Source organism: Nansenia antarctica (genome assembly GCF_963989245.1).
Source record: "Nansenia antarctica genome assembly, chromosome: 15".
Classification (NCBI taxonomy): Eukaryota; Metazoa; Chordata; class Actinopteri; order Argentiniformes; family Microstomatidae; genus Nansenia; species Nansenia antarctica.
In genome coordinates this window covers 14,963,953-15,036,041 of record NC_137685.1, presented here as the reverse complement: position 1 = coordinate 15,036,041, position 72,089 = coordinate 14,963,953, and the positions used below count along the sequence as shown (strand labels likewise).

Here is a 72,089-nt window from a genome sequence, read left to right as displayed (position 1 = left end):
ATATTCAACAATGCAAGACAGATGGGTAAATGTAACTTAATAGAGGAATTGAAGGGGATTGTTGTTATCCCAACATGATAATCAGTTGACAGCCCATACCATTGTCTTCCGACGGGTTCTTCAACAGACAGTTGGGAAGCCAGAGAGATCTTGGTTGCGCTGACATGAGACAATTGTGTCCATTCGGTACTCTAAGTGACCTCTCTCATATAAGCCGGAGTGTGTTATGTTCACTCTGCATACACGTTAAATTCCACAACACTCTGGTCTCAGACAGGGTATGTCTGAGTTCAACAGCTTATCCTGTAAGTAGGGCTGGGACGATGCGTCGACGTCCACTACCCCCCACTACCTCTCTCTCTCTTGCTCTCTCTCGCTCTTTCTTTCTGTCTCTCTCGCGCTCTCTTTCTCTCGTCTGTTCGTCTGTCTCTCTCTGTCCATCTGTCTCTCTGTTTGTCTGCCTCTCTGTCTGTCTTTCTCTCTCGCTCCTTCTCACTCTATCTGTGCATGTCTATGTTGTTCTTAGGTCGTTCGTCTGTTTCTCAGGGGGGTAGTTGCCAGAGAGACTTGTGTGTGTGTCCGCAGTACAACGTCCCCCTGCCCGGTCACCGCCACGATGACTCAGCAGACACTAAACCTTGTCCCTTCTTCTTCTCTCCTCTCCCCTTCCCCTTCCCCCCCCCCACCACCGCCTCTCTCCCAGGTGTGCACCCTGACGAAAGAGGACAACCGCAAGGTGGGGGAGATCCCCGAGGACGAGCAGCTCCATGTGCTGCCCCTCTACGAGGTGTCGCTCACCGACGAGCACGGCAGCGAGGAGGGCCAGCGGCAGAAGATGAAGTCCGACACCATCCAGGTGCTGGACAACTTCCGCCGCGCCGTCCGCAAGCTCCCCGAGCTGGCCAAGTCCTGCCGACAGCGCCGCCTGGAGGCCAAGAAGGCCACCTCGGAGAAGAAGAAAGGCAAGCAGCAGGAGAAGGCGGCCGCGTCGGGAGAGACGCCGGAGAAGACCGCGGTCGTCAAAACGGAGGTCCGGCACGCTGGCTCCCCTCACCCCCAGCAAGGCAATAAAAGCAGTAAAGGTAAATCTTTTTTTTTTTTTTAAATGGGTTAGGGTTAGATGGTCTGATATATATATTTTTAGGAATACCTGGAATATGAAATGATAAAAACCTTTCATTACGAATATATTGCAAGAAAACGAACCCACTGGTTCCTCTTGACCCACTTACCTGTATGCATCTATGGGTTAAGAATTTCCTTTTACACACATATAGTACTGCATCCAACTCCATGTCTCATGTAAAACAGTTTCTGGGTGATTGTGGACAGTATTGAACACTTTGTGTGGACATCAGACAAGAAGACATGCATAAAAACATTATTTAACATGGGCGTCAAGGGGAAATTGTGGCATCACCAGTTTCAGTATTTTTCAATACTTTCCACCACTTGGATTTCTTAAGACTTTTGATATGTTATGAAGGACATATCCATGAGACTAGGACAGTTGAAAGAGTTTCTGTTGCAATTTGTCTGAGGTCATATTGTATAATGCCTGTACTATCAACCCACTTCTGTTCTCTCTCCATCTGTCCTCTTTTCACTCTGTGTCTTGTCTTGCTGTCTGTGTTTTGTCTGTTTCTGACTGTGACATGGCTGTTACTGTCTTCATTGTCTGCGTGTTTGTACTGTCCGTGTCTCTCTCCATGATCTACTCTTCTGTTTGCATGGCTCCCTTGTAAAAGAGACCTTGGTCACAGCTCCCCAGGCTAGACAGTGGTGGGGACCGGGCTGGACAGCCTAGAGGTGGTGGCAGAACAGAGGATGGGGAAAAAACTGGCGGCCATGCTGGCCAATCCCTCCCACCCGATGTACTGCGAGCTGGCAGGGATGAGGAGCAAGTTCAGCCACAGATTTGTTCTCCCCCGTCAAAGTACAAAAAGATTTGGACAGTCCTTTATTCCAGCTGCACTCCGACTCTACAACCAGGCCCTGCAGGGTGGGGGAGACCTGGAGATGGAACTTTTGGAACTTTTTACTTATTGAGCCTGCACTGTTTTATGTTTTTTATTGAATGTTTTTTCTGTTTTCTGTACTGAATGCTTTCTGCCCTAACTGAGCTGTTTGACAACAAAATTTCCCCAATGGGGACAATAAAGGTTTTCAATCAATCAGTAAAAAAAAGTACATACATACATGAAAGCGCACACACACACACACACACACACATAGACACACACAGACACACGCGCACATGCACACACGCACACACGCACACACACACATGTCCAGACACGATATCCAAACCCAGAAGCAAAGGGGAAAACAAAAGTAGTGAAGAAGATATATAAGTCAGAAAATATGCAACCGTGGCCTGTGGTGGTCTGGCACCGCTGTCTACAGTGCACACATGTGCCCATGTTGGCATGGGTTCGAGTCTGGCCCATGCCCTGCTGACGTGTCTCTCTCCTTACTTTCCTGTCTGTCTTTACTATATCTGTCCAATAAAATGAAATGTGAGTGGGACAACCCAACTCAGAAAAAATGACTTAAAATGTTATTTATTTCTTAAAATATGCAACCGTCTTGAACCGACCTGAAAATGTGTGCGTAAAATGACACCAGGACACCGGACGCCCCGCTACAGGTTAACTCTGGCACATCTGAGCTCTTATCCAAGAGATCAGAGATTAGAAAGACTTCACACACAAACACAGGAGGCTAATTCCCCATGTCAGACAAGTGTGTGTGTGTGTGTGTGTGTGTGTGTATTGAGCGCCCCAGTCCTACTCGCTGCGATAGTGGACATAAAGTTTAGAACCTATAGACACACTTCGTTGCATAAATGCATTTCATGAAGTCCAGAGAAGCTTTGCAGAAGCTTTATTTTGATCCATGCCATGATGGTAATTGTGTAGCATATATCTGATAGCATATATCCGATGAGGTTCCGTGGAAAGCTCTTGGAATACCTTTCAGGCTCACTATCAGGTAAATATATCTATCAGGATGTCAGCATCCTATTTCACCTGTGTACACACACCGACTCCAAAAGAGCTTGTCATATAGCCAAGTTAGGTGTCTTTAGTGCGATAGGTGTATTTGGGGCAAACAATAAGTCAATAGGAGAGAATCTAAATTTAAATAATTTTATTGTGTATTCTGTGTATTGTCTGTATGTGTGACTGTGTGTGTGTGTGTGTTTGGCCATGAGAGTCCAATCCAACCCCTCACACACTTCTCAGTGTCTGGGCCTTAGGGATGCAGAATGGCGTGGCGTGGGCGCTGGCCGTCCTCTGTATGCACTGGCTGGTGGTGAGGGCCTTGCTCTCTCCCTGCCATTGTCCAGAGCCACTAACAGCGGCTTGGTGGCCACGATGCGGCCATTCATGCCAGCCATGGCCTTGGTGGCCGCCTCAGGGAAGGAGAAGCACACAAAGCCATAGCCCTGGCTGCGTCCACCCTCCGTCGCCACCTTTGCACTGGTGATTGTTCCGAAGGGGGCGAACACCTTGCGCAGGGCCTCGTCATCCATGCTGTCGTCCAGGTTCTTCACATACAGATTTACACCCTGGTAGAGAGAGACCCTGTTTAGTGAGATGATTTTTCAACCCCTCAAATACATAATTACAAAGTACATCAACTTCTATGTTAGTATTAATAAATAAGAGATTTTGGAGAGTTGGGAGATCGAGGCTCATTCACTTTAGAGCAGTGGTTCTCAAACCTCTCCTCGGGGACCCCCAGCCTCTCCACATATTTGATCTGTTCCAACTAATCAAGTTGAATCAGGTGTGCTGGTGGTGGAACAGATCAAATATTATGTGGAGGGCCTGGGGGTCCCGGAAGAGAGGTTTGAGAACCACTGCTTTAGAGAAAGGCACTGTCGAGAACCGCAGTTACCTCTGCTTACCTCTTACCTCTGCTTGACGCAGTTACCTCTGCTTACCTCTTACCTCTGCTTGACGCAGTTACCTCTGACTGCGTCAAGCAGCAAAACCTTCATTGTGGGGGCCAGTTATTTTTCATTACCAATCATTAATGTTTTCTTGACGTGTAGCTGAAACAGGCTCTATATGACTTGTAAACTGTGGTAGGATACAAATCATGATGGTATTTGAGAGATTAATTGCGCATATCTTAAGTTGATGAGTGAGTGTTGCTTAACAGTTCTTTTCCTCACTCAAAAACTTTTCGTTTCAACTGTTTTGGCATGGTCAGTATTTTTTTTAAATTATTATTCCAATTACCTTTGAGGTACAACTAGCACTGTTTTTAGTATGACTAAGAGGATAGTGATGACCACAGCAGTGGTTTTTATACTTTTTGTTGTTAAATAAGATTTGGTTCTGGTCATCACCTAATCAGTACCTCACTAAGTAGAATAAGGTGTGTCTGTGTTGGAATTCAACAGACACTGGAATGGAATGGCTGCCAGAAATGTAGAGATGCTGATTTCATTTTTCTCTTATTTTTTTTTCAGGGATGGATATACTATACACCAGGGGTGCCCAAGATCTACTTTTCAAGTAGCCAGTCTGCCAAGATCTACCAGTCTAGATTCAACATCGCAAACGTACACACACATACTACAAACACACACACACACACACACACACACACACACACACACACACACACACACAGTTCCCAGCCTGCATAGTAAACTCACAATAAACTTTCTCTCTCTCTGTCACACAGCCACACAGGAGAAGACCATCACAAACCCTCCCTCTTTGCTATTCTCACTCACACACACCAGGGGCGGAGCTATGTCCAGGGGCGGGGCCAGGGCCAGAGAGGGCCTAAATATGTATACATTATATTATTATTAATGTCATTATATATGGTGGTCTATAATTGATAGGGTGGAGATGACTGTGAATGTAGTAGAATAGGATTTCTTTTTCACTTTTGCCAACCAACCCCATTGAAATTCCATTGTTTTCATTGCAATAGGAAAAGTAAATCAAGCATACTTATGTGTTTCATGGGAACACAGGTCTGCTGTGAAATCGACTGGATATTATACTCACCATTTGGACGTTCCTTTTTGAAAGTCCAACTGGGGGCTGACGGTGTTTTTTTTTTTTTTGCACGAGCAAAACCTAATCAAGCCCTAAGTGGGTTCTCTGGGGTGACCTTTGACCCTTGCCCTTGAACAATGACTCCTCCCAATCATATTCAGTTGTAATCTTCTGTCTTGTACTGTATTTGTTTATTAATGATGGTTTTCTTGGCTCTCTAATGGACATGTGGATTAGTACCAACAGTTGCTTGTAGCCTACCACCCCACAAAAAGTTCCCCCTGGGAAAAATAAACTTCTATCTATCTCCCTTACCCAACCCTTACCCAACGGGTGACGTCAGAGTTGGGCCGTCCATCAATCCAACAGACTGACAAGCTAGGATAGTAAAACATGTCTTACCCTTATGGCCAGAGGCCCACAGTACAGACGACCTGACCTCCATGGCCTCCATGGCAACAATAGCACAGAATGCATGGACATAAAGACACAATGATGATGTCTTGTCTGTCTCTCTACTAGGGGCGTAACGGATCACCTAACTCACGGATCGGATCGTGTCACGGTTTTTGAGTCACGGATCGGATCATTTTTCGGATCAACACAAAACATAAAAATAAAAATAAAATAAAACTTTTTCCTCTAATTCTGTAAAAACACCACTTTCACTGTGTAAAACCCAACAACATTCAAGATGTCAAAACTGGAATATATATATATATATATATGTGTGTATGTGTGTATATATATATACATACATAACATATTCTACACTCAAACATTAGGCTACATATTAAACAGAAACACACATTCAACTTAAATGATGCAGTAGCCAGTAGGAGAGAGGGAGGAGGCACCTGGTTGCAGCAGTGAATCACTGGGCTCTTTAAAGCAGACAAATAAACATGTTTTATGCCACTTTTAACTAAATAATAAAGTGAAACCTTACTTTAAACATGGTATGAAAAAATTGGCTACATTATCACAAGTTGTCAAGCTGCCTTTTTCGTGCCTCCTGTCAACACACCAGGGTGATGTCGCGGCAAATGTGTGGCCATGCTCGTACGACTTTCTCGTTGCACAACGCTTAAACACCGTAACTTTTTTATCGACCACACTTCCAATGACACTGTCCGTCATTGTTATAATTGACAGAGAAGCCGAAGTGCTCCCATACATGGGATTTAAATGACGAGGGAGGCATTTCGAGTTCTTCTCTGTCGCCAACATTAGCAGCACTCGCCATGATACACTTGGGCTGCGTTCGTAAATTTGCTCTGAGAGCGCCGGAGAGCACACTGGGTCCGACGTCATAAATGGACCAAGTCATTTGATTGGACAAGAGGCGTTCCATGAATGCTGATCAGATTCCAGAGCAAATTTACGAACGCAGCCTTGTTGTTCTGGAGTTTTTTTCCCCATTATCAACCTATCATTGCGCTTTAGAGTAAAACAAAGCACGCAACTGTCGCGTCTATCTTTTCATGGCAACTCTACATTGTGATTTACAAGGGATATTAACTAATATTAAGTAATATTATTACTTGGTTACATTTGGCAATTGATCCGCGGTACACATGCGTGCCGAACCGTGGGGGGCGATCCGTTACACCCCTAATCTCCCTTGATTGTATTGATCTATCAGGAAACCCCAAGCTAAGTGACTTGCCACTCTACACTCCTCCTACTTTTACAACCCACAATGCTCCCCTTAGGGTATTCCAGCATTGGAATTCCTGTCTCACCTGACTTTGCATCTCCTGTTTGGCACTGCGGAACTCCTCCAGCAGAGACTGGGCCTCGCTCTTCTCCTGCTGCAGACGGCATTTCTCTTGTGTCAGCTGTTCCAGGGCCTCTGAAGTCTTCCCTGAGGTCTCGGCTGCCTTTGTATGGAAAGATGGACATTGTCAACCAGACAAATATAATGCCAGAAGAACTCACTAGTGTGTGGGTTGGTTGAGGTGAGTGGCAAACTCAGATATCATGAGATTTGCAGATCCTCTGGTTAAGCGTTGTTTTGTACAGCCCAAATTACCTTTAACTAGTTAGTGAGACAATTATTCAACATTTGTAATACCATGCAGAATTAAATTGCATGCTTTGCATGTCAGTCATCCCATTCCAAATTAGATTTTGAGGCTTTAGTGGGTTTACAATGATCTTGTGTGATTTAGTCGTAATTTTCAGGAATCATAGCAATGCCAAGATCTACAGCTACGCAACAGGCAAATGGCTTTGTCTACAGCATTAATGAGAGGGACCTCATGAAAGGTTAACTTAAAAGTGAAAAGTGAGTTGAGAAAATATATTTATTACATCCTGTGGTCTGAGAACGGATACTTTCAATCTGTTGTGTCAATGGAAATATCCATCAGTGATTTACAGCTGTACTGTATAACAATGTTTATTTATTTTGGTCCCACAAAAGCGGTTTTTAAAATGTGTCCTACCCAATACTCAGTATGTATACAAACATGTTGTGGCCAGGGGATGTTCTAGGGGAGTGGGCTCACTGATTTTCGCCTTTCTGTTTCTGATGGCTGCGTCTTTGAATCATGTGTGCATGTAGAAACACAACTAATGTCCGACAGTGCAAATCCGTTAGTAGGTTAAGCCTACTCCTGGACTAGAACGCATTAGGAAATTAACTATTGAACATGGCGTTTAGTCCAGAACAGAAGACCCCAACTTTTCAAATCACGTTCTTAGTCCACAGGATTCCAGGTTTTTAATAGCACTTATTTGTAAGGGACTAAAAGCAAGATAAAGAAGTTAGTATGTGAAGATGTAAAATAAAAATAAATAAAAATGTAAGCACAACAGGAAAGGAGACCAAATCAGCATGCAAGCATTAAGGCTGCAGCACAACCTCAGCCATTCAAATATGATTATTAGTTTCAGGACATGTTAGTGTGGAATACCTCAAGCTGCTTGGAAAGAGCATTTTTGAGTTGGTCCTCAAGCTGGGTGACTTGCTGAGTGGCTTTGTCTCTCTCGTTCTGCAAGGCTTCCTTATGAACACTCAGGGATGCCACCTTGGTGTCCAATTCTTCTCTTGCCTTAGCAGACACTGATGCCTCCTCCGTGGCAGCATTGAAATGTCCCTCTATCAGTGCCCTTTCAGCATGTAGGGCCTGGGCATCTGCTTCAAGCCTTTTCTGGATAGCTCGCAGCTTCTCTACCTCACTAAGGAGCCTTGAGCATTCCCCATCACCGCTCTCTTGGCTGCTGCGGAGAGAGGAAATGTCCTGCTCCAGCCTTGACTGTACAGCTAGGAGGTCCATTTTCTCCTTAGCCAGGGAGGAGGCCTCTTTGCCAAGCTCTTCCAGCTTGGTAGACAGACACTCTTTTTCTCCAGCCAAGTCCCCCTTTGCCTGGTCTCTCTGCTTCAGTTCAGACTTCAAGGCCTTAACCTCTGCATTCAAGGCTTTTATTTCCTGTGCAGCATTGTTAAGGCTGGAAGACATCTCATCCATGGCCTTGTCTCCAGTGAGAGATTGTTGAGTAATGTCCTGTACTTTGGCTTGCAGTTGGACTTTCTCGTCAAGCAGACCCTGTTTCTCAGCTATCAATCCAGTGTGAGTGGCCTTAAATTGTTCTACCTCTTTAAGCAAGCGATGTTGTTCAGAGGCCACTGTATCTCTTTCAATGCAAACAGAGGCAACCTCTGCCTTCAGATTGGATTCAGACTCCAGGAGAGTAGTCCTTTCATGTGTCACAGTTGACAGTTTTGTCTGTAAGTCCTGTACTTCTTTAGAGAGGGCATCCTTAGCAGAGGTCAGTGTATTTTGCTCATTGGCTTTAGCCTGCAGCTGAGATTCAAGAAACTTCTTTGCCTCTGCAGATGATTCTGCCTGGCCTTTGAGCTCCTTAACCTGCAGAAGTAGATCATCTTTGCCCTTCTGCAGGAGCTGTAGGCTCTTGTGAAGCTCTGCCTGCTGGGACAGCAGGAGCTCCCTCTCTTTTGTTAGGTTATTCCTCTGTTGAACAAGCTCCAAACTTACAGATTCAGCTTCAACTTTTAGTTTGCTGTGCTCCTCTGCAAGATCAGTTTTGTCTTTTTCAAGCTTCTCCCTCTTAGTCTCCTGCTGCTGAATCTCTTGCTGGTACTTCAGGAGGACCTCATTCTTCTCTGTATTGACCTTTTGAAGCTCTTCAATTTGGGCTTGGTGCTCAGCTTCAGCATTCTTCAGGCTTGTGTTTTTGACCTGTGCCTCCTGAACAACAGCTCTCAGATTCTCCACCTCTTTGGACAGTGAAGCCTTCTCTCTATCTAACTGCTGGTTTGTGGTCAAAAGATTATCTTGATCTTCTGTGAGCTTGTCCCTAAATGTCAAGAGTTCTTCTGTCTTGAATGAGAGCTCCTTGTGACAAGCCTCAGAGGCAGAGAGATTGGCCTGTACATCTGAGAGCTGCTTCTCAAGATTCTCCTTCTGAGCCTTGAACGTAGCACTTTCCTTAGATATACAATCCAGAGCTGTGATTTGCTTCTGCAGGTCTGCAGACAAACGCTCAACGTCCTGCTTGGAGGAGTCAAGTTCAGCAGAAAGAGACTGAGGGAAAAAAGTTGAAAGAAAAAGGGGAAAGGTGAAGTGAACACAACCAAAAATGAAGTAAAGCAAATGAACAAAAGTAATAAAATGCAACTGGAAGGGTTAAGCTGGTGCAAGCATAAGCATTATGGGGAAAAAGATACCACAGCAGACACCACCCTGAACTTACAACAAATACATTGAAAACAGGGGTACAGCAATCAAACATTTTCAATTGAGAGTATGGGTTTGTGTGTGAATTATAATTGTGATGGCAACTCTTTTTAGGTCTATGTTAGTGATTTCTCAAGGACCAAAGTGTCTACTTTTCCATTACTTACATTTTGCATGTAAAACAGGATAAACACTGACTAAACCAGGAGAGCAGTTCATGGGTTGAAATATCAATTAGCCTTTTCATATGGCATAATGCATACTGCATCCAAAACACTATGCTAAATGATCAGAGCAGTTCCATTCAATCAATCAAGATTCTTAAGAAGTTGAGGTACAATTACAAAACAAACTCACAAGTCACACATACGTTTATCAAACTCCATCTATAAGAGCAAGGTGGTAAACTAAAACCACCACCAAGCATCAGTTTATAGTAACCCTGCTTTCAAAGAAGCCCATTAAAAAAAAAACATAGCCACACAGAAAATGCTGAAATGAAGATGAATATTAGGACCATAATTTGCTGGTTGTTAATTGTAACATAAACATGAACATTTATGATTACTGCTAGGGCATTTGAAGGGACGAGCTGGGTTCCAACATTCATAAACATTTTCTCACACCCATCCTGACCAAAGGCACATTTTCTTACACACATCCAAAATATGTAGTAGAAGGAAGCAGGGTGAGCAACCTTAATAAAATATGTGCAATGACATTTGTAGTATAAAGTGTATATACAGTGCCTATAGAAAGGCTACACCCTCTTTCAACATTTTCATCTTTTGTTGCCCCAGAGGCTGGAATCGAAATACATTAAATTAGGATTTCTTTCACACTGATCTACACAGCCTACTGGACACTTACAAAGTGAAGTAAAGACCTGTTTGCAAAGGTCTACACCCCCCTTGCTGTGGCGCTCCTAAAATTAGCTAAAATGCAAACATTTATTCAACAATTTATTCAGATGAATTGAGTCCATCTGAGTGCAAGGATAATAGTTCATGTGATATCGGAATGAATATCATTGTCCTTGTAGGGTCCCCGATTTTAATAGAAAACAATTACACACTGTGTAGATTAGGATGTCACTACCAACTCAGCAAATTTCTCAACTTTCTCTTGACCCCTGATCAAGTGACAAGCTCACCCATAACATGCTGCAGCTACCACTATTCTTCACATGGGACAAGGTGCACCAGTGTGCTGGGTTTGCAATAAACGTAATGCTTTGTAGTAAAGCCAAAGAAACACATTTCTAGCATCACTTGAATTCATTGTTGCAAACACAATTATTGATTTGCATTTGAGCCACAGCGAGGGGGGTCTTTTACAAACAGGTATTTTTATTTTTTTATTTTATAAATTACTACTACAAATATTTAGAATTTGTATTTCTGTATTGCTGTCTAGATCAGTGAAACAAAGACAATAAAATCAGATTCCAGGCTCTGAGGCAACAAAATGTGAACATCCTGTATGTCTATAGCCACTACATGTGGGAATCACAGTTTGCATTACAACAATCAAACATTACTTAACAGCTCAAAACATGGCCATTGCAGTGTTTCCTCAAGGATTTTTCATATTAGTGGCGGAGCGCTCATTTTTCGCGCGCGGTGCGCACTGGCGCTCAAAACAAAGACGTAATTTCACCAAAAACTAGAGGGTGGCAACAATTATAATTTCTTAAATAGCGGTTAAGTCATTAAAGCCGAGCAGGTGATTTTATATAGAAGGTGATACCAATATACCAAATACCAATATATCCTACAGCTGCAGCGGAACATGCGGAAGGCGCATTACACACACACACACACACACACACAGAGAAAGATCAATACGAAGTAGGCCTACATGAGAGTACACGCACAAAACCGGCTAACGTTACTCATTAACTGTTTACACAAGTAAAATCACAGTGTGACAGTCAGATGGAGCATTCGGTAAACAACAACAGCAAGGTAATGCTATCAGTTGAGTTAAAGAAAACCAACTCTTACCTTTGAGGACACCAACATGAGCCCTGCTTACCCGTACCTCCGCCGTTCTGTTCGTGGTGATTTTAGAGGCAATAGATTATTTTTGCCCCGCACATATTGCTATGAATAGTTCGAAGCTAGGTGCTTGCACGTTAGGTGCGAGAATGCTCGGTTAACCCATTAGGGGGAACATTATTTGTTTCACAAAATAGGCTGATTTAGTTGACCATGAACATCAGAGACATACATTACGAATGTTCATTTAAAATACTCTATACTGAGCACTGGTATAAGAACATGAACCAGAGAACAGCAGTAAATGCAATAACCCACAGTCGTCGCTGATGATGTTGCATTTTCGATTAGGATACGGGATTAAAGGCACCGGCGACGGGCTAAAAGAGAAATCCAAATGTCCCGCTAAATTCGGACCAATCACAAAACTGTTTTGAAAGCGCGTCGACTCGCGCCGCGCGCCTGTTGAGAGCGATTCAGTCTCGATTGCAGTGCGAACACAAACGACGAGGTTAATTGCAACATTGTAACATATTGTAACTAACTACGCCCTAAATCGTAACGAAATGTAGGTCTGGAAGCGGCCTAAATCTAGCTTCAATCTGCTTTTTTTCTGTTCTCCGGTCATAATAACTCGCTGCCTTTCTGCGCAGCCTGAATCAAAGTGGACTGTCTGAATCAATTAGTGGCGGAGGAAATTCATTCGTGGCGGCCCGCCACGAATAAATGCATATAGAGGAAACACTGCATTGGTGGATATTTGGTACTAAAAGGCAGCACCTCCACAGAATCTGTGATTCTAATAGACTGGAGACAAACAATATGATGCTATGATAAGTTGGTGCTTACCTGGGCCTTCTCCTTATAAGATTGCAAGTCAGATACCAGCCTCTCCAGCTCCTGGGTTTTCTCCCTGGAGATGCTCAGTTCCTCCCTCGCCTTGTTAGCCTGACCCTGAAGCTCCTGTGCATGGCGCTCTGAGGCCTCAGACAGGCCCTTCTCCTGAGAGGCCTCAAGCTCCTTGGCCTGGGTCTCACACTGCTGCACATGCTTTTCCTATACAATGCATAAGAAGAGAGACATTTTAACTAATTACATCACCAATTGTTAGGAAAGGGACAGGGAGGGAGAGAATGATCAGGAAAAGGTCTGGTCAAGTCCCTATAATTTATGTGTTATAGGTTAATATGTGGCAGCACTCAAGAAAAGGCATTTCTAATAACATTCAAAGCCATTTCGGTAGTCTTCACCAACCTCTTATTGTCCCTGACTTTCAATGTTTTATCCAGATCATCACTCACCAGGTCAACAATTTTCTTCTGCAGGCTGTTTAGCTGACCCTGATGTTTGTCTGTGATCTCCTTCAGCTCCTGGTCCTTCCGGCCCAGTTCCTGCTGTTGTTGCTCTTCAGAACGTGCCATCCGTTCCTTCTCCTCTGCCAGTTGGGTCTGTAACTCTTCTAACTGCCTAGGAAAAGGAGGGGGAGAGGGGGATAACTAAACTACTACTACAAACTAGAGGCTCATTCTATGGGACAGTTTTAAATAATGATAGACTGAATATTGATCATATCGATGGCCGAAACGCAAAACCTCTGCAAAATGTTCTGATTTGCGGTTTTCACTTTAAATTAAAGTAAAGGCCGATTTAAAGTTCTGCGTCGAATTTACGTGCGTAGCTTACGTAATCTACGTAAGGGGTCTCGCACTTTACACTTCTGCGTAGGCCGCGCTGCAATTACACCATCACATCGCTAGGTGGCAGTGTGTTTTCTATGCCTCTGTGCTGTGCCTCTTCCGGTTAGGAACTCAATGGAGCTCAAAGCTCAAAGCGGCATAATAGCGATCTTTTTGTTGTTATGCTTGTTGTAAATAAAAGTTCTATGATCCATTGAAATGACACTAAACTAAGATAATACGATGGTTATCATAATTTTTCTAATCTTTATTAATGAGTAATTACAGAAAAAGTTAATGACATTTCTGTCATGGCTTCCGCATTTTGGCCGACGAGAGAGTCGGAATCATGTGCTACCAAGCGGACCAATCACAGAGCTTATGGTTGCGTAGAAACTGACGCGTTCTTAAATTTTTGGAGATGTGCGCGTCAAGCCTCTCCGTAGGCAAGGCGGGCCCACGCGGGCCGACGCAAGGCTACGGCGTCGATTTTACGCAGAAGTTTAAATCGGCCTTCAGGCTGCACATGATAAGTCTGTCTGTGAAAAAGTGAATTTTGCAGATAGGAGGTCTGAAGTGTTGAAAAACCCACTCAATATAACAAATAACAGTTTTAGAATCACTAAATACTTATAATTTGTGAATTGGATTCACTGTATCGCCAGCCGTCCTGTTCCTAGGCTACTGGGTTAGAGATACATGGCTTTTAAACAAACATGTTTTAAAATGTTCATGTTCAAAAGCAAGGACTGTGTGATCATCTAATTATGTGTAGTTATGTTGATGTTCTATCAGCGTGTTCTGATGTGCTAAACATGCAGTTACATGTCAGTATAGCGATGTTTTCTTTTTAGCTGCTAGGTAGCTCAACGAGATGATACCAACATTCAAATAAGCAAATCTTCTTCAACTATTTTTCAATTTATGACACATCCTTTGAAAGCTTACAATCTGCACTTTCATAATCTCTGAACTGAAAAATTACCTTGCCCTACTTGGGGACTTTTTCACCAGACCATGTCACATATGGAGACAAAATTAACCTCAGTAATACCTGATAAACCAAGATAGAAATATGGTGAGACCTACTTTAATATAGCAACTATCACATGCTTTATGAGCAACATCTTACTATTTGAGATGAGCATTAAAACTACAGTACAAGTACAAGATGAGTAATTTGTGAATATTTTGTATTCTGTTCAGCAAGCAATGTAAAGACACTTCAACATCACCCAAGATTATACAACTGTAATTTCTTAAATAACACTAAAGGCAAGTCAGGTATCAACATTTGTAAGATAAAAATTAACGTTTCATTGTTCTACAACAGAGCAAATAACATTTGGATTGGCATGTTTGAGGACACACCTCTGCTGAAAATGCAATGTACGAGAGACTTCATCAGAACATTTTTGGGCTGTTAAAGGCATGTACCTTTCTTTTTGAGTGAGGTCTTCATTCATTTTGGTGAGCTGTTCTGAGCGATCACCTGTTGACTTCATCATGTCTGAGATGTCACTTTTGAGTTGGGCCTTGTCCTTTGTGATCTGATCAAGTTTCTCATCCCCAGCCTTTAGCTTCCTCTCCAGGCCTGAATGTGAGAAACACAATTAAATCTACTAGTCAGTCCCTGAACAAGAACACACGCCGTTTTGTTACAACATACGCATATTTCCCACACAATGGACATGTCAGTAAAGACAACTTTCCCACACAATGGACATAAACACAACTTTATCACCAAGGAGAGCAATAATGGTGATATTTTGTGATTTTTTTTATCATCACGTGTCCCCTTTTTAACCAGGCATATTCACACTTACACCGGTGTTTTATGGAATGAAATATAACCCATAAGGAAGACAATTCATTGGAATTTACTCACACTTTACTCAACTAGAACAAAAAAACAATGTCACATAAATGGTGACTTGTACTGTGTGTGTGCTGTACGTTAAACACCACAATTCTGGCCAAAGCTCTGACCTGCAAGTTGGCTCCTTAGAGCCTCTGATTCATCGGAGAGAGATGTGCATTGCTCCTCCTTTTTGCCAAGCTTCTCAAGCAACTCTGAAAGAAGGAGTTGAATTCAGATTACTTCATGTATCTACAAGTAAGATCTGTCAAACAAAAAGGGTATGAAAGATCAACCCAAGTAAATACATTTACCTTGCATAGTTTGTGTTGATTTAATCTTCTCATCTGTGCTTTCTTCCAGTTTTTGTTTCTGAGGAAATAAAAAAAGTTATTAGTATATGTGTGCATGCTGGAATGTGTTGTTCCAAGACACACCTCAAAATTACTCACAATTCATAATGAGACATCCAAGTTATGCTTATACTAAAGACTGAAATGATGGTTTATCCATGATGATATAATAAGTCAAAACCTCTATAGGCATCTAGCCTCTTGAAGAATGTGTCACCACCATGTGATGAATCTTTGTAGCACAACATTGCATTCTTTGTAGCATTCACTAGCATGCTGATGATGCTATGCTCTTCCTTACCTGAGCTTACCTTAAGTCCTATCCCAACAGTCATGCCACCCATGCCCAACCCCTGGCTCCTCACCACCCTTCTGTAGGCCCCATAACTCACCAGCTCCTGCTCCAAGGAGCTCTTTTCCTGCTGAACAGAGGTCAGGCTGTGCTGCACAGAGAGAAGCTTCTGCTGCTGTCCTTCCAACTCAGAGCTTAACTCGTTGAACTATAGCACAGGCCAGATGGTGACACCATGCATGGACATGGAGGACATTTTGAAGAAAACAAAATGACAATAAGTAAACAAAATAAATATGGAGGAAAGGGTAATAATGAATAAAAATAAATTCAAGTAAGGAATTTGATGAAAGGGATAAGCTATAACAGATAGTATCATACAGATGTATTCCATGATCAATTGGCAAATGTGTTAGTTATAACATATGGGATTGGATATACATTTGGAGATTGAAATGGTGATTGACAATGGGAAGATGGATGTAGGCCCACCTTGACGCCCTGTGAGCGGGCCTGGCTCTGGGCCTCCTCCAGCTGGGTCCTCAGGCTCTGGAGCTCAAATAAGCTCCAGAGCCTGAGGCCCTGAATTTCCTGGGAATTCAGGGCCTCCATAGCTGCCATAGCTGCCACCTGCTCTTGGGCCTCTCTGGCTCTGTCCTGGACCTGCTGGACTAACTTTGCTTCGTTGTCTTCCAGCTCCTTTACCTTCATCTCAGCAGCATGCAGTTTGCCCAGCACATCCTCCATCTCCACCAGGTGCTGCTCCTCAGCACTCTCCACACTGGTCCGCAGAGACTCATCCAGATGCTCCTTCTCTTCTGACACAATCAGCAGCTGTGATTTTAGCTCCTCTGTCTCCTGTGCCAAGACTGCAGCCCCTGCCCTGTGCCTGGCCCCTGCCTCCTCCAGCGCTAACTTGTGGTCCACCTTCAGCCTCTCCAAGGCACTCTTGGTCTCTACTAGCTCTGTCGCCTGGGCACCTTCCCCTTTGCTGAAGGACACCTTCAACCCCTCCATTGCTTGTTGATGAGAGGCAATGGCAGATTCCAGCTTAGAGCGCCACAACTCTATGATGTCTGCATTTTCCTTCTCACCTTGGCTCAGGCGCATTCGCAACTGCTCGTTGTCACCGGAGAGCCTCCCGGATGAAGCCTGAAGCTGGGCCAGTGCTTCACGGTGGGCTTTCTCTTCAGCGCCCATCCTCTCCTTTAGCTCAGTCAGCTCACCCTGTTGATTGGCTTCCTGAGAGGCCAGCTGAGCTCTTAGTGTGATCACCTCCTCAAGAAGAGGTGAGGCAGTGGAGTCAGCACCCTCAGAGACCTGTTGGGACTCCAGACGCAGCCGCAAGTCGGCCACTTCCCTTGTCCGCAGAGAGAGGTCCCTCTCCAGCTCCATGATGCGGGACTTCTCGGACACCGTGGCAACCTATAGGACAGGACAACTCTGGCTCAAAAAGAGTGTGTTCTGTATACACTTGCAAGACAAGGTAACTGCTGAATATCCCTGGCATCGCGCAAGTCTTTGAGGAAGGGTCTGTATTGAGTTTAAATAGGGCCCTATACAAACACGTGGCAGAGAGGTCCATCATAGCAGTAGTATAAGTACATCAAATGACACTCTAATCCCACATTTGTAATATAGGATGCCTGTTCCTAATGTATTGCGCTGCCCTCTAGTGGATATAGTTTGGTGGTACCATATCAGTTCTCACACAGCACACCTCTGGTGTTTTGAACTTCACCCCCCAGGAGCTGCAGTGTCTCCTGGTTTTCATACTTCGAATTAGATCTGGAAACCCAGACGTGTACACTCTCAGTGATTCATTACATCAATTGAAAAAAGAAAACCAGCAGAGACTGTGGCCCTTAAGGATTGCAGTTGAATGCCCTTACCATATTGGTTGTGATACACCTAAGGGAGGAACACATTGGCTAGGAATAGGAGCAGGAGAAAGACTGGCAAGAGATGGGGAACCCCAGATAAGCAGGCTGGGAGGGTCAGGTGTCTGACACACAGGATAACTGGGAACAAGGGGGGGTTGGGGATAGGGAAACTGACTGGCTACTCAGCAGCACCAGCATCAGGGCTTAAAGTGGGGAAAAATGCTGCGCCTGAAACTTTTTCTTGGGGAGGGGGGTCACAGTTTGAGATATTGGGAGAGCGGGTACAGAAGACAGCTTCTTGTCTCAATGTTTAAATGCATTAACACTATTTTATAGTCAATACAAAATATATGTCTCAATGTTAAAATGCATTAATACTGTTTTATACTCAATACAAAATAAACGTAATGCTTTGTACTACTAACATACATACACCTAGACTAGAGACTGTCATCATTCTCTCCTAGTGGGAGATCTTACCTCACAGATGAGGACAGTGGGTGAGTCTTGGTCTGGTTGACCGAGGTCTGGGTTTCCCACAGGGTGGGTCAGGACACACGCCTGAGTCACTGGCAGATCCTCCACGCCGTCCACGGTCAGGACTAGTAATATCAAACATGATTATGTTTATTGGTAGGGTTTCTAGAATGTTCTACAGGCTATATAGGTGGTTCACAACAACACACAAGTGTTGTAATCATTTCTGGGGCCTCATTTATAGAACGTGCTTAGATCAAATGTTGATCTTACCCGTGTCGTACGTAGAAAACCACGTCAACGTAGTGATTTATACAATTTCAACGTGAGTCAATTTGACCGTGGAAACGATCGTAGCTCGACGTCGAGTATTCAACTTGCTTACGCACATTACCTACTGGTTATGCGGAGTTATTACAGGCATGTGAGCCGCACTGCCTAGTGTAATTCATGCAAGTGGCTCGTAATAAAATTAACGATGTTGTTATCAGCCGAGAAAATGAGTTTAATTCAAGATTTAAAGGGAACTGATGTTTATGATTGTATTTCAGTCTTTCTTTATATCCCTCCGGAGCTGTCTCCCCTTCAACATGCCTAGTGCGTTCCACAACGGACCTTGCCCGGCCACGCGCTCAATTATACTGGATTTACCCGGTGTCTGGGAGTGAGCAGCCATATAAGAATAAGACCATTATATTATTACAGTATAAGCAGCACTCGATAAAAACAGTCAAAATCGCCCCCCCCTTTCCATACTTTATGTCATTTTATCAATGAACGTGGTATTACTGCTATTTCAAGGTGCGAGGGGGCACGGCACGCACACATGCAATGACATTTTTACCAAGTTACTGACACTGAAGTCACTGACGCTGTGGGGATGCTAAAATTGTCCTCTTATGATCAAATCCACCATCTCCCCTGATTTTCTTTTACAACTTGAGTAGAGTATTTAAGCATGTGCCTGGTTAGTTGTCATGATCAAACGTTACAAATGCAACTTACAGAGAAGCCACCCTTCTCTGCCCTCTCCCGCTTCCAGACGAACGGCTACCCTATATTATATTATATTATAGCACTTGTCTTAATTCAGCCGCTTGTTTTTTCTTTCTTTTTTTTTTCTCCTAGCACCAGGGGAGCCCCCCCTCCCAAATTTCGTTGTTTGGTACCTGTACTATATTAATGACAATAAAGACCATTCATTCATTCTGTGGTAACCTAACTAATGAATAATGGGAATGCCATTCATTCATTCATTCATTCATTCATTCATTCATAGAAAACCGACAAGGGTTGCGTTCGTAAAGTCGTTCTGATAGCGCCGGAGCGCACACTGGGTTCAACGTCCATAAAGGGATCGAGTAATTAGATTGGACGAGAGGCATTCCCATGAGTGCTGGTCAGATTTCCAGAGCGTGTTTACGAACGCACCCGAGAGCAGCGAGCTAACGTACCGTAGCTATGGTAACACAGAGGACATGGCTAGCCAGCTAACGTTAAGACGTGGATGTTGTAACGTTAACTAACTACAGATACCTGAGACCAATACCAATTATAACAAATAACTGACATTTGAAAAATAACTGACATCTGAAAAATAACTGACATTTGAAAAATAACTGGCATTTGAAAAACAACTGATATTTCCGCTGTTTCGCCTTGGTGGGGAGTCTAAAGATAGCCTCTCTCTTAACAACACGACCGCCTGATATGTACATAATCAAATGTGATATGTAATGTAGATATGATTGATAACCTGCAGTGTACATATCTACTTTTCCCTTCTTGTTTTTAGTTTTTTTTTTTTTCTAGCACCAGGGGAGCCCCCCCCTCCCAAATTTCGTTGTTTGGTACCTGTATCAATGACAATAAAGACCATTCATTCATATAATTGAGCCGCTATCACAGGGCGTTAATACAAACCTCACCTGCGTTCATTTTACCTGCGTTGGTATTTATAGAAGGAAGCACGCAACTTTAAACCATCTCAGCCCGTTTTATAAATAATTGCTCACGTCCGTTTAGAAAAATGTGCTTACGTGAAAGTCAAAGATGAGATGACGTTCAAGTACTTTTTTATTTATTTTTATTTATAAATGAGGCCCCCTGAACTAATAAATGCACTTTATTATAGTGGGTTGATGTTATGTACTGTAACGTGATTTGTAAAATTCGAGCCATGCTTGCCGTAGCTAAATTACCATCCAACTTTGTCCACTCGGTGGACTAGAAGGAATAATGACATTGACATTTCGTGAGCTTAGAATGATAAGGTCTATCTCCGTTTAGGGCAGTTCAGAGATAACTGTAACCTACCTTCCTCCTCAGTGATAATAACAGGGGCCTCTTCAGAGCCCCAGGTTTTATAGATGTAGTAACCAGCAGCGGCTGCCAGGCCAGCCACACAGACACATTTGCGTCCTCCCAGCTGGTTTAGAACACAACTCATCTTTTAATTAATCGTCTCTCTCTCTTGTTAGCTATACTTCTTACATCTCCTACTGAAATGAAAGACTGTCTGAAACTGCGTTCCTCTGTTTTTACTATAGAATCATATGACATCACTGAAATGTCACCTTTTATGATGTCACAATGTACAGATCACAAGTGTTTGACAGCTCTCTCTCTAAGAGAAACTAAATCCTACATCTGTGGGGGTCGCTAATAATACATGACCACAACCATTATTTGATCAAAAATGTAAATGTAATGAGTATTATTTATATTTATTTATATGAGAAATATTCTAAAATAAACACGTTTTCCAAAAGAACTACACGCACCAGCATTAATCTCCTGTGAATGACAGTATGCCTTTGACTGCCTGCACTTTACCACCAAGACACTATGGGGCGCAGTAGAATATTGTGCAACAGCAGAATATGATCGTTGAGAGCTTGCGAATGTGAAAACACGATTATTGAGGAGAAAACATTCCGTAGCTAGGCACGTACGCAAGTTGAAATCATCTCTGTAAGACGTTCAGTTTCTTGATCCGCCATCTGTATGTGCAATATATTATCCTCGTCCATATAAAAAGAAGGACTATCACACTCACATGTTCATATTATTGGTTTATTTACCAAAATCTTCACAGCACCAGCAAACTCCTCAATACTGTGGTATCCATCAACTTGTCTGAAACAACATTCGCGCCAAAACGGATATTTATACATAAACGTCACGTGATATATATATATATATACATAAACGTCACGTGTTACACATGTCACATGTACAGATAACAATATAACCTTCACAATAAATGTGCACAAGGCACTACAACACAAATATGTACCATGAATGTACACTCATCCTAACACATGAGAACACACATCCCAACACCCCCACTTGTTCTCATCATCTCAAGCCGAAAAGGATGATACCCATATTAGTTTCCAAAGAAAAAACTCTTGAATTTTCTGAACTTAAACTTAACTACTGGCTTTGTAAGTGTATCTGCAGCCATGTCTTCTGATGGACAGTAAACAATATCACAGCTTGACAAACTAAACGAAACAGTTGGATAGCGATAATACGATAGCTTTAAATACTGTAGACTCTATTATCCATGCCGTTTAATAGTTGAGTAAAAAAAAAAAAAAAAAAATCATGCTTTCCTGAGTAGTGGTGGCTAGACTGACGTATTCAGCCTCACATGTCGAGAGTGCTACAGTGGGTTGTTTCTTTGACTTCCAAGATATGGCAGGGCCTTGTTTTGTCAGGCTAAAACAGTACCCTGTAGTACTACGTCTATCTTCCACAGAAGATGCCCAATCAGAATCACTATAAGCTATAAGACTTAAGTCTTCATCAGATTTCTTAAAGCACAACTCATAGTCACTTGTCCCTTTTAGGTATCTCAAAACATGTTTAGCAGCTACTAGGTTCTCTGCTTTTGGGTTTGCCAGTGTTTGTGATAGTTTACTAACTATCCAGCTAATATCTGGTCGGGTACAAGTCATAGCATAGATCAAACTGCCTATAATCTTTGCTGGTGTCACTCTCCTCGTTTCGGTCACCTTCCACTTTTAGTTCACATGGTGTATATCTAGGTTTACAGTTTGACATTCCAAATCTATCAAGCATTTTTTTGGATGTATGTTTTCTGATTCATTTTGATTTCCTCTCCCTTTTGCTCAAACTGAATGCCCAGGAAAGATGATATTTTCCCAGATCCTTCATATTAAACTGGGCTTTCATGTTTTCTAAAACTCTTAAATGTCAAATGTCTTAATCATTTGAACACTGTATCACACTCACCCCACAATGCTTATCAAATCGAGCAAACAACATATCAAATAAGCTAAATCCAAAAAAGAAACTGTCATACAATAGCAATATAATAAATGACACTTCTAAGTGATTTTCCTCTACGTGACTTTAGGCATATTCCACCTAGCATACTTAATGAAAATGCAATGAGTCATTATGGAGGAATACCACATGGGAAGAGCCACACAGAACAGCGTCATGAACAGTGCTAACAGAAGGACACCAGTCCCTGCAGCCCCCCAAAGGCAACTCTCTGTCGGTGCAACTTAAGCTCCTGGCCGTCACAATGGCAGATGGGGTAAACCATGCCATGAAGTGGAAAATAGACCTCTTGTGTTTTTAATGGCAAAGAAGACTTCAAGCAAGACTATGCGGTGGTCTGCCAAACTCACCCAAAGTGAAGCAGAGGCAAGTGTTGAACAATTGTACCATGCCAGCCCACTCAGTGTGAACGGTGTAAAAGCAATATTGAAATGGTATCATATAACCAAACTGGTTTTATAATTGTAGTATAGTACTTTCATTTGCAATAACAGACACAGTCATGTTTAATTACTGATAACATTTTATTTAAAAAAAAAAACTTTTTAATTTAAATTTCTTTATTTTCAAATATGAATGGCATTTTAAAATGTATGGACATCTTTGTACATTTGTGTTGCAATCTTCTTATGTCAAATGTGGATTAGAAAAGACAAATGTCAAAACAAAAAATAACTCAATGCTGCCATCTTGTGTTAAGTTTAGGTCAACCTTAAAGTTGTGCATTACACATTTAGTGCTAAGACAGCTTGCCACCATTCCTACAAACTCACCTCACAGCGCATTGTTGACAGATTGCAGTTAATTGACAGTTAAGTCTGCGTGCAGCATGGGTTCCAGTCTTTCCATTTTCTTATTGCAGTATAAGTAGTTACTGAAGACCGACAAGTTACCATTGCTCCTGCCTGTCCGCATTTCATCAAACCATAAAGAAATGCAGCGTATTCAGCATGCAGCACACACACACACACACACACACACACACACACGCACGCACACACGCACAGACACAGATGTGGCTGTTATATACTCGCCAAATAGACCACTAGCCCATACCACCTAAAAACAAGTGAACTACATAATTGGCAGTTCATGAGAATACACACGTGAAATGTGAGAGATGAAAGCACAAGTAATGCGATGGAACCAGACACAGATTCTACCCAAAGTTGCTCGTTATTATTCGGGAAAAAGCTATGATTGACATGTCTGTGCGTCAGCCATTATGTTTCTTCAAATCGATTCATATCATTGTTGATGGCCACAAAATAAAAATGCCCATTTTGTTTGCAACATAGGACACTCAACTCACGATTCGATACGATTTTTCTCTTTAAGTAATTTTTTCTGAGTGGGGCAGTCCCACTCATATTTCAAATTTTATTGGACAGATATAGTGAAGACAGACAGGAAAGTAAGATACATATACCGTTAATGACATCTCTGTACACCTCTACTATCAGGGTTTGATTGATTGATTGAAAACTTTATTAGAAGATTTGCAGAAGTAGGTACATGAAAGTACATATTACATACAAGGTCAACTAAAAGGATAAAAACCCAAGAAAGCCACTGGCTTATTTCAATTGGGGTCCTTGGTAGAGTGTTGGGATCAGGGCAATATGCAATATTCTGTTTTACACTTGACATGTGTCTTACCTTGGTGTGAGCGTGGAGTCCAGGTGTTCTGTGTCCGTCGCTGGTCAAGTATGTCTAATAGCGGCCGCGGGAGAGTCGACCAATTCTGAAACTCCAGGAAGTAACTTAGCACCTCAGGCTCCGCCTTCCTCAACCTGAAACCAATCAAACACAACAGACGATGTAAAGCAGTGACATTAGCTTATAATAGTTTCTGTATGTGTGTGTGTGTGTGTGTGTGTGTGTGTGTGTGTGTGTGTGTCTTACATGATGGGCTGCAGGAAAAGGGAGGGCTCCAGTCCTGCCTGCAACAGAGCGGGAAGCCAGTAGAGAGCAGTCCGTAAGCCTGCGTTCAGCGCCACATACAACAGCTCACTCAACTCCTCTGGCGTGAACATGCTTCTGTTCTTCTCCTCTGGTCCGGATATGTTGATGCTCTTACTCAACTGCTCTGGTCTGGAGATACTCCTTTGCTGGATTATTTGCTGCAGCTGCTCGGGTTTGTGGGTGCAAATGGCATAAATCCATACCTCCTGATTTAAACTTTCCCCCGCAGCTAACAACAACCGGACAGATTCACACACAGAGACAGAGACAGAGACAGAGACAGAGACAGAGAGAGAGAGAGAGAGACAGAGAGACAGAGAGACAGAGAGACAGAGAGACAGAGAGACAGAGAGAGAGAGAGAGAGAGAGAGAGAGAGAGAGAGAGAGAGAGAGAGAGAGAGAGAGAGAGAGAGAGAGAGAGAGAGAGAGATGAGGGTAAAGGTAAGACTGGTGGAGTGCAAGGGAAGTGTGTGTGTGAGTAATCAATCCATGTCACTCATAGTGTGTGTGTGTGTGTGTGTGTATATACCTCAACACACACACAGAGCCGTTATCTCTGAGGGCGTAGGATAGGGGTGACTCCCAGCCAAAGACAGAGTTACAGTTCTGGCCGTCTGGGCTGAAGCCCTCTCTCAGCAGCAGCTCCACAGCGTGGCTCTGTCCATTCACCACAGCCATGTACAACGGACTCACTGAAGACTCTCCACGGTCACATGCACGATCCGTCACAGTAATAAGCTTGGCTAGGATACTGCAAGGACAAAGACAAAAACACCCACCGACCCACCCACCCACCCACACACACACACACACAAACACACCCACACACATGTGAGAAGATGCCATGTTTCTTTGAGCAGGAGAAAATATGTTTCAAATGCATGTTTGCATACCTGATGTGTCCGAACTGCGCTGCGGCGTGGATGGGGAGCTGTGGCCATTCGCCATGGCAGGCTAGGTTTGGGTCAGCACCGTGGGTGAGGAGAACATCCACACAACCCTCATGCCCTCCTTGAGAGGCTACCATCAAGGGCGTAGCCAAGTCCAATGCCTGGGCATTAACATTCGCACCTACAACCAAGACATATATTAATATGCAATATATCACAGTATATATAGGCAGTATATTGGCTCCCATAATATTTATATATATATATATATATATATATATATATATATATATATATATATATACACATACATATATATATATACACATTACACATACATACATACATAGCATTGGATGCTTATCTTTCATCTTTTTTGTCGTGTAAACAACTGTAATGATTATGCACATGAAAAATATAAACAACTCCACCAGTAAGCCATCACACACAAGCAGCCATTTACAAAAAGCATACAGATGCAGAGCTGTGTACCTGCATCAATGAGGATTTGCAGGCATTCCTGCTGTCCGTACTGTGCAGCTACAAACAAGGGTGTGATCTTGTAGTCGTCATACACTTCAAGAATACACTTGCCCGCCAGGATACACACAATCTCCCTGTAACCCTGAGGAGAGAGTGGGAGTGAATTTCTGTGTGTGTGTGTGTGTGTGTGTGTGTGTGTGTGTGTGTCCGACTGGCCCCACCTCCTCTACACAGCAGTCGGGCTGCCCGATCACGTCTCTTCACAACACTGGCTCCCCGCTGGTGGAATGAGCTCCCCACGGCTGTCAGAACGGCAGAGTCACTACCCATCTTCCGTCGTAGACTGAAGACCTATCTCTTCAGGTTACATCTTAACTGCTCACAATGAGTTATGAATAGTCACAATGACCGCGGGAGGAACCTGCTGCTCAGAGTCAATGGAGAGAGGGAATCTTAGGTGAGAGTGCACAAGGTCTACAGTCACAACAATAGGGAAGATTGAGAGGGGGAGTACATATCGTGGCATGTTTCAACTACCTAATTTGGCACCGTCCCCTTCATCCTCTCTATTTCACCAGAGCATAAATGGCTAAAGTGACAATGTAAATATTAATTTTTAACACCAAGCATGCAGACAGCCATCATCGCAAAGCTCTCCCACTCGTTTCTCACCTGCAGCCCTGAGGAGCACACGTACACACGCCGTGGCACCGAGCGCCGCAGCTTCGTGGAGCGCGTTCCAGCCACGGTTGTCTCTGCTGTCCACGCTGAGGCCCCTCTGGGTCAGAGAACGCACCAGCCCCCGGTCGCAGAACCTAGGATGGTAGGGGAAGGTAGGGCAATACCGCTACCTGATTGGTTGGCGAAGCACTCGTGAAGAGCCCCCTCATCGTGAAGAGCCCCCTCACTCGCCAGCCAATGAGGGGGCTCTTCATGAGTGTTTCGCCAACCAATCAGGTAGCTGTATTGCCCTACCTTCCCTGCTTCGCCAACCAATCAGGTAGCGCCGGCAGGCCCGGATTAACCCCCTAGGGTGCCCTTGGGTGACCAGACTTGATGTGTGCCCCCCCCCCCCAACACACACACCCTCCTACTTTGCAAGTGAAAGTGTGATATTTACTATGGTTACAAAACCCATAGATTTACAAGAGCATATAACTACAGTACAGGCTCATCACAGTTGGGCCTAATGCCGTAGTATAGCCTTTACACTGATGCTCAAATCTGAATGCAACTCACATCACAATGCAACACGACTTTCTATATATAGGCTAATTATTTCCATCATAAATGGCCTGAGACTACATGCTAAACCATAACAAAGGGGGAAAATGCACATACTGTATACTACAATAAAACAAGCTCAATACCAACCAAGTCCAATAACGACTGTTGCAGGCATATAAGAATAAGAACATATTGTCTGTCAGCATTAATGAAGCGTACTACAGGTATTATGGAAATAAACAGCGCCTCTCTCTTTGCCGCTCTGCTCACCTTCGTGATGCTGTATCAGACGTAGGCTATAGCCCTGTGATGCTGTATCAGACGTAGGCTATAGCCCTGTGATGCTGTATCAGACGTAGGCTATAGCCCTGTGATGCTGTATCAGACGTAGGCTATAGCCCTGTGCATCACACAGCCTGCCCAAATCAGCCACAGCCTCATATTAGCCCCAAATAATCATAAATAAGCCTTACCTTTAGCAGAACTTATTTTTTCTTGATTTTACGGAGGCAAAGTCGTTTACTAAATCCTCAAAGTCCATCTCTTTGACCAACTCGGATTAAATTGCCAGCAGGGAATCTTATTATTATCAGGCCTCTCTTATTGCACTATAGTTCTCTCTCAACGCTTTGGTAGAGTCAGTCCTACAACTCCATCTAGTACTGGACAGTGGTTTTAGAGTCCTGCTGATGTTCACATCCTTCTTTTTAAATATCCGGCTCCATCGGTGAGAGGATGCTGCACAAAACGCATACAATGACTGAAGTAGGTCAAAGAAATCACTCGCATCCTTACAGCTATTAATGCTGTTTACACCGACAACATGAAGGGAATGTCCAGCACAGGGCACGTAATGAATCAGGGGGTTTGCTTTTTTAAGATGCGCCTGGAGGCCGTTATATTTACCCGACATGTCTAACCCCAGGTCATGACATGAACCATTCTTACTACACATTCAGGTCATGACATGAACCATTCTTACTCCACATTCAGGTCATGACATGAACCATTCTTACTCCACATTCAGGTCATGACATGAACCATTCTTACTCCACATTCAGGTCATGACATGAACCATTCTTACTCCATATTCAGGTCATGACATGAACCATTCTTACTCCACATTCAGGTCATGACATGAACCATTCTTACTCCACATTCAGGTCATGACATGAACCATTCTTACTACACATTCAGGTCATGACATGAACCATTCTTACTCCACATTCAGGTCATGACATGAACCATTCTTACTACACATTCAGGTCATGACATGAACCATTCTTACTCCACATTCAGCAAGACTTGCTCCAGTGTGGCTGTGAATGGGCTCGCTCGCTCTGCTACACACACACTGTTAACTTCGGTGCTAATTTTAGGCCTAGGTGAAATAAATAAAAAAGTCCAATTTTTAAGTGTGGCCGTATGTCTGGAGTCTTTGCCTTGCTTAGTTTTTCGCTTGGCAGAGCCACTCAGTTGTCGCCTGGACATTTGGATTTCTTCGTTGATAGTTTGGCGGCACTGCGTCATCGCGCACTTGTCTGTGACTGGGGGGGGGGGCACTTACACCGAAATCGCAATTATTTATCTTTTTATACATGATAGCCTAAATATAACCGTTAGTTTTGTACCTATGTGGATGACTTCCAGTAAATATAGCCTATATTTTAAAAATGTGCGCAAAATATTTTAAAGGTCTCTTCATTGTCCGAATAATTTGGTGCCCCCCCATTGGCTGGTGCCCCAGGGCGTTCACCCGATGCAATATACGGATAGTCCGGGCTTGATAATTATCTCCTCCTCAGTCAAGTGGTAAGCTATGGCTGTGCTCTCAGTGACGGGGGAGGCTGGTGGAGGTAGGAACCAGAGGACAGGCTCATTGTAACACATGTATTACAATGAACCCGTCGACCTCCAGCAGCCTCCCCTGCACAGTCAGGAAGAAGGGAAAAACCTTGGAAATAATCCTATGAAGAAACCCCTCAGTGGAAACAGAGCCTGAATTAACCTCATCTGTCCTGTAATCAGCCAAGAGATCAGATAAGACTGTCAGAGGACAATCATCTGGCACTGACCATCTTCCTGAGATACAGCTCTGAAAGCTGAGGGTCAGGGGTCGCTAGGATGTAGCCGTGCATTATTGGAAGTGAAGTGAGGCAGTGTAACGAGGGTGTGTCACACAGTTACACGACTACACACAACTACCACAGTTGAGCCGATAGCAGGGGAGGCTGGTGGAGGTAGAAATGGGAGGACAGGCTCATTGTAATGCAGGGAATGGAACAGGGAATAGTATCAAGCACACATGTTTGCGTTCCATTATAATGAGCCCATCCTCCTGTTTGTATCTCCACCAGTCTCCCCTGGTATATAGCAAAAATTAAAATATATATCTCTTAGTAGTGGGAGATGAAGGTAACTAAGGGTTCTGATAGATAGATAGATAGATAGATAGATAGATAGATAGATAGCAGTGGCGGCTGGCCGATAGAGGGCGCTGGGGCGCTGCCCCCACCTTCACTTCCTAGTTCCCCACCTTCACTTCCTAGTTGCGATTTGTAAAAGTTTTTTTTTTAAATAAACATTGTTTATTCACAAAATGCGGCTGATATTCTGTCGGCGCCTATCAGCATTCATTAAAAATCCTCCAATACAATAAACATTTTATCTGTGTGTGTGTAAAATTCACTGTTAAAATACATAGGGGGAGGCGTCGGGGCGCCGGTCAATGCAAGTCTATGGCAGGCCGAATACTTTTCGCTTACACGTGAGCTGTAGCAGCGCTCCAATTGGCTGTCTCCTATTTCTAGGCCGGGGCGCAAAAATGTGCGTCCTGAATATCCGGTTGTTAAGTCTGACGTCAAACGTGACGTTTTGCAATTTCCGGCTTTTACAAAAAAAGAAAACAATGTGGTGGTCTGTAAACTGTGCAGAAATGAAATGGCCTATCACAGGAGTACATCTGCAATGAACGAGCACCTCAAGCGAAAGCATCCTGGAGCTCTTTGTGAAGACAGATACCACCGTAAGTCAGCGTTGTATTTCTGTTCACTTTTCCGGCCGTGTATGAGTGAAAAATGGATAGCTACTAGCTAATGTTACACAAGCAATGTAGCTCACCACAGTTTGTATGTCTTGTCTTCTGGTGTTAGTAACGTTAGCTATGTAGCTGGCTAGCTACGGTAGCCTATTGTCATTGTGGTGCTCGCACCTACTGTACGTTATCTAGCTCGTAGCTCGCATGCTACGTTAGCATCAATTTAGCTAATCATAACATAGCAGCGAGAGTATTAAGGCTGATCTGTGCATGATATTGCTGCATTCTGACATATTTCATGTCGCATCTCCCCCCTTTGATGGTATATGACGCTATAGTCAGTCGCAATGGTCCAAAATTCAAGTGCTTCGTAACACAGACGGGTGAATTTCATGAATGAAAGTGAAAGTTCTGTCACAAAACGCCGTTACGTATCCTCACACATGTTTAAGTGGGTATTGCGTGGGTAAAGTGAAATTACGTCTTTGTTTTGAGCGCCAGTGCGCGTTTTATGCGTGTGCACGCGGAAAAAAAATCGTGCACGCGGGGGAAAAAAATCGCGCGAAAGAGGACCCCCCCGCCACTGATGTGAAAAATCCTGGAGGAAACACTGCTGTGCCCCACCAAAAATGTTTAGCACCAGCCGCCACTGATAGACAGATAGATTGATAGATAGATCGATCCTTTATTGATCCCTGAGAGAAATTCACGAGTTACAGAAGCTCTGACCACAAAAACAACAACAAAATAAAGTGACAATTGAATAATAATCCAAATAAAATATATAAAAATACAAAATAAAGACCAATAGACACGTGGGACCTTATCTACAGTAGAGAACTTGTTTACCTTCATCAGTTGGTTCTTGTTGGAGTTGTGGAAGTCGTACTTCCTCTGGCAGTCTTCCTTCAGCAGCAGGTTGTACAGAGCGATCCACACCTGGCCGTCCAGCTTCGTCATCTTCACACGGTCCTCCGGTGGAATCTTCTGCCATTTGCCACCTGCCATGTACTTCTCCACCTCACCTGTAGGGGGAGACAGAGTACGGCTATAATGATATGTAGGGTAAGGGCCATGCAAGCTTAATTCATTGTTTAATGGAAATGAAAAAAACGGTATCAAAGTGTATCAGTTGTTTCTGTAGTGGCTATAAAGATCATGTTTATGTTAACTTCATGTTATCAAACCAAAAATTGTCTTTTGATCTACCGTATTTTCCGGACTATAAGTCGCGCTTTTTTTCATAGTTTGGCTGGTCCTGCGACTTATAGTCAGGTGCGACTTATATATCAATATATATATCATTTCATACTGACTGACATGAACCAAGGAGTAAACATTACCGTCTACAGCCGACAGAGGGCGCTCTGGGCCGCTCTGGGCTTGTGACAACTATATGCTGCTCCTATTCCCCTGAAGAAGTGATCTAAAACATTACCGTCTACAGCCGACAGAGGGCGCTCTGGGCCGCTCTGGGCTTGTGACAACTATATGCTGCTCCTATTCCCCTGAAGAAGCTATCTAAAACATTAGCTTGTTGACGCTAAGCAAACGGTAGCTTGGTGAACTTGCTTACTGGTAACTTGCTTGTTGGACTCGCTGGCTTGTTATGTTCATTTAGCCTATTCAGCCTCCCAGGTATGTTCTTTATGCTATTGTGTTGCTGAATAACTGTTAATGTGCTACGTTAACATACCAGACTTCTATTCAGCCTGTTGTTCTGTGTGCTATTGTGTAGTTGAATAAACTTGCCTTTCCAGATTAAATGTCTGTTCTTGGTCTTGGATTTTGTGAAATATATTTCTAAATAAATGCGACTTATAGTCCAGTGCGACTTATATATGTTTTTTCCCTCTTAATGTCGCATTTTTTGGCTGATGCGACTTATACTCCGGAGCGACTTATAGTCCGGAAAATACGGTATTTTCCAGATTGATGTTCAGTGACGTGTGTGTGTGTGTGTGTGTGTGTGTGTGTGTGTGTGTGTGTGTGTGTGTGTGCGTGTGTGTGCGTGTGTGTGCGTGTGTGTGCGTGTGTCTGAGCGTGTGCATGCACTTAGACTAGGGCTGGGTTCAAAAAATCGATTTCCCGATTCTGAATCGATCTTCATTAAAATGAGCGATTATCGATTCATAAATCCCGAGATCGACTTTTTTTTTTTTTTTTTTTTTTTTTGCTTGCAGCTTCAACCCGCAACGAGATCTCGTGGCCAGATCTCGCGCTACAAGAATTTATCATATCTCACGCAACGTGAGGTCTCAACACTAAAATCTAAAAACATGGCGATGGCAGGGACACTCAAGTCACCACCAGGCTTAAAGTCAGATGTCTGGGTGCATTTTGGATTTAAAAAATGTGACGTTAGAGATGAGCTGGACAAAAGCAAAGTCATATGTAAATAAAAAGTACATTCATGTAACTGCTTTGGAGTCAATTCATTGATATGTTTAACAATGCTACATGTTATAGGGTTCCTTGAACCATTTATAGCATTAGTTCGGAGAATCTCTTTCATATTCAAGCAAAAAATGTATATTGTAACTAGATCGAATCGGAATCGAATCGAATCGAATCGTGAATCGAATCGAATTGGGAGCTGTGAATCGGAATCGAATCGTTTTGGGAAATCAGTGGCGATACCCAGCCCTAACTTAGACTATCCACAGATTTAAGTACGTTAACATGTGACCATGTGCATGCATTTGTGTGTGTGTGACAAACCTGCAGTGTAGCGACTCCAGGGGCAGTTCTCTACCAGCTGCACCAGGACACAGGGCAGGTTATGAGTGCACAGCATCCTACTGATCACACTTATACTGTAAAACAACAAGGGCAACCATTTTCATCAGCAACATTACTATTATCACAAGAATCTATATATCTAAAGATTAGTTTTTTTATTATTATTTTTTTTCAATGTAACCTTTATTTTGGCAGGGAGTCCCACTGAGATCAAGGTCTCTTTTACAAGGGAGCATACATACAATTTAAACAAGAAAAAGGACCACATTGTTCAATGAATGTGCTGTCAAGCTGTGGGTGAAATCTGGTGAGACCATTCAGTCTGTTCACCAGATCAGTATCACCAATCACTTTTGTTTGTTAATATTTGTATTAATACTCCCAAAAAGATAGTTTTGATTAATCTACTGAACATCTACATGAACTACATAGTTGAGTTTTCTACAACAGCATGTTTGGATACTGGATTCTGATTGGCTAGCAACAGTGGTAAATATCCCAACAACCTTCAGTTCAGACTGCATTTCCAGTATCAATGCGCCTCCCAATCTGATTAAGTACACCTGTGCTGACCTACAATGCAATCGTTGATCTTAGTGCTTCAAGTCCCACGATGTAACACATTATCTAAGTCACATTCTCGAAGTCACATTATCTAAGTCACATTATCTAAGTCCCTAACGGACCCGTCCCAGTGAATCCCATACCTGTCAGTATGGTCTGTGATGTAGCGCAGGACAGACAGAGCCTTGAGGGAGATGTCAAACTCCAGTGTAGTATTCTGCCCCTGCAACTCCTGCATCAGACACACACAGCACAGTAGAGCTCTTACAACCAAAGCACCTCCTCTATCCTGGGTTAAACAACGCTCTACTTGCCTGGAATCCAGACGGCAGATTTTTCAGTGTTGTGTTCATGTTTTTATGTTGCGTTTCCCTCAGATGTTTTCTTAAGCAGGGTATATTTACATTTGACATTCTTACCATTTAGCAGACGCTTTTATCCAAAAGTGACTTATAGTTAGAAAGATTACAGGGACAGTCTCCCTGGTGTAACTTAGGGCTAAGTGCCTTACTCAAGGGCACACTAGTAGTGGTGTTCCCAGGTTGGGATTTGAAATCAAGACCTTCTGATTACCAGTCCAACGTGGAGGGGGTGGGGTTAGGGTTAATAGTAGGAGAAACGCTGGTGTTGTGTACTATTTAAATATTTTCACGTGATTATTGTTATATCTGATTCTGTATAATAATAATATATGATTATATCACGTGTGATTTGCTCCTCTGGGATGAATACAGTTCTGTTCAACTGAATTGAAGTCAACACTGCTACACTCTTCACCTGTATGGAGGAGAGGTCTGCACTCGGTGTTCCATTAAGTCTGACCTGCTTGGGGGTGTCGTCCTTGATGGTTCGATTGTAATTTACACAGTTAAAGTACACATATAAAATATACATAGAGCTTCACAATGATCGAGATGTTTAAAAAAAAAACAAGCAAACTGCAAACATTGCTAGTGTTGTGCTGAGGCGTATGTAAACTACTGCTCACCTTATGATACATAACTGCTTCCAGAAGGTTTATGATTGAAACCTCGTGGTGAATCTGAATGTCAGACAATAGAGCAGAAGAAACAATGGAATGAACTGTCAGTATAACAACGACATCAGCATGTGAATACAGAATGTCAGTGGAGGTAGGAGGTGGTGCATTCCTTGCATTACACTGAGCCCCGTCCTCCGATTTCTACCTCCACCAGCCTCCACTGTAATATGATCACAGCAGAGGTCAGACACGGTTTCTCCTCTCACCACCATATACAGAGGAAACGTGCTCTTCGGATCGAAGTCCCGAAGCTGACAATGAATAGGAAACACTTTTTGTTTCCAAACCTCCACCAGAATCATCTCATGGACCAAGGTGGGGATCTGGGGAAGAGGGAAAAGGAGAATGCATTTTGTCAATGGAACCAGCCAGGGCCAGAGTGGTCTTATAATCGATCCTTCCTTCCTTTTTAGATTGAATGAAATCACTGATCTGATATGACTCGATGGGTGAAGGCAATGCATGCTGTGTGCGAAGCGTGTTTAAACCAAACCCAATCCAAGCTAATTGATTATGTTACTTCAAGGGGGAGGAAGGAAGGACGCATCGTTAGAGTATTCGAACGGGCCCCATCATTGGAAGCACACTACTAGTGTTATTATCATTATTATACTTGAATTATTCCAATTGGAACAAGATCGCCTGACTGTCTTAAGACATTGATATTCAGTGTCTTAAGACACCTCAAGATGTTCTGTGTCTTCAAGACACAGAAAATATGGCTCTTATGCTCCATGTCTTAAGTGAGTGCATGAGTGCATGTCTTCAGGTTAGGTCTTAAGACGACTTAAGACAATCTTGACAGACAAAATGTCTTATTTTGGTTAATTAAGCTCACCTTCCCGTGCGACACCAGGAGCTCCTTGATGAACTCGTCCTGCGTGAATGAAGCGACTATCGCCTGCATGTAGAGTTTTTCTATATACTCCTGTTGTCTGAACCACCTGTCGATCAAGAAACACAACGGAATGAGCAACAAACAGAACATCATATCGCTGACAGATTCAAAATGTAAAGTTCAGTTAGACTAGAGGCGAACCAGCTAGCCGCTAGTTAGTGTGTGTCCCTGCGATGCTGAGCAGCTTTCACACCTGGGAGAGCCCATCTCCTTCAGAGAGAACGTTTGCAGACTTCGGACGAATCCTTCTGCCTCTCCAGACGAAGTAACTGACGAAGTAACTGACTCCATATCTCAGACTTGTTAAATAACAAAGCGATGTAAAACAACGTGTGACGTTTAGAAATAAAAGGAGCGAGTTACGATAACGGCCGAGGAAGTGGATTCTATGATGGTGAGCAATGACTTCTCCAACAGCATGTTTGGATACTGGATTCTGATTGGCTAGCAACAGTGGTAAATACCCCCAACTCCCTTCAGTTCAGCTCCGACCGCATTTCCAGTATCAATGCGCCTCCCAATCAATCTGATTAAAAACACCTGTGCTGACTCCGCCCACTGTTTAGCCAATATCAGTCTACCAATCTGGAGTGACATTCCAAGGCACCAATCACGAACAAGTTGGCTCAAAGGCCAGTGAATTGTGGCCCTAGCCTACAATGCAATCGTTAATGCTGTTTATGGGACTATATTCTGTGGCGGAAGGATATATGTATTCTGAAATGATTAATCGTTTAAAGAAGTTGTGGAACAGCAGTCAGTCTTCGTCAAACGAAGAAGTGAGAGAACGTGCTGGTATAGAGATGGTAAGTAAGCACGCAGATCAGAAAGAGAAGATGGAAGTACATCGGCCACGTGTTGAGGAAAAGCCCGGATGACCATCAACGCACAGCCCTCAAGAAAAAGGGGAAAGAAACCTGGAGGAGAACCGTCGAGAGGCAGCGGGACAAACCTGGAGGAGAACCGTCGAGAGGCAGCGGGACATGCCGGGTCTGAGACCCCGGGAGGCGGCGGCCGCTGTGGCGAGGGACAGAGACCGGTGGCGTCAACTCGTTGGAGGCCCTACTCTTCACACCTGGGGGGTATTCCATCAACGTCACTAAAGGAAAATCCTGGCTTATTTTTGATAACGTCTCGCGAGACTTTAGAATATGCCTGGATATTTTTAGGAACTCTCGCGAGACTTGTCAGACTAAACCTGGATTTTCTTTTAGCGATGTTGATGGAATACCCCCCTGAAGAAAAAGGACCTAAGTCAAGTAAGTCAAGAAATTATTAATGATTGTAAATAAATGAATTTAATGTTACAACTTACAACTGTGTATTTTTAATAATGTTACATCTGTGTATTTTTTATATTATGTGGTAGCTTTTGTTGAAAAGCAATTAACCATTCGAGGGCGGGGGGGTTGTGGAGACATTTACCACTGGTACAGGGTACTCCACAACCCCCTTCCTCTCATGGTAAGTTGCTTACATTTCCACCCCCAGGCTTCACAGCTGGTATGAGGTTCTTGTGCTCAAATGCTGTCTTTGGTTTGTACCAAACAAGTCTTCTGTTACTGTGCATAAATACTTCATCCAAAACACATTGTTCCAGAATTCATGGTGTTTGAAAATGCTTGGACGGCCTGACCTGGCCATGTTGGCAGTTGTTTTAAATGTTCTCCACTTGTAAATGATTTTCAGGACAGTGGAATGGCTGATTTCTAATTGTTTGGAGATCTTTATCCCTTCCCAGACTCATACACATCTACAACCCTCTTTCTGCAGGCCTCAGAGAGCTCGATTGATCTCTCCATGGTGACACCACTCACTTCAACAATCAAGAGCAAACCAAACTAAATGTCTGAGGTTTAAATAAGACAGGCTCCTCCAAAATCCTCTCTAACAATGTTCTAATCATTTACACACAGAGTAGCAATACACAAAGTAGCAATACATGTGGGGGGTGTCTTGTTTTTGCTCACAAGAAAATTGCATTTCCATTAATTCCATTTTACAAATAGATTAAATATTTAAGAAAATAATAATTTCTGTTTCATTTGATTAGTTATATTACCTCCATCCATCAATATTGTTCAAATGAAAATCAAATGTCCATATGTTTAAATATGTTGAAAAAGACAATGGTTTTCATGTAGTATCCTATCTTTTTCACATGACAGCTGCCACTAGAACTGGGATACTTGTCTTAATTAGTGTTCCTACTACTACTACTACTACGTAGGAACAGTATTGTTATTGGTGGTATACTCCTTATTATTCTTTTCCCCCGCTTTGGTCAAATAGCTCAAAAAGTCCCTGACCGAAAATGCTATAAATTTGCATGCCACAACTAGAGAGCATCAGTAACTATGGCAGAAAGAATGACCATGATTAAACCATAGGTGGCGCTATAATAACCAAAAGTAAATAATTAACTTCAGAATGCTGGCATTTCCACCCCGGATGTATGAAACTTGGTACGTATGTGTCTTTCCTCATGGGGAACATATTTGCCTCAAGAACCGATAAGGTCCGCCATGATGGATTTTTCTGAAGGTGCAAAATCTGGCCAAACTTATAAAAATTAACTTAAAATCACCTGTAAGTCTGATTGGTCCAAAATTGCATATGGACATGGTGCATGTCTCTCCTTAGGGTGTTAAAGGATAAGAGATCCATTCCAAGTTGGCGGAGAAAAAATATGACGTCACAGTACAATAATGTCATAAAATCAGGATTTATACTGTGTTGACCTGTTCACAACAATACTACCAGACTATAACTGTGGTCCTATTAACAACAATACTGCCAGACTATAACTGTGGTCCTATTAACAACAATACTGCCAGACTAAATTGTGTAAACACTGTTGGGCCTCCTGTGGGGAGCATGCAGCGTCTGGCCAGTAGAGGGAGCTACAGGACTTGTGGAGAGTAGATGAAGACATGATTGAAGACTGGTTGGTGTCAATCATGTCATTGTCATTTGGCATTTAACTTGTGTGTTTTTTTTTCTCTTCCGACAATCGGTAGGAAGTGATGGTGAGACCAAGACATAGGCCTACACTATGGACCAGTGAAGACATAGGTCTACACTATGGACCAGTGAAGACATAGGCCTACACTATGGACCAGGACAGCTTGGCCCGTTCACAGCCAGTACACCATCCTCCTGGAGGAACCCCCACCACCACCCCACTCCTCCTCCTCCTTCTCTTCCACCCGGCCAGGCTGCTCCACACCACCTCCTCCTCCTCCTCCTCCTCCTCCTCCTCCCCATCACCCCCACCTCCCCCATCGCCCCAGGGGAAAGCACCACCACCACCACCACTGCCAGGGCAGGCCTAAGCTCCGTTCCCTCAGTGTGCAGTATGGCCTGGGAGAGAGAGAGAGACCCCAGAGCTCTGTCCGCGGTCGCTCTCGCAGCATCCAGTACTGCAGCCTGCACGAGGAGGCCTCCAAGGTAATGCATGGATGCTGGTTCAGGACCCCAGTTTAGAGGTGTGCGTGTGTGTGTGTGTGCGTGTGTGTGTGTGTGTGTGTGTGCGTGCGTGTGTGTGTGTGTGTGTGTGTGTGTGTGTGTGTGTGCGCGTGCGTGTGTTTGTGTGTGTGTGTGTGTGTGTTAGGGCTGGGACGACGCGTCGACGTAATCGACTACGTCAATACGTCGACTTGCGTAATGTGCGTCGCATATTGCATTATATAACATTATATTTTGAATGGTCATCTGGTGCCTGAATATTGTGTACTACGAGTATAATGACATTTCCACCATAAATTGATGCAGAAAGGGCACAAATTGGTGCATATCAATTCACCAGAATGCAAGAAATTAAGTGTTTGATGTTTAAGGACCCCCAGACAGCCCTGCTTCATGGGTCCCCCCCGATGTCAAACACCACTGGTACCACCTCCGCCTCATTTTGAGCCAGGAAAAACCCTGATGGCCATGTTGGCATTCAAGTTGGCTAAACATAGCAGTGCAGTGTTTCCTCCAGGAATTTTTACATTAGTGGCGGAGAGCCCTCGATTTTTTTCGCGTGCACGCGCATGAAATGCGCACGCGCGCTCAAAACAACGACCTAATTTCAACCAAAACTAGAGGGAGGATGAAAAATAAAAAAATAAAATATACAGAATATAAACTTGTGATACCGGTTTCCATCCATCAGCTCTGAAGGTTTACGTTACTCACGGATCCAATGTCCTTCCAAACGAGCAGTCTTGGCTCCGTCTCAAACACAACAGGAAAAGTATGTCCAACTTGGCGAAAGTTTCAGAGTATTTCCAACTTGCGCGAGTTCTTCAACTTGCGACAGTTTTTCAGCAGGGATGGTTGAGTCTGCACGGTTCTCATGCCGGTTCACATTTAGACCAATCAGGAGTAGGGATGCACGATATGCATTTTTTCCAACCGATACCGATACCGATATTTACCCGCTTCTCGTGGCCGATAACCGATATGATAACTGATATTTATTTATTTTTTTTTCTTTTTTTTTTTTTTTCTTTCCTAGCACCAGGGGAGCCCCCCCCTCCCAAATTTCGTTGTTTGGTACCTGTACTATATCAATGACAATAAAGACCATTCAGATATAATTTCACAGTTGATAACCTGTAGTTCATGCACACCTGAAGGTAAGAAAGGCTATGTAGTGAGCAAAGATTGATGATTTAATATTCCATAGTGATCTCACCCAATCTAACTTTGATATCACTATTGTTAACACAACAAAGAGAACACTTCTGAGTCTTCAAATGTTCATTTATTATTTCCTCTAACAAACAGAATCTGTTATAGACAGTGCACAATGCTTTTTTTAGCCAAGATCTGGCCTCCTTTTATGAAAACAAAAAAGGCTCACCTAAGAGTAATTAGATCAAAAAAGTGTCAAAATAAAAGTGCATCTTGTCTATCCCTGTACATTGAAAATGCATAAATAAAATATCGAAAAATAAATAAAGTGCATCAGTCAATACAAAAATAAAGACTTTTAAAGAACCAAAAGTTGTATAGAACTTGTACAGAAACTAGTGCCAAATGGCTGCTTAGTCTGCAGATAAACAGAATGATACAAGGCACATAGTAGGCTACACTAGTATGCTTAATAAAGCAACTGAAAAGGGCTGGGCTATGCTACTTTTAGTGCATGAGGATGAGGTAGGTTGTGATAAAGCCCATCAAACGTTTTGCATAAGAATTCAAAATAAATTGCACTGACATGGAAAAACAAAAAGTGCATGTTTTCCTTGTAAACAACTTGTCTTGTATAGCCTACATTCACATTCTCACCTAAATAATAGACACGTTTTCCATTGGTGTTCCCTAATATACAAACTGAATACAATTCCTACCTCATAGAACCTTTGCAATGGCCTACCAGTCTGAGGCTACTTTACACTATGCTAGCCTACTTTGAGGGCATCAGGTGAATATTTTTCTTCATAAAAAGAAGCATCTCTGCTCTCTCACATCCGAGTCTGTTTCTTTTTTCATCGATCACATGAGCAGCTGCAGAAAATAAACGTTCGCTGTCGACGCTAGTGCAAGGGGCTGACAGGTACGTCCTTGCAAGCAGGGCCAGGGTCGGGAAACGGGATTTGTTGCTTCTCCAGTATTCCATTGGGTTCTGAGTCCTGGGAATCGTTGACTGTGAGAGGTACATCTAAAAGGACAACAAAATCACAATATACTGTAAGTACAGATGTCGCTAGATTAGCCAAGCTCTCCACTTCCGCATAAACATCCGCCCCTCCTTACGTAACACCCTACATAGCAGCGCACATGTCACATTATCGTGATGTGGTGTATTTTTTAACAAGTTGAAAGCCAAACATTAAATTGAATAAATTACCTGCACTTCCGTTTGAGTCCTCGCCTGCTCTTCTGTGGGTTCAGTGTTTTCTTCCAAGATTTCGTCGTACATTTCCAGCAAAGAAGGGTTACCTGTGTGTATGTAATGTGTACATTTCAAGCCTGCAAACTGCGACACTTTAAATGAATGTGCAACCAATAACACTATGTGCAATATGATAACCCTAGGGTACATAAGGTTGCAGAGAAATAGGAAATGTTAGAATAGGTATAGCATAGCATAGAGTACAGCACAGTGTTTTATCTGTACAGTATAGTATAGTGTACATAGCCTTTATTTATGTAAACCAGCTCTTTTCCCCTCTTGTTTTTTTAGTTTTTTTTTCTTTCCTAGCACCAGGGGAGCCCCCCCTCCCAAATGTCGTTGTTTGGTACCTGTACTATAGCAATGACAATAAAGACCATTCATTCATTCATTACCGTCTGTCCTTGTCTTCTTTGCTTGCGGCTCGGCTGGCTTGTCAGCTGTTGCACAGCTGATCATCTTCTCTTGCAACATGTCTGCTGCTTGCACTTTTGTTCCAAGCTTGAAGAAGCGGTCCTTGTATCTAGGGTCCAAGATTGTTGCGAGATAATACAGGGGCTCTTCATGGATGTGACCGAATCTCTGGTCTACTGCTTGTAACAGGGTGCTCTTGGAAGTTTTCACTCCGTGGTCTGTTGCAACGGCCTTGTTTAACAGACGTTTTAAGGCTTCGACAGAGGGGATCACGTGCTTAAAGTGTCCTACCATCTTCCTCCCGATCGCAACACAGTCGGATATACTTCTCTGGCTCAGTACAGCCTCATTAACGGCAAGCTGTAAACTGTGGGCCATACAGCCCAAGCTTGCAACTTCACATTCCTCACAAGCCTTGGCCATTGCGCGCATTGTCCCTCAGCACAACGTGCACCCGCTCCTTAGGTATCTTCCACTGTCCAAACATGGTTTCAAAAGCCCCGCGGATGGCTGTCGCAGTATGCGAACCGGAGAACTCATGCCCATGCAGCAGTGTCTTCTTCATATTGAAGTCCTCATCCAGCCACTGGGCCGTTAAACTAAGCATACTGACTGGACTAACGTCAGAAGTCCATATGTCCGTGGTAAAACGTATCTGGCTTTCGCTAGTATCGATCAGACTATGGATGTGCGTGGCGACTGTATCATACAGAGCAGGCAGGCACACGTCTGCAAAATAGCGGCGACTTGGGAGTGTATAGTTAGTTAGTCCTCTTCACCCCGTTGAGGGGCATAGGGCGTCCACCAGAGCTCTCCATCTCACTCTCTTTTGGGCCTGGGCCTTTGTTTCTTGCCAGCTCACCCCGATGTTCTTCAGGTCTTGGAGTGTGGAACGTCTCCAGGTGTTTTTCGGCCTTCCAACTTTCCTCTTCCCCTGCGGGTTGTAGTCCAAGGCCTGTCTAGTGATGTTGTTGGAGTCCTTCCTTAGGAAGGGAGTGTATACCGGGGCTCTAAATGTGAAATTAGCTGGCGAAATCCTTTATCTTCTACTACAGAGAAAGGCTGGTCGTCGAGGGCCATCAACTCCATTATTTTTTCATTGATGGCTTGAGCCTTTGAGCTGTCTCGAGTGAACTTCCTGCAGTTTTCAAATGCGTGTTCAATAGGCACCGCAGCTTTTTTTTTCGCGGCTAGGCTACCGTGTTCTGCTACTACGAGTGCTTGATATTCCTTCCATACAGCGTGCTTGCAATGGTGATTCTTCAGGTGACTTATTAGATTCGTTGTGTTGTAACTCGTAGACCTTTGCCCTCCTCTCGGAACTTTTGTTGAACATGTATTGCAAATTGCAAACGCACTATCTGCCTCAGAAACTGTGAAGAATGTCCACACCGGGGAAGGCATGTTTCGCTCGCGTCTCGTCTATACACACTGCGTGCCTGAGCGCGGAAACCGGAAGCAGAGCGCGGAAACCGGAAGCAGAAATATGAGCGCGGAAACCGGAAGCAGAAATATTTCCGGTTTCATATTATCGGCTAAATATCGGCTAAAATGTTATAAATACCGATAAACATTAATTTCCCATTATCGGGCCGATAAATATCGGTGCCGATAATATCGTGCATCCCTAATCAGGAGTAGCCCTTGTGTCACGTCGTCAACTGAATGTTTAATGTCATTAATCTGATTTTGGATCAGCGGTTAGAGAGAGATGGGCGTTGATTTAGGTGCACTTTTAGTCAACATCCATTATAGCGCTGATCTAGGATCAGATATATTTTAAAATGTCAAAATGTTCAGAGGTGGATTTTTTTTTTTTTTGTGTGTACTGAATCAATAAGTGGCGGAGGAAATTCATTCGTGGCGGCCCGCCACCAATAAATGCATATAGAGGAAACACTGGTATTGTCATCTGTGATATCTACTCCGCTAGGTGTAATTCGGAAATCTGTTCATTGTTATTACACGTTTATTATATTCAACAATGCAAGACAGATGGGTAAATGTAACTTAATAGAGGAATTGAAGGGGATTGTTGTTATCCCAACATGATAATCAGTTGACAGCCCATACCATTGTCTTCCGACGGGTTCTTCAACAGACAGTTGGGAAGCCAGAGAGATCTTGGTTGCGCTGACATGAGACAATTGTGTCCATTCGGTACTCTAAGTGGCCTCTCTCATATAAGCCGGAGTGTGTTATGTTCACTCTGCATACACGTTAAATTCCACAACACTCTGGTCTCAGACAGGGTATGTCTGAGTTCAACAGCTTATCCTGTAAGTAGGGCTGGGACGATGCGTCGACGTCCACTACCCCCCACTACCTCTCTCTCTCGCTCTTTCTTTCTGTCTCTCTCGCGCTCTCTTTCTCTCGTCTGTTCGTCTGTCTCTCTGTCCATCTGTCTCTCTGTTTGTCTGCCTCTCTGTCTGTCTTTCTCTCTCGCTCCTTCTCACTCTATCTGTGCATGTCTATGTTGTTCTTAGGTCGTTCGTCTGTTTCTCAGGGGGGTAGTTGCCAGAGAGACTTGTGTGTGTGTCCGCAGTACAACGTCCCCCTGCCCGGTCACCGCCACGATGACTCAGCAGACACTAAACCTTGTTAGGGATGCTCCGATCTGGATTTTTACCGATCACCGATTTTTTTCCTCAAGATCAACCGATACCGATACCGATTTTAAAAAATAATACATAACTGTAGGCCTACTGACTGGATAGCCTACATATTTTTTGCTTTTTAGACAAAAGTTTTGATCCATTAGGCACCAAGCAAACGCAGACCCATTTTTATGGCATAGTCATCACCCAGTTAGGGCCTGAAGCCCAAGTCAGTCGATATGGCTGTATAAAAGACATCATAAACGTGGCCTTCATGGTTTACATACTGTTACGTCCTCCTATGTTTTCTGTTCAGTTATCTGTCTTCCCCAGGAAAAAAAAAAAAAAAAAACGGTTTTTGCGATCGGCCATTTTTGCCGATCACCGATCGAGTCATTTGGAGTGAAATCGGCCGATTTAAATCGGAGCATCCCTAAACCTTGTCCCTTCTTCTTCTCCCCTCTCCCCTTCCCCCCCCCACCACCGCCTCTCTCCCAGGTGTGCACCCTGACGAAAGAGGACAACCGCAAGGTGGGGGAGATCCCAGAGGACGAGCAGCTCCATGTGCTGCCCCTCTACAAGGTCTCGCTCACCGACGAGCACGGCAGCGAGGAGGGCCAGCGGCAGAAGATGAAGATGGTGTCGGACAACTTCCGCCGCGCCGTCCGCAAGCTCCCCGAGCCGGCCAAGTCCTGCCGACAGCGCCGCCTGGAGGCCAAGAAGGCCGCCTCGGAGAAGAAGAAAGGCAAGCAGCAGGAGAAGGCGGCCGCGTCGGGAGAGACGCCGGAGAAGACCGCGGTCGTCAAAACGGAGGTCCAGCAGCAGTGGAACACTTACCCCGGTCCAAACACCCCTATGGCCTCTCCCGCCCCCTCCCCATCACCCTCACTGAAGGTCGCCCCTTCCCCCTCTCCCTCCCCACACCCAGGCACCCCCCGCCACTGGGACAGCCCCGCTCCCAGCCCCCAGCCCAAGGCCTGGCCCATGGGGTACGGCAACCCAGCCGGAGGGGGCTTCCCCGACAAGATGTGGCCCAAGGCGGGAGAGAGTCGAGGCTCGACCCCGCTGGGGCTCCAGGAGAACGCCTGGAAGTCGTGCGGAGGCTCCATGGCCGGAACCCCGTCCCCGGCCCCGGAGGGGCGCCTCTTCCCCGACGCCCTGCAGCCGCCGGATCCCCAGGCCTGCTGGGACCCCAACCGGACGGAGAACGACGCCGAGAGCCAGAGGGGGGACCCGTGCGACGAGGAGTACTGGTCGGACAGCGAACACAACTTCCTGGACCCCAACATCGGTGGCTGAAAATGATGCGCAGAAAGACATGATTAATCAATGCTTGCAGTAACGTTTCTGTTCACTGTTTTCGTTCCCTCAACTCTCAAATCCGCTCGCCATGAACAAACATTTGAACAAGTTACAGAAGCAACTGCGTTCCAGACAAACTCGACCTCTGACTCAATGGAACGCATCATACACCGAAAATTCACTGGTGCATATTGAACCGTGGATGGCGAACCATACAGTTCAATATAAACAGAGAACCGTTGCACCCCTAATATGCATTAGCTACTTTAAATGACCATAGAACACTGCACCTTCTGAGGACACAGGTCCCGGGGCAATTTTCTGTCTTCCACGACCCACAAGTTGACCCTCAGAAGTGGAGTGAACTGGCCGTGCTTCCTCCTGAGGGGGAGCCTTTAAGAAAAAACATAAAAATGTAATCAAAAATACTTTATTGAAAGCTCTTACCAGTTCCTATAATAACTCATGTTTCATATCAACAACACTCCACAAAATTACTGTGAAAACTCATAAAGGTAAGTGAAGTAATCTTAATCACTCAATTAGCAGTGCAAGAGCATTCAAATACAGTCAGAACTGAATTAATGATATGCCTAAAAACTATTACAGTGACAGAATACAATAGTGACCTTATAAATTCAGCATTACATTTGTTGTCTTCTGGCAGAGATGCCATCATAGGATTATTTAGCCTGATCCATTCTCATCCTATTATATTCATATCGAGGATACACTACACAATTTTCATCAAGAATTTAGCGAAGGCTTTCGACAGCAAGGACCTCTACGACATGTTCTCCGAGTTCGGGGACATCCTTTCCTGCAAGGTAGCGTCTGACGAGAACGGCTTCTCTAAACGCTTCGGCTTCGTCCAGTATAACACCCAGGAGGCCGCAGAGAGAGCTATCGAGAGACTCGATGGCACGTTGTTGAACGACCAAAAAGTGTTTGTCGGACACTGGAAGTCTCTCAAAGAGCGAGAGTTCACTAACGTGTACGTCAAGAACTTTGGGGAGGATATGGACGACCGACGCCTGAAGGAGAGGTTTGAGAGATTCGGACCGGCCCTGAGCGTCCGGGTCATGACTGATGGCGCTGGTAGATCCGTGGGTTTTGGATTCGTCAACTTCGAGAGGCACGAGAACGCCAAGAGGGCCGTCGAGGAGATGAACGGCCAGGAGATAAACGGGAGGCATGTCTATGTGGGCCGGGCCCAGAAGAGAGGAGAGCGCCAGGCTGTCCTGAAGAGCCAGTTTGAGCAACTGAACCAAGGCCACAGGACCACATACCAGGTGTGTGTTTATGAAGGAAAAAATATGACAGCTGCTGGTGAAAAGTAGTCAAAGCAACCAGTGGAAAGGTTTCAACACGTTTTTCGGTACTAACTAGAAGCTTTATTCTTCTAAGTGTATAGCACGGTGTTTCGCTAGCTGTCGTACAGGGTATGACCCGTCCTGTTCCCCTTGTGTGTGTGTGTGTGTGTGTGTGTGTGTGTGTGTGTGTGTCCAGTGTCAGAACGAGTCGGCGGCTCCAGACTGCAGGCTGGGGCTGAAGGAGGGCAGGCCCTTCTCTGGGGTCACCGCCTGCATGGACTTCTGTGCCCACGCTCACAAGGACCAGAACAACCCCTGGACAGCCTGCCTGCCCTGCCTACCCTCCTGCCTGCCTGCCCTGCCTACCCTCCTGCCTGCCTAACGACTACTCCTCCTGCCTAAGCCCCTGCCTGCCTAACGACTACTCCTCCTGCCTAAGCCCCTGCCTGCCGACTACTCCCCCTGCCTGACCCCCGCTTGCCCTACGCCTACGACCATTCTCTGCCTAACCCCTTTAATAAATATCCTTTGTTATTACCCTAGTCTCTGTGTCCGTCTGTTCTGGGGTGCTGCCACATTTGACCGCTTGATTCAGGCCTAACAATATTACTATTATCCATATTCTCAAATGCATAATGGTTTCAGGGAGGAAAGGAGCGTTTTTGGATTGTGGTTCTTGCAAAAATATGTTTTTGTCAATGTGGCTCCTGATTAGGACAAGGTTGAGTACCACTGATCTAGAAGCTCCATTCCTTATTTTTTTTTCTGAGTGGCTCATATCCCACTCATATTTTTTTTATTGACAGTTACAGTGAAGATTTAGACAGGAAGGATGGGTGAGAGAGAGGAGGGATGACATGCAGGATATGTCCCCGGACGGAATCGAACCGGGGACCCTGCAGTTACATGGTCAACGCTTAACCCGCTATGCCACCTAAGCGCCCCCCTAGAAGCTCCATTCCTTTACTCAGTACTCAAGTCGTAAAAGAAAATCAGGGGGGAGGTGGATTTGATCATATGGGGACAATTTTAGCATCCCCACAGCGTCAGTGACTTCAGTGTCAGTGACTTGGTAAAAATGTCATTGCATGTGTGCGTGCCCTCTCCCTTGCCCACAGTATTTTACTCAATATGCGCAAAACTAAATGTTGAAATAGCAGTAACACCACGTTCATTGATAAAATGACATAAGGGATAGAAAGGGGGGATGGCAGTTTTAGAAGGGGGATGATTTTGACCGTTTTTATTTCAGGGGGGGATGCCATCCCCCCTCAACTTGAGTGCTGCCTTTACTTATCTATTTGTCTCCTACTCTTCTTCTGCACTGACATTATAGACCTGAACAGATTAAAACCATCAGCTGAAAGTCGTCCTCCCTCTTGTCTTCTGTCCTGTGTTTCCAGGTCAGTTTGTGAGCTTAGAATTATAAGGTTCTATCTCCGTTTAGGGTAGTTCAGAGATATTGAGCGTCAAAGTTTTTACATTCCATTATGTTTTGTGAGATGGAACCTTTGTATTTTATGAATTACTAACTCAAAAATTTCATTTTAAAAATGACTCAAATGTCATTTTTAAAATGACTCAAATGTCATTTTTAAAATGACTCAAAAATGTCATTTTTAAAATAACACCACACAGGCATTAATAAACACCTAATGGATCAGATTATGTAAAAAACTCAATTTTGACAAAAAATTCTAACGTCACGAGTTAGCATAAAGGACATGTAGATAGAGAGAGGAGGATACTGCTGCTTTAGATCATTGGGACACACCTGGACTGGCTGTTGATACACGGGATATATTGAGATAAATAACAAATACATGGCCAAAAGGACATTCTGAAAGTAAGTGAAATGTGTTAAAAAACAATGAAAACCAACTTGCCTTCCTCATAGCTGGTGTTGCACTTTTTGGCTGAAATAACCTCAATTAAATCTCTGACACAGTTTTTCCCATTCCTCCATGCAGAATTATTCCAGATGTGTGGTGTTTGAGGGGTGTCTTGTCTTGCATGCACAGCCCGTTTCAAATCACCCCACAGCATCTCAATAGGATTCAGATACAGGCTTTCACTTCAGCCGTTCCAGAACTCTCCATTTCTTTCTTTTGAGCCGTTCATTGGTGGATTTACTGGAATGTTTTGGGTCATTGTCATGTTGCATGGTCCACATCTGCTTTAGCTTCAATTTTGCATGGTCTCACATTTTCCTCAAGCACCCTGTGATACAATATAGAATTCATAGTGGATTCTATGATGGTGAGCAATGACTTCTCCAACAGCATGTTTGGATACTGGATTCTGATTGGCTAACAGTGGTAAATACCCCCAACTCCCTTCAGTTCAGCTCCGACCGCATTTCCAGTATCAATGCGCCTCCCAATCAATCTGATTAAGAACACCTGTGCTGACTCCACCCACTGTTTAGCCAATATCAGTCTACCAATCTGGAGTGACATTCCAAGGCACCAATCACGAACAAGTTGGCTCAAAGGCAAGTGAATTGTGGCCAAGCCTACAATGCAATCGTTAATGTTGTGTATGGCACTATATTCTGTGGCGGAAGGATATATGTATTCTGAAATGGGTGTCAAACGAAGAAGTGAGAGAACGTGCTGGTAGAGAGATGGTAAGTAAGCACGCAGATCAGAAAGAGAAGATGGAAGTACATCGGCCACGTGTTGAGGAAAAGCCCGGATGACCATCAACGCATAGGCTATAATATAATATATAATATATAATAGCCCTCAGATGGACCCCTGAATGATGGACGAAGAAAAAGGGGGTCGCCCCAAAGAAACCTGGAGGAGAACCGTCGAGAGGCAGCGGGACATGCCGGGTCTGAGACCCCGGGAGGCGGCGGCCGCTGTGGCGAGGGACAGAGACCGGCGGCGTAAACTCGTCGGAGGCCCTACTCTTCACACCCGAAGAACAAGGACCTAAGTCAAGTAAGTCAAGAAATGATTAATGATTGTAAATAAATGAATTTAATGTTACAACTTACAACTGTGTATTTTTTTATAATGTTACATCTGTGTATTTTTTATAATATGTGGTAGCTTTTGTAGAAAAGCAATTAACCATTCGAGGGCAGGGGGTTGTGGAGACATTTACCACTGGTACAGGGTACTCCACAACCCCCTTCCTCTCATGGTAAGTTGCTTACATTTCCACCCCCAGGCTTCACAGCTGCTATGAGGTTCTTGTGCTCAAATGCTGTCTTTGGTTTGTACCAAACAAGTCTTCTGTTACTGTGCATAAATACTTCATCCAAAACACATTGTTCCAGAAGTCATGGTGTTTGAAAATGCTTGGACGGCCTGACCTGGCCATGTTGGCAGTTGTTTTAAATGTTCTCCACTTGTCAATTATTTCAGGACAGTGGAATGGCTGATTTCTAATTGTTTGGAGATCTTTATAAATCCCTTCCCAGACTCATACACATCTACAACCCTCTTTCTGCAGGCCTCAGAGAGCTCGATTTCTCTCTCCATGATGACACCACTCACTTCAACTATCAAGAGCAAACCAAACTAAATGTCTGAGGTTTAAATAAGACAGGCTCCTCCAAAATCCTCTCTAACAATGTTCTAATCATTTACACACAGAGTAGCAATACACAAAGTAGCAATACATGTGGGGGGTGTCTTGTTTTTGCTCACAAGAAAATTGCATTTCCATTACCGTATTTTCCGCACTATAAGGCGCACTTAAAAGCCTTTAATTTTCAAAAAAAACGACAGTGCGCCTTATAACCCGGAGCGCCTTATATATGGATCAATTGGTTAATTTGTTGATCCATACTGGTTGTACACGGCGCTCAAGGCGCTCTGTCAAAATGTTTCAGTACGACTGGTAAACTACAAAGCCGCACCGCTTGCAGCATTACGGTAATCAGTAAACACCGGTATACTGTGCTAGTGTGCTTACACAGTCCCACACCACTTGTGTGTGTATAAAGACCCCAAGTAAAGAAGACTAAACAGAGTTTCCGAGGGAACAAAGTGAGATTCTTGGTGCTTTCAACTTGAAGTTTTAAAGTACCCACTCGATATAATAAACAACAGTTTAACGATCACTAAACACTTATCATTTGTGTATTGGATTCATTATTCTCGTTTGCCGGAGGCTACCGGTAAGGGAGGGTTGACTTGTAAACATAGTTTCGTTTTAGCTCGTGTTCAAAAGCAAGAACTGTGTGTTCATCTAGTTGTGTAGTTATGTGTTTTTAGCATGTCGATGTTCTCCCAGTATGTTGTCATGTTATTAAAATACAGTTTAGACCTTCGTAGCGATGTGTTTTGTTAGCTGTTAGCCGCTAGCAGCGTTTGTTGTGGTTTGGTCAGAGTCACTTTTCTCCCATTCAGTGTTTGAGGTGAACCAACATTCAAATACGCCTGTCGTGTTCAATCTTTCTCTGATTTGAATGTATGAAACATCATTTGAAAGCTTACAATCTGTAGTTTAAGCATGTGTAAAAACTGAAAAAGTACGTTGCACATTTCACCAGGAGCTGTCACATATTGGTTGTTGGTTATAATTGTATAGCCTATTGGTTGTTTTCTGGTGTTGTTTTGCTCTGTTTGTAGTCTACTTGATGTATTTTTATCAGCTGTTAAATCACCACAGCGGTTAATCCACTAATAGAGATAATAGCAGATTGAAAATGCTTGTAGCTAACTACTCTATATCTCGTGGTTGCAGCTATTGCGAATTGCTATTCACGCGAGTCAGCTGTGAATCACCGCAGGTCCTTGACGCTTGTTGCAAAAATGGATGACGAACGGCTGATACTTGAGGTGGAAAAAAATATATTTTTGACAGTGGAGCAGGTAGAACGTTGATGGTGACAACGCTCAGGTGGAGCTTGGACAACGGGAAGTTGACACAACACCGATGGAGAGGTGACGCAACGCAGTAGGTGGAGCTTGGGCGTAACGCAACCCCAGTCAAACGTTTGACTGCAGTATCTATTCTATGCGCCTTATAATCCGGTGCGCTTTATAATCCGGTGCGCCCTGTATATGAAAACAGTTCTAAAATAGGCCATTCATTGAAGGTGCGCCTTATAATCCGGTGCGCCTTATAGTGCGGAAAATACGGTAATAGGCCTGCTATTGTCAATCTGTTCACTTCAATCTGTTCATATCAATAGGCCCTTTTCAATCAGTTCATATCAATCGGTTCTTTTCAATCAGTTCATTTCAGGTTCTAATGTTCATTTTTACAAATCTATACAAAACCTGATCTCACATGTTTTATCCTCAAGAGGATACATAGGCAGAACAACTGAAATAAATGAAACTTTAATCGACTCAAAAACTGCTTAGCTGGTGGGATGGACTCACACTCATGGACGCACATTTGCCATGTCTCTCCTGTGATGTTTTTATGCTCTGATATTGTAATTTAATGTAACTTATCGCTCGTCTCGTTAAGAGAGGTCAGGGAATATTTTTTTACAGCTCACTTTTCTGGCCCCTCTGTTGTCCTCTACCTCTGTTTTACTAGTTCTGGTGAATAAATATCTGACAGTGACATATTACGTGGTTGATTGAAACGGTAATGTTTAAAATAGCCACGCAGTGCGTGAAAATGTATGCAGTCCGGCAAAATGTATGCCGTTTCGCAGTCGAGCCCGCTGGGGGCGTGGCGACGGCAAAATGTATGCCGTTTCGGAGTCGAGCCCGCTGGGGGGCGTGTCGAGCCCGCTGGGGGCGTGGCGAGCCCGCTGGGGGCGTGGCGGAGCGCCTAACCAATGTGGGAATCGTTAGGACGCGTCCCGTCTGCTGAGGGGGGCGCAGGAGGAGAGAGACCGGACCGCTGACTGCCCAATCACTGTTTTATTTGGCCAGTCGTTTTATAGGATACATTTGCGCGTTTTAGGGGTTGAATCCTTGGAATCTGGACATACCGTAAATAAGTAATATGTGCTTTAATGCGTTATGGTCAATTGTGATAATATGTTGACGTAGGGCTATAATTACTGTATTGAAAACAAGTGATAACAAATCTATTGAACAGTGAGCCTAGTTTGGTGTACCAAGGGCTGGAAACTGTTTTGGGAATAATGTGCCAATGTAATTGAGAGCTATTCCTCTAAAGAGGCAACCCGCTGGCGACGCTCCCCCGCTGTGGTGGTCTCTGATCAAATGTTACGATCAGCCTCACAGATGATCATCCTAACGTTTCATTATATAATGAAATGCACACACCGTCTGGAGTAGTCTAATATAATAGATGAGCCTTTGGCTCAGTCCCTCACAACCTCCTGTGGACAGCCTTCGACTACTTCAGGATCCCACCAGCTCTCACAACCCTTGTCAAGGCCTACTTCCAGGATGTCCAGCTCTGCGTGACCACAGCAGAGTACACCACAGCATGGCAACATCTGGAAGTGGGAATCATGGCCGGCTGCACCATCTCCCCGCTGGCCTTCACCCTGGCCATGGAGGTCATTATTCGGGCCTCTCGATGGGTGGTTGGCGGACAGCGAATAAGACCTGGGCTGAGGCTGCCGCCGATCAGAGCCTACATGGATGACCTCACAACACTCACCACGACCAAGGCTTGCACAGTACGGCTACTAAGAAAGCTCCAGGAAAACATTGAGTTGGCTCGCATGAAGATCAAGCCGAGCAAGTCCAGAAGCATCTCCATTGTCAAGGGCAGGGGCGGCGCTAGGGGGTGGCTACTGGGGCTCAAGCCCCGGATGTTTTCTGAAAAGCCCCGAATGTTTTACTTTAAAAAAAAAAAAAAAAAAAAAAAAAAAACTCTCGTGAGTAACGTGCAGTACCGGAGTCCAACAGAGAGGCAGCAGCTGCGCGACATTAGCCTGCATACTGCGTAGCCTACCCTGCCCTGAAGAAGAAGTGATCTCAATCAGTGCCTGACTTGCAAAATTGTAAGGATGGATATCCGAAAGTTGTTTTCAACAAAACAAGCGCCAAGAACTGTTGCAGCAGCCGTATCAGCAGCTGACAACAATGACATCACCAGCAGTGATGACATAGATGATGTTTCAGATTTGTGAATCTTATTAGAAAGGTGACTGACTCACTGACACTACTTTTCCGGTTTGCTAATGCTAGCTGGCTATCATAACATAACGTTATGTTATAATGAAAATGAAACATAGCAAGGTACTGTTACGGTACATGGTAAGAAATCAAACAAAGGATAATACTTATACAAATAAAGTGAATAACAGGCTGATAGTCTTTGATATATGCACTCTAGTTGACTGAGTAACAAGTGAAAAAGAATGATGTAACGTTAATGTTACAGCTAGTAAACATGGAGTAACCACATTAAGTATGCCCTTATGGTAGTATGTATGTATACAGAACATGACTCAAATCTATCCTAAGATGTAACGCTAACTAACTAAGTTTGTTTAATGTCCCAGGGGGGATTTGATTTTACAGTACTATACACAGGCCAACAATACATGTAATATATCCAGGGGTGCACATAACTGGTGCGCCAGTGCGCATGCGTCGCCAAAATGCATGCTGCGCGGAAGATCAGCGGCATGAACGCGCTCTTGCGCACCAACAGCTGGGAGCGCTGGGAGAGGAATTTACTTCCTCAAAATCCACCTGCTGACTGCTGACTGCTGCATCACTGCAAGCCCCGTAACGCCATCACAACGACCACGGCGACTCCCCTCACGAAAACATTCGGAAAGTATCGTAACTTGTACTTTCATTCCGCGTATCGCGTATCGCACGGTTATCACGCCGACACGTGAAAATTCAGTCCCGAAAGACTCGTCGCTAAAAGGAAAAACAACACCAAGGGACTTCACGTTTCTTTTCTCTGAAGCTTTCAAACGTTCAGACGTTTGTTTTACAGCTTCATTATCGCACCTAGACCCCTGACCCAGGGAATATGGTTGGGAATTCTATTAGGAAAAAAAAAAGACTTTGTTGCACAATCAAAATAATGAGCTATTTAACACTTAATCAGCCGTGAGGTGTTAAACAGCACCAGTGAGTACAAAAAAAAATCTACCTTTGCACTCGATCAAATTTCAGGACCCTCCTTTCATGACTTTTCCTAGATATGTGCGTTCTACCACCCAGCATCTTTACATTTTCAAAATCGAGTTAGTATAAAGCGATTTTGCAGTATTTCTGTGTGTGTCTGTGTATTTGCCTTGGGATTCAGCTGCCATCTTTTTCTCCAAGGCTGCAATTCTCTTTTATATCAGCAGAGGTAGCAAGGGGGCACACACTGTGCTCAACCTTCAGGCTTCAGTGCTGAATTAGATACAGTGGATAAGACTGATATTTGTAACATAATGTGTTTATATATAGGCTATATATAGCAATAGTGATACATAAGATATGTATATGTACAGACAGTTATGAAAATGATAAACTGTACAGTATGACTTTTACAATCCCTTCAGATTTGTTGGAGCTGAGGTTTTTTTTTCACCCAAGTTCCATGCAATAGTGATAAGATATTATGATATGTGTAGCCTATGTACAGTTATGAATGATACACTGCACAGTATGTACCTATCAAGCTGTGTGGTATTACATAGGTACCACAGCAAAGTAGTTCATCAACAAATATTATATAACAAACGGATATTTATAATATTGTATATAATGTCTTTTTTGATGATTATGCCTGTACAGCGCTGTCAATTTTCAAATAATGCTATAGGCTATATATATATATATCTACCCTCCCTCCACCCCCACCCAGAGAGCTTTGGACTGTCTGGATATGAACACTTGATCTCTGCACTTTATATTTATATTAATTATGACTCTTGCACTTTGATGTTGGTTTGCACTGTCTTGTCCTGTCTTGCACCTATCCTGCTGTAAACCGTGCTCCATTGTTCCAAACCAAATTCCTAACATGTTTACATGTCATGGCAATAAAAGTCTAAAAGTCAGTTGTGATATGAAGTAGCCAACAATTCTCATGTCGACCATGATAATAATAGGCTACAACAGGGTTGTACATAGATATACGCAGATTCATATTTGGATAGTTGATTTTGGCACCATTGTATAGTAGCCAATTGCAGAGAGTATACATTATTTTGTTTGTTTACTGCACATTATAAATGAAATGAAAATAGCTGTTGTGAAAAGTGAAAATATAGTGTGTTCATGTTGCAGTGAAATCTATTTACATAGATATATCAGATGTGATATTTCTACTACAAACGAACACAGAGAGACAGATAATTCAAGTAACATTTTTATTTACTTGCAATGTTCACGTCAATTCTTCCAAGTAAAAAGTATGGTAATTAATATGAACACCAATATATATTTAAAAAAAGTAGAAAGTGAATAGGAGGTCGCCGGAGCGCTCAGCGTGGGCGCTGTCAGGTAGACAGGGCAGGAGAGGCATCAGGCCTGGCCATGGGACAGTCAGCATCCCCAGCACACCGTTGCTGCTTGGTGCATGTGCCACAGACAAATCGTCCACATGACTGGTTACAAAGTTCTGAGTTACATACACTTGATGTTGATGGGGGAGGGTTGAATGGCTCGATCGTTTCCGATCAATGAACAATAAGATCAGGTTTCTCCCACGGTGTGTTTCTCTTGCGTGATATAGTGAAGACAGACAAGTGTGCTGTCCTCACTGTGTTCATGTTGTGCAGTGAACAAACAATTGTTGGGAGAATAAACTGTCTCTTGCCGTGAAATGTGTACATCAAATAAAATGATGTCGGCGATGATTATGCCTGTAATCATCAACGATATAACGAACGGATATTTCTGAGTGGGGCAGTCCCAGATATAGTGAAGACAGACAGGAAAGTAAGGAGAAGAAGGGAGAGAGTATTGCCAATTGATAATAAGATATTGATCATGTAGGAATAAGTGTGTTCATATGCAAACATATTCAATGGAATGTAATTAGTAGGCAATTGTTTATCACAGATGAATCCTGACAATTGATGGTTGATGCATGGGGGAGGGTCATCTTATTCTCAAGGATCTCTTTCTGATCGTTTCCGATCACCAGACTGCATGGAAGATCATAGGGGTGAAAGACCACTCATCCCTGCAGTCTATTTTTGAACAGGCTACTCTCAGACAGGCTAATAGAATTATCATGAATCCCTCCCATGTCCTACATGCAGAGTATGAACTGCTGCCCTCTGGGAGGAGGTTCAGAGTCCCCCGCGCTAGACTAAATAGATTTAAAAATTCTTTTATTCCCGTTTCTGTTAAACTTTTAAACTGCACCAGATGAATATTGAACATATCTTGCTTATCGTTTTATTTCCACTCTTGTTTTAATCAAGGCTGCCTTCTGTTTGTGTGTTAACATTCTGTATTGTCTGTTGTTCTTTGTTGGCTGCTGTGGGGTGTAAGCCCAATACAAATTTCCCAGTGATGGGACAATAAAGTGACTTTTGACTTTTGACTTGACCACACAAAGGATGCCAATTCCTCCAACAAGCCCTTCAAACAATCCCCCACCAGAAAGGTTGTACTCAGTTGTACTCAACTCTCTCAACCACGGCAGTTTCAACCACGGCAGTTTCTCGCGCCTGTCCCGTTGCAGAGTGTATTCATTATTGTGTTTGTTTGAATCCTCACTGTGTTCATGTTGTGCAGTGAACAAACAATTGTTGGGAGAATAAACTGTCTCTTGCCGTGAAATGTGTACATCAAATAAAATGATGTCGGCGATGATTATGCCTGTAATCATCAACGATATAACGAACAGATATTTCTGAGTGGGTTGAATTGATAATAAGATATTGATAATGTATTTCGCTGTCGACCAAAATCGTTTGAAATTACGTGCTTGTGCATTGAATGACACTATGTACAGCGCTGTCAATTTTCAAATAATGCAATAGGCTATATATGAATGTTCAGTTGTGATATGAAGTAGCCAACAATTCTCATGTCGACCATGATAATAATAGGCTACAACAAGGTTGTACATAGATATACGCAGATTCATATTTGGATAGTTGATTTTGGCAGCATAGTAGCCAATTGCCAATTGCCAGGGAGGGTTGATGGCTCTCAATCGTTTCCGATCATTGAACAAAGACATCGGGTTTCCCCCGCTCCACCAAGTCCCAAGGTGTGTTTCTGTAACCATTGTCTCCTCCTTGTTGCATAAAACAAATCAAGACTCGCTCCTCTTAGGAGACCACTATTTATAAATAATAATCCACAGATAGGCACAGTCACAGTGCTACATGAAAATATCTAGCCACACACCACATATCATAGCTCCGCCCTATATGTATTTATCATCATATTTCTCAATATAAAACGGAGGTACGATATATGGCAGATATGTATGGTATATTATGGCAGTTTCTGGCGCCTGTCCCGTTCTGTTGTTCAAAGAATATAATATAAAACGCATCACATGTTTGTCATTGTGTGAAAATGTTTCTGTAGCGAAGAACCTTGGTTCAATCTGGAGCTGATCAACTCCGGACGGCAATAACACGTTGTGGGTGCAATTGTGCAAGAATAACACTATTTACAGCGCTGTCTTTTATTGCTATATGTATTACTGTTATATATAAATGTGAACATTACAGATACCTGGTCAACACAGCTTGGGATTCCAAGGAAATTACTTGGAACTATGTGTGAAAGGGACAACATTGTAATATATATTACAGTTATTTTTTAATAATGCTAATCAACTTTCATTCGTTAGTAATGAAAACTCCTGCAGTCTCGATCAATCTCCTAGATGAATCTCCTCTCCACTCCGCTCTGCGCTGCGGGCAGTGGGGGACGGTGTGTTTCTGTTGCGTGTCCACGCTTCTTGCGTGACATCGCCATCTAGCGATTTTTGTGGGTCAGTACACCCTCCCCCATTGTGAATAGTGGTCGTGTGATTCCACACCTCGTCGCGCTTTAGTAGGTAAAAAAACGGCGCGCCCCTAGTGTTAAAGTGATAGCCTACACAACATCCTCTACCATGGTTGAAATTGAGGACAGTGATAACTTACAGCAGTCAAGAGAGCAGTGATGATGATGATTAAGCTTGTAGCATAAATAAATGCTTAGGCTGTAACTTTTTGTTGAAAAGTTGATTTCAGTGTTTACAGAACAGAGCAGTGCTTAAAGAGATGTCAGTTGATTTCATTGTGTTTAAAGAACAGACATTCAGTTAGTGCTTAAAGAGATGTCAGTTGATTTCATTGTGTTTAAAGGAGTCTGACAGACTTTCATGCTTACAGTCATTTGATTTTGCATTTGTTTCTTTTGTTTTGCACACAATCATTTGTTCGTTCATCTTTATTTATGAATAAATGTCGTTTTGCTAATATAAGTTATCCATGTATCCCTTTTTTATCCATCCTGTGGGACGGGTCGTGACTTGCGAGCTCGGGGAGCACCAAGCAGCATCCCTAGGTGCTCCTCTGAGCACTGGCCCCAAAAAGTTATGTGCACCCCTGAATATATCGTCATATAACACAGGACAAGACTCTAAATACAATATATAAGTGGTGAGCACAGAGTCTGCCCTGATATACATACTGTAACATAACTAGCCTCAGCCCATCAATTATGTAATTCTATACAAATATAAATGATGGTGACTGACAGGGGGAGCTACGTGTGCTGACCTCCCTCTGTGCCCAGAACCACCACAATTAGTTTGCTTCATTAAAGGGTGTGAATGTATATGTGTTCTCCAGTGCCTTTTGTCCGCTTTAAGGTGGTGGTAAGTTGAAGGTTGAAGGCAAAATTTTCCGCCGCGCTCCGCGCGCACATTATAATCTCCCTCTGGGCTAAGCCCCGGATCTCCTACGATCCTAAATCCGCCCCTGGTCAAGGGGAAGCTGTCAGACCACCGCTTCCACATTGGCAAAGAACCCATTCCAACGGTCTCCGAGAAGCCTGTGAAGAGCCTAGGTCGTTGGTATGATGCCTCCCTCAAAGATAAAGAGCAAGTAGAGCAGCTCAGGAAGGAGGTAGCCAGCGGCCTGGAGAACATCGACAGAACCCTGCTTCCTGGCAAGCTGAAGCTCTGGTGCATGCAGTATGGACTACTTCCACGTCTCCTGTGGCCACTAACCCTATGAAGTTCCTCTCTCAAAGGTGGAAAAGCTGGAGAGACTGGTCAACTCATATGCAAGGAAGTGGCTTGGCCTTCCCAGGTGCCTCAGCAGCATTGGGCTCTACGGCAAAGGGACCTGCCCAAACCTGCCCATTTCCAGTCTGACAGAGGAGTACAAGTGTGCCAAAGTCAGACTGGAGATGATGCTTCTGGATTCGAATGATCCATTTGTAGCCCAAGCTGCCCCCATCCTGGCCACTGGGAGGAAGTGGACCCCATTGGCTGCAACTGAGCAGGCAAAGGCAGCACTCAGACACAGGGACATTGTGGGCCGAGTGCAGGAGGGGAGGAGTGGTCTTGGCCTCGGGATTAGTACACCGGCCTGGAGCAAGGCCAATCCATCTCAGAGACGCAAGCTGGTGGTCCAGGAGGTACGTCGGGAAGAGGAAGCAGGAAGGCGCGCACAAGCTGTGGCGCAGGCAAAGCAAGGGCAGTGGATGGCATGGGAAGGAGTGGAAAAGAGGAAGATCTCATGGAAAGATCTGTGGGAGATGGAGGCATTCAGAGCGAGCTTCACCATCAGGGCTGCCTACGATGTCCTGCCTTCTCCTGCAAACCTAAGCCAGTGGTATGGCGAAGACCCCACGTGCCCTCTATGTCAAAGTCCAGCAACACTGAAGCACATCTTAGTGGGATGCAAGACCAGCCTCACCCAAGGCCGTTACACCTGGCGGCACGACCAGGTGCTAAGGTGTCTTGCAGCAGTGCTGGAAAGTCAACGGACAAGTCTGAACGCCCTTCCTCCCCCGTCATCCCGGTGGCAGCCAGCACCATTTGTTCGGGAGGGCGAGGGTCAAGCCAGCCTCACCACCATAAGACCAGACACTGGGCAGCTGGGCAGAGCACGGGACTGGAAGCTGCTGGCAGACTTGGACAAGAAACTCTGCTTCCCAGCTGAGATCGCAGCCACCAACCTGCGACCAGACCTTGTGCTGTGGTCAGCCTCGCTCAAGCTCGTTTACATCATCGAGCTCACTGTGCCCTGGGAGGGTGCAGTGGAGGAGGCCTACGAGCGGAAGAGGCTGAGGTACACTGAACTCGCAGCAGATGCCCAACAACAAGGCTGGACAGCGAAGGTACGCCCAGTGGAAGTAGGCTGCAGAGGGTTCGTAGCCACCTCAACATCCAGGCTACTCAGGGAGATGGGAGTGTGAGGGAAGACCCACCGGCAGGCAATCAAGGACCTCTCCAGGGCTGCTGAAAAGGGGAGCCAGTGGCTGTGGATGAAGAGAAAGGACTCGACCCGGGCGTTCAAATGAGCTGATCGCATCTAGGGAGTGAACCTGGGACGCTGGGATTCACTGCTGAACCCTCTGGAGGTGTCGTGGGCTTATCAGCGAAACATTCATGAAGGAGGGCGCCCACTTGACAACCCAAAGGATGCCATCGCTCATTTGAACACCACAGAGTCTCATCGGTGCCTTAAGTATGTATGTATCGAGGGATATCAACATCTAGTCCTACATAACAGATACAAAAACAAAAGAATCCGAAGCGCAAGAGTTGGGAAAACATTTGATCGTCGGAGGAAAGATGACAGGTCAGTCAAAAGGAAAGTAACGGGCCTTGACCGTCCGGGCGTTGGGGTGAGACGGGGTGAGAGTCTGTGCCCGCCAACAGCAGGCTTCAGCAGAGCGTGGCGTTAGAATTATACGGTTCTATCTCCATTTTTGGTCAAAATTGATTTTTTTTACATAATCTGATCCATTAGGTGTTTATTAATGCCTGTGTGGTGTTATTTTTTTAAAATGTTGACATTTTTGAGTCAGTAATTAATAAAATACAAAGGTTCCATCTCACAAAACATAATGGAATGTAAAAACTTTGACGCTCAATATCTCTGAACTACCCTAAACGGAGATAGAACCTTATCATTCTAAACGGAGATAGAACCTTATCATTCTAAACGGAGATAGAACCTTATCATTCTAAACGGAGATAGAACCTTATCATTCTAAGCTCACGAATAGACATATTGAGCCATGCATCAGAATGGTAACGGGGAGGATGTGCGTCCGGCGAACCAGTCCGACCAGGAGCTCCAGGGTACTCCCAGCGGCTCGATCAGCCCAGGAAGGGACACTGTCAGCGGCACACGTCTGGACCTGTCCGCTCCTCATCCGAAACTGGAGTTCAAACGCAACGCGGTCACCGAAGACTACAAGATAACATCTCAAGTGCTCGGACTGGGTATCAACGGCAAAGTGCTGCAATGCTACGGCAAGAAATCAGGCGAGAAATGTGCGCTGAAGGTATTTGTGTGTGTGTGTGTGTGTGTGTGTGTGTGTGTATGACTGTGTGTGTGTGTGTGTGTGTGTGTGACTGTGTGTGTGTGTGTGCGTGCGTACGTGCGTGCGTGTGTGCGTGCGTGCGTGCGTGCGTGCGTGCGTGCGCGTGCGTGCGTGCGTGTGTGTGTGTGTGTGTGTGTGTGTGTGTGTGAAAGAGAGAGAGAGAGAGAGAGTGCGTGCCAAGTGGCACCAGATGCCTGTGGTCCTTGCTTTCTTAGAGGGGTATAATGGGCTACTTGAGGACGTCTTTGCACTGGTGTTGATAAGGAGGAGAACATTCATCAATTATTCATCACTACTCCTCCTCAGTCTCTCTCGTCCATCTTATGTGATCTGATGCCATGATGGGACCTCTCCTTTGTTTGCCATTCATTCTTACAGGGCCTGTGTCAGTGTCACTGGTTCAGGTATACAAGATTTGGGTTGCCAGTGTCATCACGAACGATTCTTTCTCACTATCTATCTTTGTCACTATCCCCCCCGCTCCCCCCTGTGTCTCTCTTTCTCTCTCTCCTTCTCTCTCTCTCTCTCTCTTTCTTTTCAATCTATGTTGCCAAGTGACCTTCCCGAACCAGTTGGTTAATGTATACAGTATACACTACAGTATGTGTGGGGTGAGCAGAGGTTCAGTGTCAGCTGACGTTCTTCCACTTCCCTTCTCTGCTACTGGATCCACAAACAAGGGGATAGTGTATTGAACTGATCGTGTGAAGAGATTAGTGCTCTCTCTCTCTCTCTCTCTCTCTCTCTCTCTCTCTCTTTCTTTCTCACTATCTATCTATCTATCTCTCCCTTTCTCTATCTTTTTTTCTATCTACCCCTACCACTATCTATTCTCTTTCTCTGTCTCTGTCTCTGTCTCTGTGTCTGTCTCTGTCTCTGTGTCTGTCTCTGTCTCTCTCTCTCTCGTTATCACTCTCTCTCTCACTATCACTCTCTCTCTCTCTCTCCCTCCCCCTCCCTCTCTCACCACCAGCAGTGATCTTTAAGCTAACTCAATTAGTGATTGTCTACAGACAGGGGATGTGTCTGGAGACAGTGATCCGCTGTCTGGGACCTTGTCTAACACAGAGGGTCTGCTGTGAGGGGCACTAGTCATTGTCCCGTCGGTGTTGGACAATGGCACGCTCTATGTCCGCTCCCACCATCTTCCATCTCGTCTTTGTCTTTCCATCTCTCCAAGTCATGTCTGGCACGAGGAGGTCCTTCTGATTACGCGTTGAGTGTTCCATTCTACACTTTGAAGGTCAGCCTTCCATTGGAATAATGAACAACAACAACAACAACATTGACAAAATTGTCATTAAGTTGGTTGTTCTTCAGAGCCTGTAAAAGCCAGCACTGACCTGGCTGTCTGGCCGGCTGTGAGAAACCAGCCATGTTGTCATTGGAGCGGTCACATCATCAATAATAGTTGACTGCTATTGTTTTTTCCAGTGAGACCAAAGATAGCTGAATGACAAGTGCATGTGTTTGTATGTAATGCTGTGCTGTGCTAGTGTTTATATTACGCATGGTGCTAGTTCCTGGTGTTTGGCTACTGCTTTATAAACCTGCCTCCTCCTCCTCCTCCTTCTGATAGAGGAGGAGAGACTCATTTCTCTAGCTGTCTGTCGGTGGACTAGGAAAGAGGATCTCTCCCACCCCTTTATGCAATCCCCATGCTAAGGTTATCGTTGTAGATACAGTACGGTTCTAAATGCACTCCTGGAATGCAGTGCTCATTCTAAAAGCCCCCCCCAGGGACATTCATGCCAAGCAAATGAATATGAATGATTGATTGGATTTAGGCTTATGGAATCAGTGACGTGACTGTGTGTGTGTGTGTGTGTGTGTGTGTGTGTGTGTGTGTGTGTGTGTGTGTGTGTGTGTGTGTGTGTGTGTGTGTGTGTGTGTGTGTGTGTGTGTGTGTGTGTGTGTGTGTGTGTGTGTGTGTGTGTGTGTGTGTGTGTGTGTGTGTGTGTGTGTGTGTGTGTGTGTGTGTGTGTGTGTGTGTGTGTGTGTGTGTGTGTGTGTGTGAGAGAGAGAGAGAGAGAGAGAGAGAGAGAGAGAGAGAGAGAGAGAGAGAGAGAGAGAGAGAGAGAGAGAGAGAGAGAGAGAGAGAGAGAGAGAGAGAGAGAGAGAGAGAGAGAGAGAGAGAGAGAGAGAGAGAGAGAGAGAGAGAGAGAGAGAGAGAGAGAGAGAGAGAGAGAGAGAGAGAGAGAAGAGAGAGAGAGAGAGAGAGAGAGAGAGAGAGAGAGAGAGAGAGAGAGAGAGAGAGAGAGAGAGAGAGAGAGAGAGAGAGAGAGAGACAGCTGTAGGACTGCAATGAATCACAGCCAGCCAGGGCTTTTAACCTAATTGAAGCCCCTTGGCCCTCGATCGATTTTCTTCAACCTGTGTGAGTGTTTAGTCACCTCCAGACAACAATGATATCCACATGAAGCACAACAATGCCTTCACACATTTTCAGATGCAAGCCTCATCCATCATCCTCCTATTCAATCAGAATAAACAGCCTCTCTAAACCTTTTCATTATCCCATCTGCAGTACTTTCTCTTTCTTTCTCCTTTCCTTCCTCTTCCTCCTCCTTCTCCTCCCTGACTCCCTGGGGGGCCTGGCAGATCCTGTATGACAGCCCCAAAGCGCGGAGGGAAGTGGAGCTGCATTGGCGTGTGTCCGGCGGGCCGTACATCGTCCGGATCCTCAGCCTGTATGAGAACTTTCACCAGGGGAAGAAATGCCTGCTCATCATCATGGAGTGGTGAGGACAACCCATGACTACACAGACCACAATGCACCTCTGTGGGCCTCTCTGTCAGAGTTCAGAGAGGAGCTCATGTGTTATTAGGGGCAAGGCAAGGCAAGTTTATTTGTATAGCACATTTCATACAACAGGGGCAATTCAAAGTGCTTTACATACATTATTTAAAAATACAGCAAGAGGAGCATAGTAAGAAAATAAAAATTACAACGAATAAAAGCAAATAATAAGAAGTAAATCGATTATTATTTTTTTAAATGTAATAAGACATTTAAAAATAGTTAATGGATAAAAGACATCCATTAAGGGGAGGGGGATAGGTCCTCTGTGTTTTTTCGTGCTTCATTCCTTCTGTGTTTTATGAATTCATTGATGAACCTTTTGACGAAGGAGCGTCTAAACATGTGTCCCTGCTGTTACGTTATCATGGTGATTGTGTTCTGACCCTAGTTAGATTGAGGCCCAACTCATTACCCAGTAATTGCTGAAGCACAATGCTGGCCTTTGTTGGCCGAGGACCTACTAATTGCGATCTCTGGCTTTGTTTGTTGTGAAGCCTCGCTTGCACCACTCTGATCTGTGGCTCTTGTTGTTGCCGCCTCTCAGTATGGGGGGAGGGGAGCTGTTCAGTCGCATCCAGGCCCGAGGGGACCAGGCTTTCACAGAGAGAGGTGAGTTGATGTTGATGGAGTTTAATGGTCCATGGTGGTTTACACTAGGGATGCACCAAAATGAAAATTCTTGGCCGAAAGACGAATTTAAGGAAACACTTGGCCGAATGCTGAATACCGAATACAGAATGCTTACTGGCGGTTTTTCCATTTATTTAGCAAATGTTTGTACCATTGATTGCATAAATTAAAAATTAATACATTTTGCTTTTTATTCAAGCTTTTCAAAGAAAAAAAACGTTTATTGAACATTCCAGCTGACATTAGGCTATACCAACAAAGCACAATAACTGAAAATAAATCAATAAATTAGAACAGCATGGGTTGCTTGCACTGTTTCATCTCGTCATCAAAAAACGACTACTATTCGTCTGTAAACATTCGGTCTTGTCACACATTCGGCCGAATATTGAATGTGCTTTTTTTTCCTATTATTCGGCTGCCGAACCTTCGGTGCATCCCTAGTTACTACACTGCTGTTCTACGATGTATACTAGTGCTACAGTGCCCTGGGACCCTGTGCTGTCCGCTCTGTGTTGATAAGATCTCCGTTTGCCATTTCTCTCCACCAGAAGTGTCTGAGATCATGAGGGACATAGGCACAGCCATCGAATACCTGCACCACATGGATATAGCCCACAGAGATGTGAAGGTAGGTCAGTCACCACTCTCAAACACATGTCACACACAGCACGCGTGGTTCTTTCACCTGTCACTCACAGACACACGTAGATAGATATGAGGCTAAGACAGGTCACACTGGAAGGCTGAAGTGCTAATATGTTGAGTGAATCTCTTCTCACCCTGGTTCGCTTTCTTTTTCTCTTTGTCACACACACACACACACGCACACACACACACACACACACGCGCACACACACACACACACACACACACACACACACACACGCACACACACACACACACACGCACACACACACACTCCTCTATCTCTCTCTCTCTCTCACACACACACACGCACGCACACACACACACACACACACACACCTCTCTCTCTCTCACACACACGCACACCTCTCTCTCTCTTACACACACACATGCACGCACACACACACACACAAACACACACACACACTCCTCTATCTCTCTCTCTCTCACACACACACACACACACACACACACACACACACACACACACACACACACTCACTCCACAGCCTGACAATCTGCTCTACACCACCGAGGAGAGCAACGCAGTGCTGAAGTTGACTGACTTTGGCTTTGCCAAGGAGACAACCTTGCAGAACTCCCTCCAGACCCCCTGTTACACCCCTTACTATGTCGGTAAGTGTTGCACTGATGGTGGGGGATTTTCCAGTCACAATATTCACATCGGATGGGTTTGTATAACCGATGAGTCTACACTTAATTTTACTGAGGTATTTGCGATGATTCGGATATATACAGAAATTATGACATGCTTTTATCAACTGTTCAGTTGCTTGTTGTCCCTACCTGTCAGTCGTTCTGACTGGTTGTCCCTTTGTCTCTCTTGTGTGTATGTGGGTGTCTGTCTGTCTGTCTGTCTGTCTGTTTGTCTGTTTGTCTGTTTGTCTGTCTGTCTGTCTGTCTGTCTGTCTGTCTGTCTGTCAGCCCCTGAGGTGCTTGGGCCAGAGAAATATGACAAGTCATGTGACATGTGGTCTCTGGGCGTAATCATGTACATCCTGTGAGTACTGAGCGTGTCTGTATACCCTGTGTGTGTGTGTGTGTGTGTGTGTGTGTGTGTGTGTGTGTGTGTGTGTGTGTGTGCGTGTGTGTGTGCATGTGCATGTGTGTGTGTGTGTGTGTGTGTTAGAATTATATCACAAGCTTCACTTTCACTTTCCTTCCGTTTTGAAATCTCAGTTCTACCTTCTTTTGTTTTTGTTTTTAACTCTCAGCAACATTGTCCATCAGTCCTCCCTCTTCTCCCTTTCTCCCTTTCTCCTCTGAATGACTGTTTTATGAATGGGAGTGTGTATGTAGCTGGTGTAACACCATGTTTATAGTCATATGCAGCTGCAACTAATCTTGTGCTACCTCTATGTGTTGTGTGTTGTCCAGAAGATTGGTTGCGGCTGGAAAAAAAAATCCTTATGTTTATTCTATTCTATTATATCATCACCATCTTAAAATAATGGCTTACGTGACTTTTGAGGAAAATTATGTTTTTGCCTAAATATCATATATTCTATATTATTTTACAAAAAAAGAAAATATATATATAAAATATGACGTACGTCATTATTTGAAGAAGGTGATGATATGAATGTGTGACGTGTCCTACAGGCTCTGTGGGTTCCCTCCGTTCTACTCCAACACAGGCCAGGCCATCTCCCCAGGGATGAAGCAGAGAATCAGGCTGGGCCAATATCAGTTCCCCAACCCCGAGTGGGCCGAGGTGTCTGAGGAAGGTCAGTCAGTCCGCTGTTTGCTACCGTACACGGGCTTGAGTTGGAGCGGGATAGAGTGGACTTAGAAGACTTCTGGACTGGACAATGTATGGTTTCAGTTGAAGAGAAGTGTTTTTAGGGTCAGGATACTCTAACTGTTAGAGTAGCACTGAACTACACAGGTCTTTTACGATTTTAAATCATTGCTTAGGGATGGGTAGTTCTAGACACATTGAGGTTTGGGAGTGTATTGATATACGTCATTTAAACTGTCTAGTTTGTCTGATATTCTGTTTTTATTTTCTCCACGTTCATGACCTCACCATGTGCAGCCAAACAGCTGATCAACCAGCTGCTGAAGACAGACCCTAACGAGAGGATGAGCATTGCCCAGTTCATGAACCACCCCTGGATCAATGTAGGTACCTCCATCGACCGCTGACGATCTGTTAGCCTTGTTAGCCTTGTGGATATAGAGCATGAGCACGGTTAGGGTTGCAAACTTTCTCACTTCCAAATACGGGACAAATGGGTTTGCAGGAATCGGTGCTATATCATTTACACTATATGTACGCATGAGAAGACCTGTGATTGGATGAATATACGGGACAAGGGAGGTCCCATACTGTATAGGACGGTGTCACTGGCTCTTGTTAACTCTGTGTTTTGATATGACAGCAATCGATGGTGGTCCCACCGACTCCTCTGCACACCTCTCGCGTTCTGACGGAAGAGAGAGAGCTGTGGGACGACGTCAAGGTGAGACTGAAGATCCGGACATGAACATATTTCATGTCTTTCTACCAACATATTTTAGTAGGAGATGGCAATTAGAGGGTATAAAGGCCTACGTGTCTGTAATAACCAGGATTCCCTTTAAAAACTCTCCCCTGCTGCTGTAACACTACACAGCCAGTAGGTGGCGGTAAAGCATTAGATGTGTACAGTAACCCCCCCCCCCCTCGTGTTGTGCTCTGGCTACAGGAGGAAATGACCAGCGCTCTAGCCACCATGCGTGTGGACTACAACCAGGTGATGATCAAAGACCTGGATACGTCCAACAACCCCCTGTTACAGAAGAGACGCAAGAGGCCTGCTCCTGGGGCCGTCGAGGAAGGAGAGGGAGGAGGAGAAGGAGGGGACGGAGGGGGAGGAGGAGGGGGTGTAGGAGGAGGAGGAGAAGGAGGGGGTGGAGAAGGAGAAGGAGGAGGAGGAGGAGGAGGAGGGGTTTGTTACAGCCAGTGAGAAGGAGCGGGGTGTTATTACCGATGAGGTGGCAGCACTCTGCCCCCTATTGGCAACAGTCAGTATGACACAAGATTAAGGCTTAGAAGAGAGTTTTGTCTCCTCTTATGCTTTACTCTTTCCAGCACCAGCACATATGAGATCAGTAAAATTGTTGCTTTTCTTTTGCAGATGCTGCTGTCATTTGATACAGAGAAGATTAGCATGGCCCTGGCGCACGGATGACACGCACAATCGTGAAGCGTTCCTAATTTTCCTAATTGCTAATGTGTTTTAAATAATCTTTTAACATTTTAGTGTTGGGAGTTATACATGCATACAGCTCTGGAAAAAAGGACACCACTGCATCCGATATCAGTTTCTCTGGTTTTACTATTTATAGGTAGGCTATGTGTTTGAGTGAAATAAACAGTTTGCGAAGCAATTCCAGCAGGTGGGGGTGCAGCCCAATGTAGCCGGGCCGGCCGGGGCCACGGGGAGAAGAACGGGGAGTGACATAGAACACGCAGAACACATAGAACACGTAGAACACGTAGAACAGGTAGAACACATAGAACACATAGAACACAGAGAACACAGAGAACACAGAGAACACAGAGAACACGTAGAACACGTAGAACACGTAGAACACGTAGAACACGTAGAACACGTAGAACACGTAGAACACGCAGAACACGTAGAACACGTAGAACACGTAGAACACGTAGAACACGTAGAACACGCAGAACACGTAGAACACGTAGAACACGTAGAACACGTAGAACACGCAGAACACGTAGAACACGTAGAACACGTAGAACACGTAGAACACGTAGAACACATAGAACAGGTAGAACACGTAGAACACGTAGAACACATAGAACACATAGAACACGTAGAACACATAGAACAGGTAGAACACATAGAACACGTAGAACACATAGAACACATAGAACAGGTAGAACACATAGAACACATAGAACACATAGAACATAGAACAGGTAGAACACAATCATTTGCCAATGATTTGCCAGGGCAAATGTGTAACTGTGTTATGTAATATAATGTTTAGAAGGCATACTGTATCTTGCAATCCTTTATAACCATGAGCCTGAATACCACATCAATGAGCACATTATGCAGAAAGCAAGCACCAGACGATGGCATTAGTTTGGGGGGTGGGGGGTGGCAGACACAAACAATGGATGCAGGTTATTCAGAGGATTTGTGTTTAATAAAATAGATAATAAAATGCTTCGGTAGGATTACAAAACACACTGAAGTGGGGATTATCGTGGCTTTCAAATTCTGCAAATTCTTTCAAATGTCTCTGATCAATGTGGCAAGACGTTGAGACTGTAAAAAATGTCGGACCCTCTCCGTTCTCCTCCACCGGTGACATCACTGTGGTTTGGACTTCACAGCTGCTCGGAGTTTAATGTACATTTGTTCAAAATTCTGAAAGGAAATTGAGGACAAGGTTAGTGTTTCCACCTGATACTCATAATGGCATGTAGGGCGGGTGGTAGAGAGAGATGTAGGGCTGGAGGATAGAGAGAGATGTAGGGCTGGGGGATATAGAGAGAGATGTAGGGCTAGGGGGTAGAGAGAGATGTAGGGATGGGGGATAGAGAGAGATGTGGATTTGGAGGTTGTGAGTTCGACTGTATGTCTCTCTGTCTGTCTGTCTCTCTGTCTGTCTGTCTGTCTGTCTGTCTCCCTGCCTGCCTGCCTGTCTGCCTGCCTGCCTGCCTGTCTGGCTGTCTGTCTGGCTGTCTGTCTGTCTGTCTACCTGCCTGTCTCCCTGCCTGCCTGTCTCCCTGCCTGCCTGCCTGCCTGCCTGTCTCCCTGCCTGCCTGTCTCCCTGCCTGGCTGTGCTCTAAGCCTTAAAGAGGATTTCTCCGTGGGTCCTGAGCCTGACTGACCTGGCCTCCTCCCCTTGCTGCCGGAGTCCTTGTTGAGCATCTGCTGGTGGACCTTCCTCTGCTCCTCCTGCTCCTCTATCTTGGCCTCCTTGTGGATCTGCTCGATGGTCTTGGGGCCCTGGTCCACCCGCCTCGACACCCAGTTGTGCTGCACCGCGGACCAGAGACCAGAAAACCACCACCGTTAGAAGACGCGCACGCATACACATGCACACACACATACACATGCACACATACACGCACACACACATACACGCACACACATACATACATACACGCATATGCACACACACATACACATACACACACGCACGCGTACACATGCACACACACACACACACACACACACACACACGCACACACACACACACACACACACACACACTCACCAATCGCAGGTCGATTATGTCCTGCAGCATAAACCGTATCCGTGACGATGTCTTGCGCTCCTTGATGATTTTCTCCATGTCATTGAAGTAAAGGTCCATGCGTGGCTAGGGTGAGAGAGAGAGAGAGAGACAGCGAGGGGTCAAGGGTCATTTCCCAAACCATCAACACAACACCGTCATCTTCCCACCAGCTCCTCCAGCAGGACAGCAGGACAGCAGCCACAGCCATTTCCTCTCATTACACCCAATTAAGCAACTGTGCAACTTTTACGACTTGGAAGAGAGAGAGAGAGAGAGAGAGTGGTTCTGTTGCTCTACTGCCCCACCCCCCCCCCCCCCCAAGACCCAACAGAGCCTTTTAGGGGGGGCACGATGGAACAAAAGACAGAGCGGTGTTCGAGTGC

At 44.3% G+C, this 72,089-nt stretch overlaps 1 protein-coding gene across 1 annotated transcript; it reads left to right on the top strand.

Annotated features, from left to right (window-relative positions):
- Window positions 1-62,030: 62,030 nt before the first annotated feature.
- Window positions 62,031-69,617, top strand: LOC308171166 (MAP kinase-activated protein kinase 2-like; the record flags this gene model as incomplete). Its single annotated transcript, XM_080546022.1, has 11 exons — window positions 62,031-62,300; window positions 64,941-65,080; window positions 65,687-65,751; window positions 66,324-66,403; window positions 66,930-67,056; window positions 67,366-67,441; window positions 68,044-68,168; window positions 68,480-68,565; window positions 68,826-68,906; window positions 69,132-69,311; window positions 69,564-69,617. The coding sequence occupies 11 exons, from the start codon at window positions 62,031-62,033 to the stop codon at window positions 69,615-69,617; spliced, it is 1,284 nt and encodes a 427-aa protein (XP_080402148.1).
- Between the last annotated feature and the right edge of the window lie 2,472 nt (window positions 69,618-72,089).